The sequence below is a fragment of the Mangifera indica genome, chromosome 8 (assembly GCF_011075055.1).
Source record: "Mangifera indica cultivar Alphonso chromosome 8, CATAS_Mindica_2.1, whole genome shotgun sequence".
Taxonomy (NCBI): domain Eukaryota; kingdom Viridiplantae; phylum Streptophyta; class Magnoliopsida; order Sapindales; family Anacardiaceae; genus Mangifera; species Mangifera indica.
In genome coordinates this window covers 3,444,435-3,512,733 of record NC_058144.1, presented here as the reverse complement: position 1 = coordinate 3,512,733, position 68,299 = coordinate 3,444,435, and the positions used below count along the sequence as shown (strand labels likewise).

Here is a 68,299-nt window from a genome sequence, read left to right as displayed (position 1 = left end):
CTGGCATGGATGCGGGAGCTGTTATATTTCTTACCCACAATGTCAAATCTTGAATATAAAGAATGTGGGGAAAGCAGTCGGCTCTCATTTTAAAGGAATTTCTCATATTTTTATGTTGTGTTGAAATGCAAATGCGTGACTAAGCCCCCTGGAAAAGGACTTGCCTTGAATATGTAATCTGGACAAGAATATTCCAGAATCCATTTGGATGTCTTCCGAGAAAATTAAGCACTGGTATCATGAACCTTGTGTTCTTCAAAATCTTTTTCACAACTATCCATTTTTCCCCTTACGATCTCAAAAACATAAATATGTTCAAGACATTCTTCAACGACACTGCACTCCATGTTCCTTGCCATCTGACCACAACTACGTGCTTCATGTTCCTTGCCATCCGACCACAACTCCGTGATTGTTCCATCTTTTCGCAAGCTCCCTAAGCAAGCACTCACCATGCTTCTCATTCAAAGACGGTGATACTTTGACCGAATTGAAGTCAGTGTGAGTCGTTTGAGCCTACTCAAATTATTAAGCAATTTGCAATAAATTTTTAATCTAACTCTATACGAATCCATAAATTTCTAAATCAGCAAATCGAATTATCAGAATTTATCATTAAAAACCAGATAAGAAGAGTGTAATTTTACTGAGTTTGAATCGGAATGCGTCATTCGATATTAGCGGTGACCGGCGTCCATTGAAGCAAAGCATCAATTCAAAGGAGCCAAATGGCATTGATTGTTTGGTTACTGAGCCTTAGTAGTAGGCGCGAATTGTTATTTTCCCATCAATTATACCATATTGATGATCATGTTTTCTGGTTAGAAGATGAACACATTTCAAGTATTATTTAAAAGAAAAGGTATTTGACCAGCTTTAATTATTCACTTGAACAAAAGGTACCATGAGATGATCGCAAGAAAAATAGAAATTAAAAGAGAGTTAAGAAAAGCGAAATATGAAGCAAGGCCATGACGATTACTCTGTTAGAAAAAAAAAAAAAAACACAAAAGTGGACAAAAAATCTCCAGTCCAGTCCTGGTATCAACTTCCTAGTCGGTAAATACTGAAACCACAACTACACAGCATTTACAGCACACTATCAAATTTACTTTCCTAGCTCTACATATATTGCAGCGCATCAGGCCAAATACCTATATATGTTTGGGTTTTCCTTGTCCCTCTCCAGATAATCTCTTGTAATCAAATCTTCCATCCGCTTCTTGATTGCTTTAATATCAGGCTGCACGTTCCAAGTCAATCATATCAAATTAATAATCACAATCCAACATCAATCCTATATCAAATATTAATTTACATATATTATTCAACAGAAACAGTATCCTCATGGCTTCCAAATCAAAAGTATAAATTCGAGATGTAAATACTTTGAACATGCGGCTCAACTGCTCTACACACTCTGAAACTAATTGCTGATGTCCCAAAACTTTCCGACTCTTCATTATGCGCACAATTGCAGCATCAATAGCATATCGCCTATCTTTGTCAACATCTTCAACAATTTTCCTCCTTTCATCAACTGGTGGAAGAGGAATCTACATACAGTTTGGACAATTTGCATGTTCATGAGATATTAATTCAAGCTCATATTTCCATATACCAGAAATTAATTAAATCCGATGCAAAATACAAGTGAAAATCCACCAAGGGAAAAGACAAATGACAAAACATTCTCATACCTTAATCCTTCTCATTCTGTCTGTAAACTTGGAGTTGAACTCAAAGTAGTCATTTTGAGAGACGGTTTTTGTGTTTGGCTCCTTGATAAGGATCTTATACTTGGCACATGACAAGGAATGGAGCAATCTAACCAAGTCTTCATGAGTCAAGTTCAGCTGAGTCATGATTTCTAAGTAGCTCAATCTGTCAGAAGCATTAAACAGCAGCAGAGTGGCAGCCTGTAGAATCCAGACAACAAGAAATTTAGGAATCTCAAAATTCAACCAAAGCCCTCAGAAAGTATGATTCTGTAAGAAAGCATTACCTGATATGTTGACACAATCAGTTCAATGGTTTTTTGATCGAACTTGCCGCTGATGTTGCACTGGCCCAATGAGTATATCCATGTAAGTTTTCGGTGTTTTGTTTTTGTCTCATAAAATCCCTTAAAAACTTCAACACATTTGACCTGGAACCGTAATATTGCAAAATAAGTAATTATATACATTTATGTATCGTTCATGACTGCAACTTCACTGCAAATTTTAAATCGACAGAGACTATCTTATATTCCCACAATTTAAAGAAAGCAATTACCATTTCTGAAAGTAGGCTAAGATCAGAGGACTTGTAACTTGGCCAAAATCCAGTGGTAAGAACAGTAACTGATAAATCAATACCAGGGTGTGCAATTGGGTTATTGCCAAGATATTCCTCAAAGTTGCCTTGATTTTCCCTAGCCAAAGTCAAATCTGTAACCTGAAAGAAAGATGCTAAGTGAAATCAAATTATAATCATATGAAAAGATTCAAGAACTTAGCCCAAGAATGCAGGCCAACTTACCATTCCCTCCATCTTTGATGTAAACTGCCCACCACACTGTTGCTTTAGCTTTGTGAGAATACTCCTTTCATGATCATCATTAGCACTTCGATCAAAGAGTAGCCGCCGAGCAAGCTTTTTCCTGCCTCAAGCAGCAGAAAGCAAAATGAAAAGAAAAAGCACCAAATTGTTATTAAATAAATGAATTAAATAGACACATTATAGAAGTTTTAACTTTTTCATACAATAAATAAATCATGATACCAAATAAACACCAATATAACAAAAGATCTTACCGGTAGAATTCACCAAAAAGATCTTTATCACTTATATATGCAAGCAACTTAACCACCTGCAGAAATGAAGCACATGCTTTAAAATCAATCTATGTGGCACTGAAATAAAAATTAATAGAGAGTTCCAACATATCGATACTAGTCATTTGTGAACCATTTAATAAGGATTGCTCTTTATCCCAAAAATCTTCAACCCATTCTTAAGGTCCTTAATCATCCAATATTAATGCACTCTAGCATGGTAAGAAGATTTCCTTTAATGGTATTCACAATTAGACCTACCTTCTCAAGTGTTTCTTCAATAGCTTCATCACTCAATTTCTCACTTCCACCCTTCTTGAGGATATTGTCACAGAATGTAGCCAGTAATTCTGAACTTGAACAGCCACCAACAGTTTTATTGCAGAATATCTCAAAAGCTTCTTTTAGTGCCTATTGAACAACCAAAAGTAGGACAATTCTTAAACAAGGAGAAACATTCAAGATCTAAATAACCACAGTGCCATACAACACAAACCTTGTGAAACAATGTGTGGTTTTGGAAATAATTATTTACATATTCCATATACTTGTCATGCAGCTCAATTATTTTTCTGACAAGGACCTGAAAACCATACAATTAAGTCAATTTTTGATATTCCAAGAGGATATATAATTTTGTAGTTGAGATTTTTACCTGTTCCTGTACACCGCCTGAACTTGCAACCTGTTTAAGCATTCAAATGTCAACACTTAACACAATGATTAAAAATTGAAAAGACATGAATATGTGACATACAACTAAACTGTAAATAAAATTACATAAAATGATGCATGAAAAAATGCAAATCTATGATCAATTGAGTCTCTTCCTTTCCCATAAAACATTTGTTTCTTCTAATTTGTTTCAACTTTCATGGTAGAGGCAAATAGCGAAGATGTTAAGGTGATGAGAGAATTTATTCCCTTGATTGGATAATACATGTTTAGAAACAATGAGTAGTTGTATTAACTAGGAAATTTCCTTAGCATCAATCATTACCAACAATAAATGCAATATAGAACTCTCTAATACAAATAGAACCATGAGAATAGCAAACAAGCACTATACCTATCAATCATGATTCTATATTACAATGAGCCATTATCAGAACAACCCTATACCTGGTTCATTGCAGCATCTTCAGCCTGTTGGACCAAAGCAGTACCTTCGGCAGTAATATGCTGCAGCATCAAAATTCCAGAAGGTACCAGCAATGTGAAATAAACTAAAAGGTAAAAGAGGCTTTGGTAGTAGAATGAAATGTAAGCTTAAAACCAACCAACCTGTTTGAATACATTAGCCACAGGTTCCAAGCCTTTAGGTATTTTATGGTAAAGCCTGTACATCCTAGAAAGGTCATCCACCTAGCACAACATAAACAAAAAATATATATATATTTACAGTGGTAGATGTTTATTTACAAATGGCCAGAGCAGTCATATTATTAGCATCATAAAAACAATAAAACACCAGAAACCACCTTATCTTCTTTAAGCAATGCATGACATCCAGATTGCTCCTTTTCAAGTAACTGCGTTGCAAAAACCACCAACAACTCATTTTGTACTTTCTACAAACAGGACAAAACAGACAAGGTTAGAACAAAATATCGTTAACAAAACCATCTTTTTCAAAAGCTCAATAAAATAGTAATATTTTCATAAGAATCCATGAAAGTATAATAATAAACATATGAAGATACACGTGGATAAAGTGTCCACTCAAGCAGTACCAAGAAAACAATAATACTAATTAAATCCAAAGGATTCCTTCAAAAAAATTTGATACTAATAAAATCAACAAGCATTATAGGAGCGAATGCTAGTGAAATATGGAGCAAGCACAACTGTGGAAGCCAAACTTCAATTAGTACATCAAGCATTTCTCCACAAATTTCATAAAGTTTATCTAAAACCAGAACCTTGTCCCAGAAGACAATAAAATTAAAACATTTATAATATATTCAAATGACCTCCACTAATTTTGGTTCACTGCTGATGTGAAGGTATTGAGACACTCTTTCCCTTTCTTTCTTCAAGCATTCCTCAGCCTGCAATTTTATAGAAGTGTTAATATCAAGCAGTTTAACCAGACTTATGTTTCAATCTAGCAAAAAATTTTATACAAAAAGACTTGCTTTTAACATGTAATCTGGACATGAATCTTCCAGAATCCACTTTGCTGCCTTACGAGAATAGTAAGAACCAGAATCCTCAAGCATGTCTGCTTCAAAATCTTTTTCATACCTCTCCATTTGTCCCATTCCAATCTCAACAAATATGTCCAAAACATTTTTCAAGAGTGCTCTGTCAATCTGATCTCCTTCGCGTTCTTTATCAATCTGGTTCAAAGCGAGGAAGAAGCTAAAATAACAAATTGGGTCTACAGGCAAGGAATTTTTATTCAAAAAAACATGCCATAATGATATCAGAAACAAGGTTCTCATCAATTTGGTAGATCAGTAGTAGTTATACAACTTTTCATCAGGTTTAAAAAAAAAGAAAAGAAATAATAATCACATTAGATATGAAGTGGCGATCTTACAAGAGCAATAACAGCATCTTTGGCTTTAACTTTTAATTCTCCATAAACCTGAAATGAGAGAATATATAGATGTTGGAATAATTCATAAGAAAGTAGAAAGAGCAAGGAGGAAAACAATTCATAGAAGTACTAATATAATATAAGTGATATTATCAAAAGACTTGTAACAAACCAGATCTCGAAAGCAAGTCAGTCCAACTTCGTTTAGTGCAGGAAGTGACCGACGAGCAATAAAATAACGATCAAGATAATGGAAGAAACGAGACAACCACCTAACCATAACTTTATGATTGGTCCATCTTCTCACAAGCTCCCTCAGCAAAAACTCATCATGCTTCTCTCTCAATGATGGTAATACCTAAAAAAGGAAAGAGATGTTTTACAACATGTTGAGAAACTAATATCAGGTTTTCAATAGGCACATTTCATAATAGAATTAAGTGCACAATACAGAGGGAATCTTCCTTACCGTTGAAGTAATATATTCATCAAATGCGTCTTTGTACATATCATATAGCTGTTGAGAATAGTCATGAGGAGGCTTTTGGGTGCACATATTGTAGATGGTCCTGTCATGGAAAGGAAAACAAAAAATCACTCCAGCGAAACATTGGCATCTCCCAACCAGGTTTTAAATGTCATATAAATAAACAATAGGAAGGAATAACAATGAATACGTGTAAAGCATCATATATTCCTCAGAGCTAAAAGGTGACTCGGGTTCTCCTTCAAAAATTTTCTTTAATTTTGTGATCCCCCCTTTCATATAGTCCCATCCTTGATCCAAGTCAATAATCTTGCGCTCCATTGTCGCGTTATGCCTACAGAGAAAAGTATACAATTCGTAAATATACTGATCTAAAAACAAACACAATATATATTTTTTTTAATCAAGTCAGAAGAATCTACAAACACGCAACACAATATATTCAACTTCAGCGAGCGAAAAAAATAATAAGAACCTCGCAAAATTAAATTTAAATTGAGCCATATATTTGAAACGGTAACAAGCAAGAATCGAAACAATCCATTGGGCATAAAATAGAAAATAAACAAACACAAACACCAAGAAAACGATAATTAGTATCAACAAATTAAGCGATCACTAAACAAATCATACGATATTAAATAAGATAACATGAAAAAAAACCCTATACGTCAATTACAAGAATTAATTGAAGTAATGAATGATAAAACACCATATAAAGCAAAATAGCGTAATGCAAAGCCCTAAAGAAGAATCGCTAAACAAACAAACCTTGGAGGAGAGCGCTTTCGACGTGAATCCGGGAGGAACCCTAACGCAGATCGATAAGTTATTTCAGAAAATTAAGAATCTAAGATGAGAGGGAGTTGGTAAGGGTGCGTTTTAAACGATGAAAAATTACTATAAAGGGTGGTTTTGTTGGACAAAATCATGCTGCTAGGAGGTTTATAGCCATAGCTGTTTCAGCCCCTCTAGTTTATATGGTTAATTAGGGCTGGATTCGAGTGAGCTCGAGCTTGGCTCGGTTCACATTTTCTTGGCTCGAGTTCTAACTCGAGCTCATTAAGCTCATGAAAGTCAAGCTCGAATTTGATTCAGCTCATTTTTCGTTATTAAAATAACGTTATTTTAATATATATTGATCAAAACGACGTCATTTTGTATCAAAAATTTTAATTAGAAAATCTAACGAACAGCTCGAGTTAGAGCTCAAACTCGATCGAGCTCGGCTAAGACCAACTCATTTTGGACTTGATCGAGCTGATTCGATTCGAATCCAACCTTATGGTTAATCTTATCCATTTTGCTATTTTATTTTATATTTTACAAAATCAAAATTTGTTTATAATTAATTCTTAATCTTTATTTTTCTCACTTATTAGCCTACTTATTTTCTTCTTAATAATAAATCATATTGAGTTTTTATCTATCAAACTGAATTGAGCCTAAGTTTGATCTAATTCAAACTTAACTCTACATAAGAGGAGATGTGCTTGATGAGTTATAAGGACATGAGTTCAAGTTTGATATGATGGGTGATGCTTAGATTTAATTTACAGAGATTTGATAAACAAAATTGTGTATACAAAAAAAATTTACTAATTTATCTATACAAATTGATACGATCGTATACAACAAAGTGATACAATTATTTATTTTTTTTCACTTTAATATTACTTAATCACACATTAAATTAATAAAAATTATTTATATATATAAAATTAATCTAAAGTCAATATTATAGATACAAGTTTGAATTAATGCTCATCGAGCTCTTGCGTGATAAATTAAAAAAAAAACAATATCGTTTTAACTCTAAATTATATAACAAAATTTACATTATTTAATGTAACACTATTACAAATAACGTGATTTAATACTCAACCTATGATTACTTGTTTTGAATTTAAACAAGTCAAAACTGGTAAGCCAACTCACTCAAATCTACCCTTGGGTATACTTTGTCCATATTACTCACTCAAACTGTAATCTGTTTGCTCCGGCCGCTTAGTGTCTTACTCCTTTTAAGTCAGAAAATTGGATTTTTTTCAAGATTACAAGCGTTCTAAATTTCTTATTCCGTTGTCCGTATTTCAGCGCATAGTTGGATGACACATGATGAGAGAATTTTGTACGTACTATTTTAGATGCTTGACATTTGTTGCATTCCTTTGTGCATACTTCTGAACCATTTCCCTGTCTAACAGTTTGGGTTTGGGCCCAATCCAAAACTCTAAAGCCAACAAAACACACAAAGGCCCAACAGGAATATATGATATCTTTCCTGATTATTTCCCTATCACATGAATGATTTGTGTGAACAAGCAACACTGAAACTGGTTAGTAGGCACGTTAATGCTTATATAAAGTAAACACGAATGTTTTTGCCAGAATCAAACATTTTACTAAGGTTTTGGCAACAAATTTTAATTGTTTTTACCTGAAATGAGAATTTGCAAACAAAGTCTTCCTTAATATCACAGGAAAGAGGCAACATTTTCAAGTAGGTTTTCAGCTAAACTTGGGGCGTCCGATCCCAATGATTCATTGTGAACAAAAGAAATGCAACAAACTCAGAGGGGAATACTGTTAATCTGGCATTATTTTGTAACGTTTGTAATATGCCATTGAAAGAGAAAGAAAGCTTTAAGGAATAACATTGATTTCTGGTAGTTTTGACAATAATCTTAGGTCCGTAGCACAAACAGATGAGTATGGCAGATGGGCACTGATATCTATTGAGAGTTTAGAGTTTTGAAAACAGGTTGGTTGTTAAAATAAGCTAAGATTCGTTCCCAGGAAAGTGAAAATCCAGACTTCAATCGATCAAATTGACACAAATGTTTAATAAATTATAATACAAAACGAAATCAGAGGGGAATTGGAAGGATGATTCGAGAGAGCCAGAGATCAGATAATTGTAGTCTGATTTATTAAGTCGACATCATAATTTCCGGAAAAAAAAAATCATCACATCAGTGGCTCTGATACCTCGACTCAACTCAGAAACACAGTAAATAAGAACAAGTGAAACCGAAAAAGAGTTTAGGCTCAGAAGGATCCATTGGTGTTTATAATCACAAAAGATAATTGATCCCTCATAAAATAGTTATTTCTCAAAATCACAGCCTCGTACTCTTTTATCTCATAACCACCCAATTAATACCTTCGCCGTTTTGCGAAAAAGAAAACTTGAAACATAAGAACATAAAACCATAAAACACAAACCCTAAAAGCCAGAAGACAATTTGGTGTGCACGTGAGAGAGATCATTCCGCAATGCTTGGCTTAAGCGGTGCGCGCACACACAAATATATATAGAACAACTCTGCAGTAGGATTAGGGTTTCTTGACGAGATTTCTTTTGTGCGAAGAGTCAACTCTCTGTCTCGAATTACGACACTGCCACTTTCATCATGGGCCTGGTCCATCTAACATTTTAGCCCATTAATCTTCCTTTGTTTGCTTACTCTGCAGCGACAATCAATAAGAACAGAGTAAAGGATATTTTTTTAAAATTAACCAAATAAATAAAAGAGAGAGTGTTCTCACTTTCCAAACTGTAAATATATTTGCAAACATGTCAAGACTAAATCATGGAAAAATTGAGGATAAATTTGTTGAAATTATGAGAAAAATGATATTTACTAGCCAAATAATTTTATTAATAAAATTATGCATATATATTTCTTATACATAATTTAAGTATACAAATGATACGTCACCAAGTGATTAAATAATTTTAAATTAAAAATAAAATAACACTCAATTGTATGATGACATATTATTTATGTACCTAAATTGTATACAAAAAATGTATATATATAACATTATTCTAATTTTATTCAAATTTTATTTTAGCTTACTTTAAATTCTTAAAACAAAAAGGAGACAATATAAATCATTCAAAATTGACTAATAATAAAGTATAATTGACGTCCACTTATGATCTAAAAGTAATTGTCCCAAAAATGATTCAAATGTGACTGATAAATTAACTTTTTGCAAACTGGATTGTATATTTTATGAAAGACACCATTTTTATTTCTATTGGAATAATAATATTCCCTGCCTCAATCTCATTTCAAGTCTGAAAATAAGGCTAGTAAAATATCACAAAGGGGCAAGAGCTTATCTCTTTAGATTATGCATGAGATCAGTAATTCAAGTGCAGGCTCATTTTTACATTGACAAGACTGCTGACGTATTATTGGTTATTAACTGGAAGTTTGCTTGTCTCGGAACGTGGTCTAAAGACTATTCTTCCATGGATGTAGCACTAAAACTAAATCACAAAACAAAAGTTTGTAATTTGTCAAACATCCCATATGTGCTTTTCAATTGCTGAATCACCAAGAGAAAGCTGCTGGTGAAAGGGATTCATTATTGGCATTATTTGCTGGCTCATTGCTTCAAGGTCCGTTCGTTGATGATGCAACTGATTATGCTGCTGTTCATGTAAATGGGCAAGCCTTGGTCCTCCAATCCCCAGAAGATCAAGTGTCATCATACCACCACCCCCACTACTTCCTCCAAACCTTGATGGTCCTGTTGATGAGCTACGTTCTATCCCAGGTCTTCCCTGTATCGAGCTTGAACTTACACTACTATCTTCATGTTCCATGTTTTTCAAGAATTGGTTTTGTTCACCACTCATGTACATGCTAGTAAACATTCCCATATCATTCATTGCTTGACTTCCTGTACCAGTATCAAAAAATTGTGATATTTCTTGTGGGGTCTTTGGCGTGATATGGCTAGTGAATGCACCACCATTGATTCCGACCATGTTTGATTGATCGGGCTGAGATGGGAAATGTTCATATGAAGTGTTGTGTTGCTGAATGGCTCCATAAGATGGTGGTTTAATTGAAGACAGCAGGTCAGGACTTGTCACGCTACTAGAAAAGCTCTTTTGCATCATGGGAGAGTTTATACTATTGCTTGCGGTTGCACCCATTTGGGCTGCTTTCTGCAACAAGGCTGTGGCTGACATGTGAGCCGTTCCCCAAATTTGACTTCCATTTTTACTATCCTGGAGATAGTTGAATCCAGATGCGGCATTGGAGCTAAGCTGGAGGGTTGAAGAAGATGAGGAAATGTTTCTCGGTGCACCAAAGAGAGGCCCGGAGCTGCTGGAAAACATACCTGCTCCCATGTTCATGGGCTTAAAAGGTATTGGGACTAGATCTTGAGGAAGGGATTTGAGAGGGTTCTTGGGGTCAAAATTGTTGAAATCAGATATTCCAATGGATTTAATGGCAGCGCTGTTTAAGGGCATTGATGACATAAGCTCTGGCATCTGGCTTCGCATGTTTGATCTAATGTTGTTCATTAGTCCTTGGGTTACTTTGTTGTTTTCTTCAGCCAATGCATCACAGAAAGCTCTGTGGGTGATGAAGCTATCTCGTCTGCGCCAAAAGAATAAGCAGTGGGGTCATTTTAGGTTGTTTTGTGATAATAATAAAAATCAATGACAAGACTTTGTAATCTAGGTGAGATAGAGAAGATGGCGATTTCAAAATTGATTGTAAAAAAGGAGTCAAAAAGAAAGTGTAAAAGTTTCTATCTTATGTCGGCCATTTTCTAATATTTAATTTTATCCCAGAGCAAGCGATAATCATGCAAAATCTTAAGCGAAGGTTAAAAAAAAAAAAAAGCCTAATTACATTATAGTTGCAACTTCTGTCCAGGGCTCAACTGAAAGCCTTCGAAGTCGAGAAATTAACATGCAAAATCAATTCTTTATATATAAAAATTACCAAAAACAGGCAACTTTACATTATGCATGGTAGTTTCACCTGGAAAAGATGGTTCCACAGTCGCATTTGTATTCCCTAGTACCGCATGTCTTTTGATGGGCTTTCCAATCGGTTTGCACTGCATATTTCTTGGAACATTTGTCACATTTCCATTTCTTCTCCCCATGTTTACGGCTGAAGTGCTTTTTGACGCCCGTAAGGTCTCCTAGTGCACGAGCAGGGTTGTGGTGGACACATGATGGCTCGGGGCATATATACACCCGTTTTCTGACCTCCGTTGTGGTCCTTTGCCTGAGCTTCCATGGAAGATTATGGCCTCTCCTGTGCAGCTGTAGGTTTTGGTCCCTTTGAAACCCCTTGTTGCAAATCTCACACACGAAGCGGTTTGTAGCCATTAGAGTTGTTGGAGATAGGGCAACAACTTCAGCATTAGGATCTGAGCATACAAATTAATTAGCATAATCTTGTTGATCAAAATGTACAATTGAGATATTAAAAAAGAGCAATACTATCCATATTTACCTTTGAATGCAGAAATGAGTGTATAGATAGGTTTTTTTGAATATTTTTTTATGTACTCAAAATTGGTGGTGTCATTCCAGGAGATGAGATAGACTCATGGCCCATAATTTAGAAAAGGTAAAACAAAAAGAGATACCAAAAGTACAATCAAGCAAATAGTACTAAGGCAATAATTGTAATCTATAAGCAATAATTGGACTTCTCATATAACCATCATTTTTTTTTTTATCTTGCCGAAAATCAGTCGGCGCCTTTAGTTTCTTTGAACTATGATCGGAATTAATTCAAGGAACCATAGTTTAATTCTTTTGAATTGGATCAAATCCAACTTCAGACGGGAACTTGTAAAATCTGAGAAAACAGTTGGTTGATCCTTGAAAAGCATGTTTCAGCATTCAAAACAGGCCATGACAAATTTAGGAATCACGTTGGTTGATCAAAGGTATGCCATGTGCTGGATGTCATAAAAATATTAAATGTTATGTTCTTATTACTAAGAACACTACTATGGACATAATTAGTATAAAAAATATAATTGAGATTGATGGGGGTGGTTGAATTTGCCTGGAGTTCCGGGAAGATTCCTTTTCTTCTTCTGTGCTGGTTGTTGTTGAGAGTTAGAGCCATTGCTGTTAGTTGTAGCTGAAGGTCCTGAAGTTGAACCCTGCAAGTGATTTTGTAGGTTTTGATGGTGCTGCGTTTCTTGAAGCTGGTGGACTTCTTCCCCAGTATTTCCTGAAGAGAAACTCCCTTCGTTACCTGTGATATTTGACATTAATACAAAAGATATTGAGATAATTATAAAAATTTGTCTGTCTTTTTTCCCTTTTCCAAAACTCTATCTTTTCTTTCTTTCTTTCTTCTTGTTGGTAATCTCACTAAAGATGGGGGCTTGTTTTTTGGTGAACACAAAATCAGGAATCTGCTCTCACTAGAGGAAGACAAAAACCAGGGAACTCTCCTTCATTTCCGGTGAAGAAGATAACTATATATCTGCTACATAAGACTAGAATTGACATTTGGTCTTTCTTTGGCATTATATAAATATATATAATATAGTGTTCACCAGAGACTGCTGCCTATCAATTGCCCCTATTTTGTCATTGGTATTATAATAATTGCCATCCCATACTCCTTTCTTTATTTATTTTCACTCTTTCGTGACCACTGACCTAAGCTCAAGCATATTCTTCATATATCATATAATTTTACATGCTTTGCATGAACCCTCTACTCACTAGATACTCTTCTAAACCATGAACCCAATTCATCCATTTTTATAGAATTTTTTGAAGGTGAAGCTTCTTTATAATTACATATAATTTCTGTTTTAAGCTTACCGGTGCTGAACCTATTTTTGTCTCATCTGAACCAAACGATGGAAGGGAGCAAAGCAGTCTATGTCGACTGTTTTAAAAATTGACTCAATTAATTATTTGCCTGCTTGTTTTCTAGTTGAGTTTATTTCTTTGAATCGACGAAAGCCAAGTTTTCATATACAAGGAAAATAACTGCCTAAAATAATCTTCACTGTGTATTCCAATGGAATACAACAAATTAACGCGTTTACCACTTTGATGTGATTCAGTTGCTGGGTAATTTTCATATCATTCCTCTCTGTAGATCAGACGAGGAACATAATATAAGAAAAACTTCTTTGTATCTTCAACCTTCTTCATCAGTCTCTAAGCTAATAATTCCACTATAAACTCTTTCTTGTAATAGTCTAGGAATCAGTTATTTAAAACACAAAACTAGGAACCCACAAACATTATAGCATAGATGAAGGTGAAGAGATGCTTATAATTTCCATCACAAAGGAATTCAAGATAATGACAAAAAGATGACATAGTTATTATCGTTGAAGATCGATGTAATTTATGAAGCAAACATCAACACAACAATGTAAAGACAAAAGTTTTCCAACTTTAGAACTGTTGTTTCATAAACTAAGTATAAAGACCACCTAAGCTGCTGCTTGTTTTTGAAATCAATCAATTGACCTGGCTGGCTGCTAATTGACATTAGCAAAGGAGCTGCATGGATAAAACCAACACAAAAGGACGGCCAAAAGAATACTCCATTGTCGTTTATGAAATTCTGACAGAAGAAGATTTATATTTAGCATTTGAGCCAACATCAAGCATGAAGCTTTGTCTATCAGATCCTCTACAAAGAATAAAATTTCCTTTTAAAATTTCATTAGTTAAAGGGCAAGTCCATTTCATAGTTGCTTTAATAGGTAGATTACGTGTAGTCAATTAAGTAAGTCGCTAATTTGATAATGATGAGAAAGACTACACCATAACAATAATATTAAAAATTGTTAAGATTTAATTTATATGTTAATGTGTAGCTTTTAAGTCTCTTTTTCTTTCATCTAATTTTGAAAATATTACACCTTCCACTAATTTTTAAAGATTAAGTGGAAAGAGACAGGATGAAAATCCTTCCGTGTTCATACATAGTAGCAACAATTATTAGCTTAATTAATGATTTAAATCCTGATCTTTAAACTTGTAAACAAGTATAATGCAATAAATAATCTTCTGAGTTGTTATGTCCTCATCAAAATAAGGAGTTTGAAAATTCACCTTTTTACTGATGTGATTGCAAAATTTTAGAAACTTTTCGGCGTAAGTCATCTGAATTCTGTATTACAAACCTATCGGTGTAATATTTGCTATACTCCTGTACTTGGGCAAACAGAAGATTCTTATGATTGTCTTTCAGTGTTATGTAACTATTTACTCCCAACAACAACCCTCCAAAACGTAATGCAAAAGCCCCATTTAGCAACTGGCTTGTACATTTTATACAATCATTAATACTTGAGCGTGAGACTCACCAACTCTGCTGTTCTATTCTGGAGTCAGCAATATTGGCTCCAGCGCCATTGCTAGGAGTCCAACTAACTTCAGTCTTCCCACGGACTTGTCTTGAAGTTTTCAAGATTAACTTATTCTGAGGCGCCGCAGCGTCCTTTCTCTTTCTTTTCGGGCTTAAGTACCCACTGGACCTGTGCAGTGAATTTCCACCGCTAAATTTGTGGTACTTGGGGGTTTAGGCATAGTATTTCAGAATGCTATTTGCACAATCTGATGAGTCTACACACACTCCCATATCAGTCATGTTAACTGCAGTGCTGGCAGTATTGTTTTCTTCATCTTCATCTCCTTCATCATCAGATGTATCTTCCTCAGATTCACAAGAAAGATTAGAAGGGGCAGAAAGAGCGGTAGTTTCAGCAGGTAAACTTCTAAGCTCTCCCACTTTAAGTTGTCCAGCTCCTTGAAACAAACTTGTATCTACAAGTGTGAACTGTATTGATGTTGAAGGTAATTTGACTTCCTTGGCTGTAGGTAAGAATGATGTGCTAATTTGACAAATCATCTGAGTCTTGTTTCATTGGTTGGTCCAACTTATCTTCTTCCATGTGTCAACACCTTTATTCAACAATCACTAATGGAACCACAACAGTGGTCACCTTTCACTAGTTTCCTTTTTTAGAATTTCTTAAACACCAGGTATAAGAAAAACCAACAGAGTCCTTTGAACCACAAAAGCCATGATCCTTAAGCTGCTTAGAGTGCCATCTTTCTACTAAAGCTTCCCAGAATAATTCATTTGATCGGGCTTTACTTAACCTGAAATCTCCTGTTAGAAATCTTATAATGTCTGCAAATTGATGAGATGAACAGGCTTCGCCAACTGGTGTTCAGAATGTAGAGAAAGCATATGATTGGTCTTTATTGGCTTCATGGCAATGCCTGGGAGATCTTGCTTCCCTTTAACAGCACTTACTACTTCAATAATTATCTTGATGCCAGCTGCACTCTTTAAAATGAAAACAAATTCTTCAAATAATTATCTTTTCCCCTCCAAATTTCCTAGAAGCGTTCAATGATCAATTTATAATTTATGAATACACAGGACCCATATAGACTTAGTGACACAATTATAAACTAGCTTGCATAGAAAATCGATAAACTTCTGCAAATACACAAAGACAACATCAGCACAAGTAACTTGTTTACAGAGAGATCAATGGATCCTTCTTAAAGTAAACTTTAAAACGATGAACATATTGACAGCAAAGAAATTCTCTTCTAACGTGTATCCTCTTCTTCTTGCTTTTAGTACTACAAGATTATTTGCCATCCAACAAAAATGAATTCATAACCTTGGAAAGTCAATTTTTAACTTCATAGTCTCTTCAAGAGGAACAAATTCGGTGATAAATAGAATCTTCTAATCTGATCTTCAACAAAGCTGAACCACATATTTGACAGTGAAAAAATTAAGTTGAGATTTGCTAGCTTGGGAATTAATGACTGTTGGATAAACTCCTAAGAATTTTCAGGACATGATTCAGATATATTTCAAACTTATGAAGTAGGTTGGCTGTTAAGAAAATACTGAGAAAAGAATATCACTTAAAATTAATTATGAATCTGGACAAAGAAAGCTGTTGCCAAGTTTTCTCCTTTACCTTGTACTTTCCAAGAACTAAAGAGGCCTCAGGCACGAATAGAACGAAATCTCTGGAATTTCATCCATAGCTATTGATTAGTGCACTTACTATATTCCCTTTGGTAATGAATATAGAAATGTAGACCTAGAAGCCTTCCTTTTTGCGCTTCTGTAAATGTGTCCTCCATGAACCATGATGTTTCTTGAGAAGAGCTCAATAATTCATTTCTAATGAAATTTTCACATTGCATAGAAAAAACCTGCAAATAATATCACTGGATTTATTATCATATAATCAAATAATAGCTATCAGGTAGTGGGTTTTGTGTGTTTACCTAACACAAAAGGTTAAAAAAAAAAAAAAAAAAGAAGATACCTCAAGCTACATATTTTTGCATTCCTCTTGAGACATGAAAACTAGTCTTGACAACAATTCCTGTAGCCTCCATCCAGTGAATATTTTTTGTCCATGCAAAAACCACTTGCTCCTGAATTTCCAGCATTCTGACAATTGGCGATATCCATCAGATCTGTAAAATTACCCATAATAGAAAGACAATACATCGCCAATCCCTTTCCTCCCAATAAATCTCTTCACAAGGTTAAGATTTTTTCCAAATGTACTAGGAGAAAACTCTCAAATTCAACTTGCCCCCAAGATTCGCGCAAAGAGCCAGGAAGATAGACAGAGACCTCTGTCTATCTGATCCAACCTACTTTTTTATTCCTGAGGTACAGCTAGACCGCCATCCATCTAATGACTTCCAGTTGTGCATTGAAGGTCTGAATATCCTGCCGCTTCACTCCCATCACACGCAACACACTCCCAGAGATGCATCTTTAGGTTCGGAATATTCATCATTTGAAGTCATCTGGCTCTCTTTACTATTATTGAACGGTACAGTCCCATTAATATTTTCAATTACAGTATTTGTCCACATTAGTGGAATGGCAATCCCAGTGAAAACTGACAGATTAATCATGGTCTTTTTTGAATCATTTGGCTCATCTATTTGTTGAAAATAGTCATCTCTCATAAAAACAGGTGGAATTTCTGCCTAGTACTAAAGTCCAACACGGGGGACGACCTCTGGGTTGTCAAAAATATCAGTCATATCAGTTGAAGAAGGAGAAAGTAGCCGCTAATTAGACATGTCATCAATGCTTTCCACAATTCTATCCAAATGGATAGAGTTTATCTGCAAAATTGCAGCAGTTATTGAAGTCTTGAAAGTGTGAAGATTGCAAATGACTGGCCTCAGAGGCCAAATGCTTTGGGTGGGAAGGATGCTTTGCTTGGACTGTATAAAGGTCATGATAGCAGAAAAAGAAAATTGAAATGCAATTCCATTATTCTGTGATAGAAGAATCTGCTGAACCTAATTCCTGGAGTGCAACGATCCAGATTACTAGACTTACCAAAAAAGAAAGAAATAAAGATCCACATTACTAGGGCTTGAAGCCAAGAAACAATTGCATATCGACGAGGTAAAAAGTTGACTTTCTGTAAGTACATTACAACCATCTGTTAAGAAAGAGTGCATATAATGACTCTCTATTCTCATCTCAATTCTGGCATTTACTGAGTGCTTTTTGTATACCCTAAAGAAAAGATGGTTAATCTACTACTTCTCTGGTTGACTTCATTTCAGAACTATAAAGACAGAATTGCTGCTCTGTATGCATCAGAGGCAGAGCAACACTGTTATTCCTCGATATGCTAGTGCCAGCAATGGGTACAGCCATAGTCCAAAAATAAAGGAGCTTCGGTGAAAAAAAAAGGAAGAAAAAGAAAATCTGCAATGATCCTGATCAGCTAATCTCTAAATGCAATAAGTTATCCAATCACATTATTATGGGATAAAACTTCGATGAAAAATGAAAAGCAGAATATTTCTCATAATTGAATAAACGAAAGCACTTGAACTAAAAAACAACCACAATTTTTCAGTCTAATCATGAACAACAATACCATAACCATAACTCAACGTTAAGAAACCTGTTAACGTGATAATTGAACAGAGAAGAAATCTGTAAAATGCAAAATTAGAGAAACCCAATTAAGATATGACTCTTAATAATGAATACAACATAATCTCATCACAACCAATAGCATTAAAGTAAAACGTATCAAGCAAAGGTATATCACCAATGTTTAGTGAAAATTCTATAATATCTGAATTTGATTTTACCACTTAGCAGCATTTAAAAAAAAATAAGATGACTCAAGTAAATCACATACGGATAACAAAACAGATAAAAACATGCAAAGAACGGTTCAGAGGAGCAATCGTTGAACTCTACAAAAGAACTTGAACGTTGAATCCCACTTCAAAAACCAAACCTGGGAAATGGGATAAGAGAGTTAAAGTACCATGGACGTAAGAATTGAATTCTTGAGGACTTTGCAAAGAAATAGAAAGGGATTGCTCATTCTTGGAGGAAAAACAGCTTGCAAAATCTGATGTGCAAGATGAGTCTTGCGGCCATGGTGTATGCAATTTGGATGGAAAGGAATAGAAGGTGTTTCTCAAATACAGTTTCTTGCAAAGCGCAGATTATAAGCAACATCAAGAGAGTTTGTAGCCATAAAGGAGCGGAGTTTGAGAATATCAAAAGATCAAGAAGGAATGAAGAAGTTGCTAAGAGATGAGGTTTGTCGAGCTGTATTTTCAAAGAAGCCTTATAAAGTTAATGCTTTGGATGACTTCTTTGTGATTAGTTTATCTAACTTGTGGGTTATTTTGCAGGTTTACCTTAAAAATATTGAGGTGGTCAAGGTTGTTTAAGAAGGCTAAGCCCTTGGGTTTCAGCTTGTTTGATGACAGCATGTTTCCCGTGGGTCTAGCAAAAAGATGGACCTATTCGCTGTTGCTTCTTGTGGCTGGTTTTCTCTTTGCTATTGTTTTCATCCTGTTGGCCCATCTCTTGATTATTTAACCAGGTTGCTTGAAGTCTTGTTTATGATAAAAGCTATGATAAAGGTCTTTCCTGCGAGTTCCTTGTTCTCCTAGTCATTAAAAATTATAAAGGCAGAAGCTGTGTTGCCCTCTTATTGCTGGCTAGGTAGCTACATTGATGTTTGCTGGATATTGTCCTTTAAGGAAGCTGCTACTATGGTTTCGGTTTGTAGGAATCTTATTGCTGGTTGGACAACTGCGTTGACGCTTGCTGGTTTTTGAAGGATGGCTCACTTGTGTTTTGGTGTGTTGCTCCTTCCTTTTCTTTCTCATCTAAGAAGGCTTAAAGAATGTGGTTGTTGTTTTTATCTTGTTTTGTTGTACATGTGTAAATGGATGTATATGGTTGCTTTTGTATCGTTGTAGATGTGTTTGGGTTTGGTTTGTTGATTGGTCTTTGTGTGTAATATGCTTTGTTATTTTCAATTTTGTCCTTGTTGTTGAAACAAAGAAAGAAAGAGAAAGAATGTTCACGAGTTAGTGATTCTTGTAATTTGAAGACACATTGACTCTACTTTAGGACATGTTTGATTATAAATATTTAAAACATAAGTATTTTAGTTTTGTCTTTAAGATAAACAAAATTAGAAAACGACTTTAAAACTAATTAAAAAAATATATTAATATAAATTGTATTTTGTCACCATAGCTTTTCTAAAACATAGGTGGGAGCCTTAACAAAACTTACAATTTATTTATATTTATATTTCCAAAAAAAAAGATAAATATCTATTATTTTACCACTAAATGTATAGTGGCATTGACAGAAAATCTCAACATTTTTAACCATAAAAAAATTTTAGATTGAGACCTTTTATATTTCTATTTAACTTCCAAAATGGCAAAGTCCAAATGGATCCATTGGGCTTCAATACCTTTCAAGTCCAGTTTTTGCTAAGCACGAGCGGCCTATGATCCGTTCTATTGGTATTTCTCGACAAACTAATTGTTCACTAGTAATGTGTTTATTTATTTTGTCTTATAATATTATCATATTTATTTTCGTTTATATTAACGTAAACAAAAAATACATCATTTGGGGTAAATATTACTCTAGTAGTTTATACCTGGATATACTTACCGGCCAAAAGACTTGATCCCACCCAAGGTTTACGTTATTCTCATACTTTCATTAATAAAGTTTTAAAAATTCAAATATCCATTATTAGACTGTTAAAGTTAACAAAATTTAATAATTATAAGAGTAAAATTGTCATTTAACTAGTAATATTAAAAAATATAAAAATTTATATCATTTTTTCCCTTATTTGGTAGAACTAATAATTTTTTCAAAATTAAGTTTTAAACAGTTGCATTTCCCCTTAGCATTTCAAAATTTTGACAAAAACTCTCTCTTCACAACAACTGGCATCCTCTAACCCTTTTTTTCCCTTCTTTCTTACTTGTATTTGTCAATTAAGACAAATATTTGTCTAGATGAAGATAAATTATCTTCATCAGATGAATCAACAAAGATGAGAAAATAGTTATCATCGATTTCAGACAAATCATGTCGGGATTAAGTGACTTTTAAGTTGCTGAAGAAGGAGAAACATTGTCGGGAGAGATAGAGAGCGACGAAGAAGCCGGTTGTTTGTTGGAACATTGTCCCTAAAAAATTGAAACTTAAAAGGGGAAATGCAACTTTTCAAAGTTTAATCCTAAAGAAAATTTGTTAGTTTTTATGTTTTAAGAAAGAAATGAAATAAAGTTTTATTTTTTTAGTATCACAAGTTAAATGACAATTTTACCCCTATAATTAATGAATTTTGTTAATTTTAACAACTCATAAGTGGGTATTTAGAATTTTAAAACTTTGTAAGTAAGAGTTTGAAAATAGACTAAACCATGGGTGAGAACAAGTCTTTTAGCCTATAATTACCGGGATTGGAGAGGGAAGATGAATTTTACAAGTGTTAATTTCATGGAAATACAATTAAGTTTCAGGCATGAAATCTTTGGGAGTGTTTTAGCACTGTAAATGCCAACAAAGCTTCTAATAATAGAAAATGAATTTATCTTCGTTGGATTTTTCCTTTTTGGATGAAAAAAAAGCCCTAAAACTGTTTGAAATGGATTGAGTTGAAAGTGAATAAACAAATTTGTTTATTTTTAGCACTACTCTTAAACAGATACAATTATTCCTAGACAAAGTTTGAGGTCCGCACAGAACCAATATTGAAGGCAATAATGAAATAAAAAGTTGATAAAATAGAGAAGAGAATTTTAGCTTTCACATTCAATATGCTGCAGCTGTGCTTCAATGTTAAGGGTGTCATAATTTTCAGGTACGAATTAACAGCCAATATTTATTAGTGGTTTTGTCCATTAATAACATCGTATTTGTCCAAAACCTGTTGTACAAAGTTAAGATTCAAAATGTAGGTAAGATGCCCACTAGAGGTGATGGAGATAAGAATCTTAACAAAGTAAGAAGGTGGACTCTAAAAGGAAGAGAACAGAATGTAACTTTCTTTTAAGGGCCTCCAACATCTGAATAATTTAACTTAATAACAATTTATTCAGCTCCCCTTTCTGTGATTGAGTATCAGCACAGTCTCCGCACAGACTTTTCTTTCACTAGTCGTCATCCTAGCTAAACAGCTAAGATGGTGATTGTGAAACAGTCGATTATAGGACTCTTTACAAAGTTATATCACAGCGAATGCAGAAAATAACTTTGAATGGGAAATAAAAGCATATAATTATTAAGCTAAGATAAAGTTTTAAAAGTAAGATTATGAGAAGCATAAATATGTGTTTTCTATCGTTTCCTCCTCAACTTTTCTCCATAGCAAAGTATGCCTTTCTGCACTGACATGGACCACAAGTCCTCTTTCTTAACGCTGATTTCAGCATGGAATTAAGTACAGTTAGATGCAGGAGATAGAGATTGGTTGGTTAAGTATTTACCTTTAACAAGTAGCGACAAATTTGGAACATATATCAACATACTCTGATCGATATTAAATTTGGGGATGGTATATATTCCATCAAGATGTAAATTTAGTTTAATCTGTTGGACTTTGAGATTATGCACAAAGCAATATATGTACACACCAGGCCAAGTTTCTCTTACGGGTTAATTAATTTACCATTAGTATTATTTTTTAAATACATAACATATGTTTTAGAGTTGAAAAGATTAATCCAACAAAAAACAAATTAAATGAAGAAGAGAAGAAGGGATAAAAGGCTACAACAAAATTCTGTTTGAGTTTATTTTTTTTTATGTAGGTGCGTTGGATTTTACATTAGATAAACGGAACTTGTAGTTTTAATATATTCTAAAATACTTTGGAATATGCAAATACGCTCAGCCAAAGAAGTTTTCTGAAGTATATAGATTAGTTTTACACCAAATTGGCAGTTTTATGATCATCTATTTGTCTTCAAAATAGATCCGAATTCCAAGCCTGAATGCTAGTTTGAGCAAGTAGCTAGTCTTTCAATGCTTTAAATTGTCCCTTATATAAACCAAACAACAGAAATAAAAGAATCCAATGCAGTACAAGCCAAAATGTTGGTGCTGTTCACCTGGGATTCAACCATCAAAATTTCAATGGATTGAAGAGTCTCCCACTGCACTTATCTTGCCATTCATTGGCCATTGCTAATCAAATCTTAAGAGATCATGCTAAACACACCAGCACTTAGTGCTTAATATATACATTACTATTTCTTGCTTAGAAATTATTCAAAGTATTTAATGTCTAACCAACTAAAAGAATCCTAAACTGTATATTGATTATTGTTCTTCTCGAATCTTCAACTTGTGAGATCATGATGTTTAATTTGAATCGTTTAAGCATCTAACCATAATTAGTTTACATCACTAAAACATATTTTATTCAATAGATCACAAAACTTAGAGGGGAAGCTTTAGTACCGGACCGTCTAATTTAACCATATTTAATAATATAAATATTTGCATTATGGATGTGAAGATAGTTTGACAATCATAATGATCAAAAAATAATATCTTTGTATATAAAATATTGAAAGCTTTCCTGATTGACGCCACATGTCGACCTTATTTAAGCTATAAATAGCAAAAATCCAAGAATACTAGATCGCTGTGACACATATATTATAAAACAGACCAGAGTTCCAGGGCCCGACAGTGACCTTAGAAATTTAGATTACTGTAAAGTAAAAAAAAAAAAAAAAAAAGATTAAATTAATATGACTATGTAGTGGGTAATCCAACCCTAGGGTTTCTAATTTATAAGTAAGATGGGTGCTTTTTTAGGCTTGTAGTTTAGTTGTATCTTTCGACAAAGCACACGTGCATTAATCTAGTCCACAAATGCAGCAATATTCTAAGCTAAACAGATTTCAAAGTTCATTGAGAGCATTAACTTTAAGTACCAACTGGGGGGGGAGCCTTTTTGCCTACAATTTTGATAAGTTTGAGACTTTTTTAAAAAAAGCTTTGTAGGGTTTATCGCTTGCCTACCACATAAACAGTTAGTTCAAGGATTTAAAAATGAACCTAACTCATACTAACAACGGAAATTGCCTGCCTCCGTGTCCCCCAGTGACCAGGTCTTCATTGTCGTGACTTGCCACATCACTCTTCCAATCTTTACCATACCCTTATAAAATAATATTATGTATACTTATTTTAAATATACATATGAATACATATTTATATGTATTATTATATAATTGAGTGTTATTTTATCTTAATTCAAAATCACTCACTTACATGATAACACAAATAGGTATATATAATTTTATTGCTCTCTATATAGTATTTCACGTAGATATATACTTACATTAACATTTAATCACATAATAATGCACATCAAATTTAAATACCTAAAATAAATATACATAATTTTATTACTTTTTGTATAGTACTTCACTCACACACACACATACACATGCGTTTATATCCATACATGTACATAATTATACACCAATATATATGTGAGCAACTTAGAAGCTGACGAAGCGACGTGTCTGTGTTTGACAGGATATCAGTTTTCTCTTTATAGAGATGGTTGATAATACAGGCAATTATTTAGATAGAAAAAGCCATAAGTATAATTTTTCTGTTGCAGGTGCGAGAGCTAGTTGTAGTTCAGGTGAGGATGGTGCCAGTTCCATTAAGGAGCAAGATCGATTGCTTCCCATAGCTAATGTTGGGCGAATCATGAAACAGATTTTGCCTCACAATGCAAAAATCTCGAAAGAAGCAAAAGAAACCATGCAAGAATGTGTATCGGAGTTCATTAGCTTTGTTACTGGAGAAGCATCAGACAAGTGTCACAAGGAGAAGCGAAAGACAGTTAACGGAGATGATATTTGTTGGGCTCTTGCCACTCTAGGGTTTGATAACTATGCGGATCAATTGAAAAGGTACTTGCATAAGTATAGGGAATTTGAAGGACAAAGAGCTAATCAAAACAAGGCTGGTGGCAGCGAAGAAAAGGATGAACCATCCAACGTTTATAGGGCTGAACCAACAAGGAAACCTGCCGTTTCTTTTTCAAATCAATTGAACTTCAATGTGACGGACAGGAGTAATAATAGCTCCGGCCGTTTTTGAAACATATGTGTTTGAAGCGTGGTAATTTTTCTATTTTTATATTATGATGTGCCTATAATTTTATGATGCTCTATATTACATGGGGGAGGCCTGGATGCTGTGGGGACGTTTCAGATGTTTCGGCCATTGAGGCCAAAGGACCCTTCCCCTGTTATCAGCTTGAGAGTTACGGGGAATCGAAGCTAATCCTTGTATTTAATTTCTGCTGAAATTATGCTTTCGTATTAGATAGTATTATAACTAAGTTGCACCGACAGCTCTATCTTGGTTTGTAATTTGGAATTTTATCTGAATATCTAGGGTCTGGGTTTGGTTTGAGATTACTATATAAGCTGATTTTCCAGATTAATATCTCTTAATCTTGTTCTTAACATTCACAGAAATGGGAAATTTCAAGTGATGGCCTAGTTTCCTTGAAGTATTGTCCAAAGAAGAAAAGAGTCTTTGGGCACCCCAATTTGTAATAACAGTTGGAATTAATTGAGAATCTATAAATTAAATTCATAGTTAGGATGCGAAGAAAATAAAGAAGGTTAGGTATTTTTAAGGCTTTAATTTTTGTTGCCAATATCCTATATACAGCCTGCTCTTTCCTATTGTGACTGAATACACCTAATTTTGAGTATTCATGACAATACATCATTTGAGCACTTGATTAATCATAGATACAATGTATCTGATTAGATGCTTAGGTGTAGGAACAACTGCAGAGTGACTCTTTTAGTTGTTGTTCTCATTGTCTTAAGATGACTAATTGATGATAGTTCACATGCATGAATCATTTAAAAGTCTGCTTTTCTGATCATAAATTGTACCTTGCAATTAAAAATCGCTCTTGCTCTCCTTCTGCTGATATCTGTCTCGTTAGTCACTCTCTTATTATAGTAGTTTGTATCTAGCTAATAAAGAAACATCTTGATGACGAATTTGTCATTTATACGAGTATGCTGATGTATGCTTATAGAAATCACCCCGATTGCTATAAACTCAACCATCATTAATTCAAATGGTCATGGTTAATTAATTTAACTATGGGTTATAGATTTATTATATTATTGTTCAGCTGGGGCTAAGTAGTTAACTAGAGATTGACTAGGGGACCACAGTTTAGTGATTCTAAAATTTAAGATTTGTCCTGAAAAGACCCATCAGGTCTCGATGATGCTGCAATTTAAACTTTCAGTATTTATGCTTGAATGGATTTGGATCATCTCTCCCCATCAGTGAGGATCACTAAAATGTCAAGTTCTTATTTGGAAGTTTTGTGTGGATTCTTAGCAGATGAGACAAAGAAGAGAAAAAAATTGGGTAAAATCAAAGACCTATATGTATTATATAAAGTTCTTGTTTAGGCATATATAATACAAACTATCACAAAGGGAGAGTGGACAATACAAGATTTGAGACTGGCGACAGAGAGTGGAAACCTAGAAATCATCTGCTGAACTATATCCAATTATATTATTGAGAAATTTGTTGATTGAAATTTAAAAAAAAAAAAAATCTGATTAATTGATGACATCCAAACGAAAGCCTTACAAATGCGACAGCGAGCATGTGAATTATAAGTTCTCCATGTGACATGTAGAAGATATATATCCCCGTGATGCAACGTGTACGAATGCACTAGGGACACAATTTCGGGTTTGTTGAGATGCACAGTTTCTTGCTAAGCAAAGCAAGGCACTTTAGCCGGCCACCTTGGTATATATGTCATTATGCAAATTATGCTCCCATGGATTCTTCACCAATCCATATTCATGACGCTTCCTTCGGTGTAAAATATCTCAATACTACTGTCTCCATGACGGACTTCCTGGGGTTGTCTTGCTGCACAACACTTAATTAATTGCCCGATCCAATTGTTTGGATGATCAATTGGGCGGCAGTGGATACTGTCTCATATAAATGGTGCATTTTGCTCATTAGCTACACATCTTTCCACCTTCGTCTTGCTTGAATATTATAAATCCTAATGAATACACATGGCATATCATACTCATAGACATACATATATAATTCATGAACATATATGATAAGAGCATCGGGAATTAAGTATTAACTATTAATTATGAACTGGGATGCATGTAGAACTGTGATTTCCTATTTCTGTCATTTGCTGATTACATAAAGCTTTCTAGTGATGTGCGTTTGTGGGGGAAGACATCAGACAAAGAGGTAAAGAGTAAAGAAACTATGCTTTTTTTTTTCATCTTTACTAAATATGTATTCCTAGAGGACATATTAGACCTTAATACTCTGCTTCGGGGATCGATAGAGCTGATCATGCCAGCACGGAGCATCCAAGTTTCTTTTCTTTTCTTCTGTTAAAGGTATTATCGTTAAATCAAACAAATTGACGGGCATGCATCATGGAAATTGTCATATGGTCAACTCTAACATGTAGAGTAACTCTCAAAGAAGCAAATAGCTACGAAATAGTAGCGCCTTTCTCGACCCATGAACAGATTTTTTTCGTCCAATTATCTTAACTCTTAAAATGTAGTGGATTAGGAAATTATTGTTCGAATTTAAATTTATAATGTAATTGATAAAATCATAACATATTCCTTTTATTTTATACATATAAAGAATGAGAGACATACAAGAAAGATAAACTAACCAAATAGTAAGTTGGATGTATAATTTTGTGTAGCAAATATTTAATACTTAAGGTTAAATAATCATTATCCTAAAATCGACGAAAAGACTCACCTAAAAATCCAATAACCTTAGTTAGAAATCTTTTCAAAATATAAGTATAGATTAGAGAGAAGGAAAAATACTACTGATTTCATTCGTGAGTATCTTTAAATGGTTTGTGCAACTGACAATTAGAATCAGTAGAAAAAAGCAACTAAGTTAAATATGCAGAACTAGTTCTCGAACTTATGCACTGCTTTTGACTAGGACAAACTAAGCATACATTATTATGAACAAAATAAACAGTACTTCATTTTATTTAATTATGAGCACATATTTCTCGGTTGTTGAATATCTACTTTACAATTATAGCAAGATCTCTTTGATGATGTATGAATTATCAACTTCTTCACATAATAAACATCTTGGCTACCAATTTTTTCAAGTTTGTTGACCAATCTCTTCCCTTGGTATTCTAAAGCTCGTAAGTCATTCCCACTTTGAGCATTCGCTTGTGAGGAATACCATATACTTTCTCACTTTGTCTCAAGTTCTTCTTTAAGAAATTGTAAGCATAATCTATCATAATCCTCTTACCAATACCAGCTCCTTTTCCTGCAACCACCTCACTCTCACCAATCAAGTGAACAGAACCAGCACGCAAGGCTTTATCCACTATTTCAATCTCTCTCTCCAGTGCTGACTCTTTTTGTTGTTTTTGAACCAATCTAACTTCCTCATTGCCTTCGTTCTCTTCTTTAGTAGGAACAACAATAGATTCTCCATTCCCCTCACCATTCTCCACATGATTAGCGTCTGTTTGAGGTAGCCAATAATCATCTCTTATGAACTCTTTTAGTTTTTCAACTAATATTCTCTCGAACGTCTCTTCCTCATTGTGCACATCAGTGTACCCATATCTTGCAATACAACGAAATACATTAAGCTCCTTCGGTTCAACCCTACGGAAAAGGAACCGTTCTTCTAGCGGAACCTTGCTTATTGGTAATGATTTGATAGAGACGAAAACAAGGACTGAGTGTAATGCAGGAACATTTGCCACATAATGCTTGAAAATTGGTGGGATTCCTTGAACAAGCTCCGAGTAAAACATAGCAAATCCGGGAATTCGACACAAATTTGTATCAGCAGCTATTTCCTTCACCCTTTCAGGAGAAATCTTGTGGTCAAGCTCATAATAGTACTTCCTTCTATACACATTGTTCCAAATATACATTATTGTCATAAGAAGAGCTGCAAAGGCTAGCGGTAAGTACCCTCCTTGGTCAAATTTGTAAAGGACCGAACTTAGATACACAAACTCCACAGAGCAGATGATAAGGACAAAGCATATAACAAATATTATGTTAGATTTCCATATCATTATCATGATGAGAACCAGCAAACTTGATGTGAGTGTCATTACAAACACCACCGCAATCCCTGTATAAAGTAAATTAACAAACTCATTATCTGTTAATTACTGTAATTAACTTATTTTTCACATGTAATAATAGAGGTGTTGGATTACCGTAGGCATTGCCAATTTTCTCAGTTGTCCTGAAACCAAGAGTAACACAAACACAAGCCAACATAAGTAGATAATTTACTTCTGGGATGTAAACTTGTCCCTCATATTTGGTTGATGTATGCACGATTTTCACACGAGGGAAACATCCCAAGGCAAGGGATTGTTGTATTATAGAGAAGGTCCCAGAAATCATAGCTTGACTTGCTATTATTGAAGCCAATACAGCTACCACAAACATTGGCCAATACAAAGGACCTGCGTATATTGTTTTACCATTCGGATAAATTAATCAAATGATATTTAAAGACAAAAAATTAAATAAAATTCAATGCATATGTATTATTTAAGCACCTGGTGTGGACTTGAAGAAGGTATTGCCTACAAGATCAGTGTGCTTGCGAAGCCAAGAGGCTTGGCCAGTATATGCACAAACGAGTGCTGGATAAGTCACACAACACATACTCAGTTGTATAGACCGAACTGTGAAATGACCCAAATCGGCAAACATAGCTTCGGTTCCTTTTTTAAAACAAAAGAAAAATTGATCAGGAAACTGCAAAATTAATTAAAGAAATTGATTAAAATATATGTAAAAGAAATGAATACCTGTTATGGCAAGGACAGTGCCACCAAGGGATATCCAAGCATTTTTCTTGTTTCTTCCAAAATAACCGACAATGTATGCTGGATTAAGAGCTTTAATGACCGATGGATCATATTTGATGAAGTTATAGACCCCAATGCCACCAATGAGTGCGAACCAAATACTGATAATTGGAGCAAAGCTGTAGCCAACTTTGTCAGTTCCAAATCTTTGAACAGCGAATAGGCAGACCAAGATGGCCACTGAAATCCAAACTATCCGATCTAAACACAAAAAATAGTACAAATAGCGTTACTTTATTTGTTATTCACTAACACAAAAAAATTTCTGAATTAAAATTTGAAATTTAGCATCATGTGGCCAAACTGATATGTTCAGCATGATAAATTCTATAAATATAAATGTTCATTAATATCCAATCTTGATGATATGGGTTTGCTACCAAAATTTAATAATCTATTTGGAGTAAGCATGATCTTGCACTTTCCTGTAATATTTATAGGCCAAAGGACTATTTCCCCCAAGTTTAGTTGCGATCTTAAAGTCACACCCACAGGGGTTAAAAAATCCAACTGAAATTAAAATTTTTTTTTAAGAAATAAAGGTAAAATCATTATTTTATTAATATTAAAAAATATAAAGTTTATTACATTTTTTTTCTCCCATTTTAAAAATTTAATATTTCACCCCTCCTAAAGTTTTTTAATTTTGAAAAATCACATTTCCTCCCTCCAAAACCTTAGAATTTTCTTCTTCCCCTTCGGCCACTTTCTCCAACGATCTGGAAGACAACGACGAGCCTCTTCTTTGGCGAAGAGATTCCAGATCTCTTCGTTCTCTTCGTCGACGAAGAGATCTAAAATCTCTCCCAGATCTTGTTGGATCTCTTCGTCTCTAACGAAGAGATCCATTCCAGATTTATTTATGTGCACTAACCAACCATTTAGGGTGAAGAGAGGAGGTCGTTGGTGCCAGAGATAGTGGTTGGAGAGGTGAAGAAAAATTTGGGGGGAAAATGTGACTTTCCAAAATTAAAAAACTTTAAGTAGAGGTGAAATTGTTAGTTTTTTTAAGTTAGAAAAAAAAATATAATACATTTTATAATTTTATAATATTATTAATAAAATAACGATTTTACCTCTATCTCTAATAGAAAATTTTAACGAAAATTATATCATGAGTGAAACTTCAAATTTTTCAAACTCTATGGATGTGACTTTGAGATGACACCTAAACTTGGGTGGAAAATAGTCCTTTGGCAAATATTTATAATAGTATTGTATGAGTTGTGACTTTTAATTAAAAAGGGCAATTTATTCATTTCTATATTCTTACCGAAACGTCGGCTTATCATTGTCCTTAAATAATCAAAAAAATATATTTTAAGGGTTCCTAGAAGGTGGGTAATATTCCAAATTAGCGTGCGTGAGTTGGGACGTCAAAGCCAAGAGATTCAATAATTTTGTCTACAGTTTTTATATAGTCAAATTAAACTATTAAAGTAAGAAAAATTATGAATATAATTAACGAAAGCAAGAGGTACCTTGTGTCATGCTAGATGTAGCTTCCTTGATGCCTCCCACTGCTGATAAAACTGCCGTTCAACCCAGATCACCCAAAAGTCAGGCATGTGATGAGAGAACAAGACAAAAAATCTCATCTTGTCGTTTATAGTAGCAACACTTTTACTAGTGTGAAGATTTTATCAGTTAATTCTAAAATTAAGTGTGGGAGATTTAATAAACCTGAGATACAAGGAGTAAGGACGCCATCCCCAATGACCATGGAAGTACCAAGCATGGTGGCGAACAATAGAAAGAACTTGGCAAACTGACTGTTTTCAAGCTTATTTTTAAGTATTGAAGCCCTCATTAAACGTTTGCTTGGCAACTGAAGCTTAAAGTTTGACACATCACAATCCTCAGCTTGTTGACTGGGTAGTAACCCCACCCTCGCATATCGACATATGAGTGAGTAAAGAGCAAACGTCCCTCCTGAAAAAACATTTTTTCTGGTTTATTAAATCTATCTCCAAAATTCTCATCCTTCATCACAAGCCATGCTCTACATGTTTTTATCGAATGGATTTATGTACAATTTTGTCAAAGCTAATAAGTTATAAAAATAGTACACTTAGATATTAATTCAGTTGACTTCTTGAGAAGAAAACTAAGAAAAAAGCACGGAGAAGTTAGATAAGATCCATGGCAAAGTTAAATATAGGATACAGGTTATGATTACATTCACCTTTTTCATTTTCGTTTTAATCTGTAGGTCCTTTGGCTTTAGAATATTAAATAAATCTATCTATATCATTTTCTCCCCCTTAATTGACTGCAGAGCGGTAGACAAGTCTCCAGCATAACGTTTCTGTCTTTTTTCAGACTTCACTAGTTAAGTTTCTCCCCAGTTAGTTTAGGTTTCCGTATGCAGTATTCTATAATATACCCTAAAATTCAACGCTACACATCACAGCATGCATGGACACTGCAAGCCAGTCGAAAAATACAATTTTGTGATTCTTCTTTTAATAAAAATATATATTAACTTTTTCTTTAATAGAAAACGCAGAAGGATCTGTAACTTCGGTAAATAATGTATTTGACTGACTTACCCAAAAAAAAATGTATTTGACTGGTTATCAAATGAAACTTGTGATAAGCATAAAAGTAGTGGGTAATTGTTTTCTTTTTAAAAAGATGAAGAACATAGCATACCGTCACCGTTATCGTTGGCCTTTAAGACGATGAAGACATACTTGATCAGAGGAATCAAGGTGAGAGTGTATAAAATCAAAGAAAGGACCCCTAGTATATCATCTTCGTGATGTATACCATCTGAGAAAGTGCTTGAATACACATAGAGAGGCGATGTGCCGATATCTCCGTATACTATTCCAATGCTTTGGAATGCTAGTTGCAATATTACTCCCCACTCCACACTTTCCTATATTACCCGATATTCAAACCATTAAAACGATATAATTATAAATATTTTTTCTAAATAGAATAGAGTTTAATTTCTTCGAATAATTAAAAAAAAAAAGAATCTTGACAGAAATATTTATAGAATTGATGAAATGATTATGAATATGGAAATATGTGTAGTATATCAGAAGCAGACCTTGGTGCCATGGCCATGATGACCAGAAATTGTGCGGGATTCAATGTCAAAGGAATCAAATCTTCTCAACTTTTGCCGTGAAAATTTCCTTGTGGAGAGTTCTCGAGGAACTTCCTCTTGGATCTCCTCTTTGGTGTCGTTTACTTCATCAACCGACATTTCTCAGACTGTTTTTGAACTATAAATGAAAACCACTTTTAAGATCTCACCCAGTCTCTTCTCTTTGACACTCGAAGCACGAAACGAGAGAAAGAGAGAAAAGCGGGGGCTTGAAACGTGGAGTGATGAGGTTTTGTTTTTTCTAAGTTGCAAGATGCGAGGTGGAAGGCTGGAACTGGATGCTGGTACTTAAATGCAAACTCACGTGTCACATGTGTGAAATTAATATTAAGCGTGTATACGAAAAGTCATCGTTTTCTACGTTCCAATGTGCATGAATGCTCAACGAAAGGTTCAGGCCTCAGATGATGATGGCAGCACCCCACGGGATTTTAATGATGCAATTTCCTCGCTTAACCCGTTTGCCTTTCTGGTTAAATTTTCCCGTGTGTTCTACGTAGGAAGAGTTTTAAAGCTTAATTATGAATTTGTCATTCAAACTTTACTAAACATTTTTATTCATCAAATAAAGTTTGAGCTAATAATCTCTTAATTTGTCATTCAAACATTTTTAATTTCTTTTAACACATACTACATATCTCACGAATCTGCTAATTTTAAAAAGATTAAATATTCATTTATAAATTATTAAAATTAATAATTTTTATTCTTTTAAAAGTAAACTACTGATTTTACCATTTGTTAGCCTAATAAAAAATGCTGTTTAGTTGGAAAAATAAAATTACACTTTATATAAAAATTTAAATTAAATCAGCATAATTAATTATAATTTACCTAATTTAAAAACCCAATATTTAACTAATGATAATAAAAAATTGAAGAGGAATCTAGAAAGGAGAAAAATTTGTCATCTAATACTTGAGTTAATGCTTGAGTCAGAGAATGGATGGTGCGTTTAATAAAAGGAAAAGGAAGAAGTTTCATATATATTAAAACTTTTTTTGGCAATTTTTTATATATATAAAATTAATTTTTATTATCATATAAATTGTCTATTTTATCTTTTTCTTTAACAAAAATTATTATTTTTATTCATTTATAAATAAATATTTAATTTTTTAAAATTAATAACTGAGTGTTTATCATTTTACTAAATTTCTGGATGGAAATAAGTCTTTTAGCCATTTATTTATTTATCCTGTGAAATTAATATTAATTTGTTGTAAGTAGAAATATCAACAACCGCAAATTTAAATCAACAACGAGAAATTTGGAAAAGTGCACAAGTGCAATGCATTATACTTTTTCTTTTTTCCCTTGATAGTGACGTCAAATTGGAATAGGAGGAAGCCACAATTGAAGGTTCAAGGTCAAACGTCATCTCCATTTTAGTCTTCTGATCCTGCATAAGAGAAGTTAATTTCAACAAGGAAATAGAAAAAAATAAAGCATCACGTGCGAGTTCAGTCTTCATCACGGGAAGGCTTTAACTTCGACTGAACGTAGATTCATAAGAAGTTAAAGCCCTCTAAATCAACCCAGTAGGACCACCCATGTCTCTAAATTTTAAGCCAGCCATATTATAAATGTGAAAAGATATAAACATACATATACAATGAAATAAAATAATTCTATGTTAACTTATTTATATTTATTAATATTAATTAATAAAATGGTATCTAATTATGGAGATGGATCAATCATAAAACGCATCTACACACGGAATAGTTTAAAAGAAATTATATACAGAACGTTAGATTTGTTTAATAATTAAAAATAATCTTAAAGGAAATTAAGTTAAATTATAAATTCAAAAATAATTTTAAAAGAAAGAACAAACGAAGTTGCCATGAAATTACTTGGTCGGCCGTCAGAGATATGAATTGAAACACTGTAAATTGCTCATTTTATGCCAATTCATTAATCATTATGCTTTTGGAGAAATGAAGTTGTACATTGATGCTCCTTAAACCTTGGGGTCAAAGAGTCAAATATAGACTACTAACCTTTTTTTCTTTTCCTTTTGGCAACGGGATGGGATTAGTTGAATGGCAAGCTCGGAGTATAATAATTCGATTTATAATTATTATATTAAATAAATTAAAATTTTATAAATATAATAAATATTTAAATTTTTTAAAAATATTATTAATTTTAAAATTATATATTACTAATTTGATCAAATTTATCTTATAATTTTTTTTGTCCAATTTGACTTTGAGTCAAAAATTTAATTATGATTAGAATTTATTTGAATTGTTTAATATCAAATTAAATGAATTAAATTCAAATTATGAATTCTCTTATTATTATAAAATAAGTCGCGTTAAACGTTTAAAATTAATTAAATTTATATTAAAAACAAGATTAAATTATTTTAAGTCAATTTTAAAACACTAACTTTTCAAGTTCCTTTATATTTAAATAATCTTAAATTAAGTTTATTCAAACGTACCAAAATCAAATCCGGCATTAGTTTCAACATTGGCGTAACCTACACCAATACAAATAATTGCGTCCAACACGTCTCCTTTCGCTATTGGCTGCAAGTCTCAAAAGGAAAATCAGTAATGCCAATAGTCAGCCTACTCCAAAACAAGTGGAAAAATGGTTAACTCCAATTGCCTCATTTCATTATAAACAGTATGTAATGGGGTCTCGAACATGGGATATTAATTAAAATAGGTAAATTTTTTTTTGTTTATATCTTTTTAGGTAAATATATAGTAATTTTATTTTTATAAGTAAATTTTTTTATAACTTCAAAAATATCCTCCTAATCCTGTATATGTAGGCGCTGGAAGAAAAACTTGAGTGCGTGAGTGCGTGCAGTGTATGCGGTGTGTGAGCAGTGCACACACCCTAATTAATATATATAAACAAAGTGTGAGGGTACGCACACAGTGCGTGCAGTGTGCGTGCAGTGCGCGCGCCCTTTCTTTTAAATATATATATATATATATTAAATAATATAAAAAAATATAATAAAAAAATATATTAAATATTATAATATAATAAATATATATATATATACACACACAATGCACTGTACACTGTGTGCACACTGCACACACACTGCACACGTACTGTGCACACCCACGCACTCCGCACGCACCTACGCATTCAAACCTTCCTTCCAGTGCTTACGTATACAGGGTTGGAAGGGTATTTTTGGAATTAAAAAAAAATTTGCTTATAAAAATAAAACTACTGTGCATTTATCTAGAAAGGCATAAACGAAAAAATTTTTACCTATTTTAATTAATATCCCCTCAAATATTCCTAATTTTCCAATGTGAAAATTTTGGTTGGTGAGTTTGAAAGAAGAATAGTGCTTTACAATAATGTCTCAAATAATTAATTGAATGTTTGTATCATGACATGATCTACCATTATTTTCTTTGCCTCGAAATATCCTAATTAAGAATGAAGATTCAAGTCAGCTAATGAGCTCAATTATTTGATTGTTAATTATGGTCAGCTAATTTCTACGTCTTGGTTAATTATGGTCAGTGTATGAAAGAAAAGCCATTACTAATGTTTATTTTACGCCGCTGATTCTCTGGAAGATTCAGGCCATTATACTGTAACAGGTTACAATTTTATCTCATGTATTTCTACTTTAAACTGACAGCTCTCATGTACATGTATAGAAGTCAAAGCTAATATCAGTACAATTCAATACCCTGATATATTCAATGTTAATCATGTTACTGTCAAGCTCTTTGAATTATCCCAATAATTCACGTTAAAGTCTTTTATACATGTGAACGCTGAATATTCTAAGTTAAACGGCAATTACAAGGAGAAAAATGGCCGATGATGAATAGATGACGAAACTGTATGCCTTGTAAGTCAGGTGGACATTGCAGAAAGGTAAGTTTGATTTCAGAGTGGCATGGCAAATTCAATCTGCAGCCTGTTGGATTCAACATTTTTGCCTTCAACATTTCTCTTTCTTGCTATTGGCCGTACAAGTTTCAGAAAGAAAAAGGCCAAAAGACAAAAAAGACGTATACCCACCCAAGGTGTTGTGTCAAAAACGCAAATACTGACTTTTTGTTATAATTTTCCAAAAGAATTTAGAATAAAAAAGTCATTTAGTAAAAAATATTTTTTAAAAAATTAAAATTTTATTATATTTTTTAATTAAAAATATATATAATAACACTACCAAGGCCCAGGGAAGCCCAACCCTGTTTCTTGTTTCTTAAAAACATAATATAGATTAATAGCTTGATGAAGTTATAGACACAAATGCTACCTACCGATAGGAGCGAACCAAACAAGTAGTATTGGACAAAAGATTTGTTATTCAATAAAAAAAAAAAATTTCCTGCAGCATCGTATGGTTTTCTTTTGTCGTTTCTGATTTCTGAGAGGGAAAGATTCCAAATCAACGCGCGTGATTGGGATGTCACAATATGTGCCGGTTTAAGCCACAACATTCAACAAGCAGTTTTATATAATAAAGTCAAATTAGGAAAGAAAAAATGGGCCAAAGGGTTTATTCTCACTGTATTTTTAAGTTCTTATTTTTTATTTTAAAAATTTTATTTACTTATTTATAAATAATTATTTTTTTTAATTTTAAAAATAAAATCATTATTTTATATATAATATTAAAAATAAATTAAAATTTTATCTTATTTTTTTCTATATTTTAAAAATTAATATTTTCTTTTTTAAGTTTAGTTTTAAAAAATCACTTTTTTCTCTTAAGGTTTAATTTTAATATACGATTACTTTCTCTGACACTATTGTCAATCATCTCTTTTTTTTATGGTTTTCATTTGTTCGATGATTTACTTTGACAAGACGTCAACACCGTGCGATGTTGTTTGAGAAGACGAGTCATTTTGTTTTTGTCTTTGATGGTGGAAAAGTTGGCCAGGTGGTTGGTCTTGTGGCTGGCCAACCGATCAAATACCTAACTAATTAATTTATTTTTAAAAAATTAATTATTCAATCAATTTATTTTTAAAAATTAGTTGATCAGATGCTTGATCAATTGACCAACCTATCTAGTCAATCTCAAATTTCATAATTTTTTTCTTTTAAAAATAAAATCAACTTAAAAAGTGATTAAATTCTTATAATAAAAAAAGTGATTATATATATAAAAAAGGTTTAAAAAAAAGAAATTATTTTAATCCATATCCCGCTGAAATGGACTCTTTTTTTAGTGTTCTAAGTTTTTGGTTAAAACTATAATTTAGACAATTGGGTCTCAGTCTTATAAACAATTTACTTACATTTATTTACAATTTTCGATTCTGCAAAAGTTTTTGGCCTCACACATTGTGCAATTTTCCACTTAGAAGAGTTATGATTGATGGTCTTTTATTTGCTATAGATGATTAGGCTTGTGACTTTTCTGTGGGATTGTCCTGATTGGGCTCGGTAATTGACTTGTTTGCTCTATTTTTTGTTTTCAGGTGCCAAATTTTCTTCAGCAGATGCAATCCCGGCGTCAGGCAATGTCTGATTCCATTGTTACAAAGAATATCCTTTTCTCTTATATTGAATTTCGATGGCAATAAGTTCAAATAAGATTGCCGAGTGTTGTAATTTATTTGTTGCCACAAAATTGTGGAGTAGTTCTGAAAATATGCAATGGGCTGTCAATCACTTTTGGCAGTTTGAAAATACGCAAACGGATAGAGACAGTTGTTGCATGTTATGGTCTAGACTATGATAGGGATGAGGTTGAAAACCTCTCTTTGTTGTTGATTTTATCGTACTCAATTCGGAATTTCATTTTATATATTGTTCTACAATCCTATTAAATTTTGTGTGTGTTCTTCTTTAGTATGATTTTAAAATTTGGGAGATAACTTGCTTCCTTGACTCAGATGCACTCGATGAGATGGGATGCTCCATAAATGAGTTGGAACAGAGTATCAACGATAGGAGAGCTGAGATGGGAGCAGAGGGTTCTCCATGACCGGTGGCCCCATCACTCAGTTTAGCCATACATACAATCTTTTGAACTGCCTCTATGTTTTTATATATCTAGTCCGGTAGTCAATTTGATCATAACCCATAAGAAGCAGAAACTTGGTTGCCTGCTGATCATCGTGATAAATTATGATTTCGTCGACTCGGCGCACATAGATGGATTGTCTATATTATCTTAATTTGTAAGTTAACGGGATGGTAAAGACTTTTTGCCCCAAAAAAAAGGAACTATTGGATCATTTGAATCAATCGAAATGAAAAGTCAATATAAAAAGAATAAGTAAAATTAATAAAATCAAATTGAACTATTGGATGGAGTTTATAGTCTTCCACCCAGTAGTTTCTAAATTATCTTATTTATTCTATTTTTCAAATGAAAAGCAGGTATGAGACTGACAATTTAATTACGGCAACGCATTTCCTTGGTGCAGCCACGGTTGTAGGGGTTAATCTCCACACCAGATTGACAATTATTGTAGGAAGCACCCCTCCTAGAACACGGCACGGTATTTCGTTCCAGCGCTCCATAACTTATGCTATTTGCTGTTGTAGTCAACAGACGATGGTTGATCTCATTATCCAATACAAATTCATCTTTAGTCATACACTTTGCTATGGATCCTTGGCAACGTCCTTCTCTTCCCACCCAACTGGAGTCCTGCTTATCGCTTGCATTAACACTTATCTGTGACACTGTAAGACCTGTAATGACTAGACAAACTGTCAAAACTAAGTTAGATATTGTAGCCATTGTTGTTTTTTTAAATTTTGCCACAAGAAAACAATGTTTAGAGTGCACAAATTTCTCAAGAAAATTCAAATCTCAAATTTGGTTGAAGATTTGACTGATTAATGAATGAATGAAGACAAATAACAAAGACCAGAGCCCTTTAAATAGGCTTAGTTTACCTAACCCCAAGAGGATAACTACATCAGGACAGGAGGAAAAAAAACTTGATTAAAAATAGCAATTGCTTATTTTACTTAACTACCCAATAGGCTAACTGTAGCACATAAAGGAAACAAATTTAATTAGAAATACCAATTTTAATTAATTTCAAATTAGGAAACTGGGACTATAAGGAAAAAAACTTTCACAGATTTAACTAAAATTTAAATCCTAAAAACTATTTATTACATTAATTCAACACTCAAAATAAGACTTTTTACCACTTCAATTAACATTAAAGATTTAACACATTAGGAAAATAACTTTAAATACTTTATAAATTCAATGACATTAGAAAATATAAATTAAACTATTCATGACTAAGAAATTTTACTTCATATTACTTTATTTAATGCCCCCTTGACAACATAACAAGCCATGTCACAGAGGCTGGGCACCTTGCCATGTCACTATGCATACTCTCAGATCACTTGCCACAGCCGCCACGGTTACCACATCCTATGTCTTCATATTGGAATCTGTTGTATAATTAAATTGATAAGGAGGCATATATTTTAAGAAGATACAAGAGGCATTGAGTTGACTCATTCTAATAAAGGAGGAATAGGGATGGGTATTTATTTGTTCTTAGTCTTGCTCAACAACCTTCAACAGTATTGCTTTCCTAATCGACAAGATCTCCTTCAGACTTTTACTGATCTCTGGTCGACCTAAATCAGTACAGGAGATCTTTATTCAAGGGATATCAAAATTCTAACAAGGAAGAAGTTGCAAAGTCTATTGTTCTAATGTTGATAACGCCTTACATTGATTACGTTTGCTGCGTTTATTAACGTCAGAAAATGTAAAACTTTTATTAGCCATAATTGCTGGTGGGTTGACTTTAATATTCATGTCTTTGTTTGGTTGATATTAACATCCTTCTTTAATTTAGCTGTAAAATAAAAAGCGCCCACTCTCCCACTCTCTAGAAGTCTCCCTCTCAAGCATCCAGAATTTTCTCCAAGATGGAATAGCCTCCCAAGGATCAAGAAGCAAGCAGGCCGCCATTCAAGATGCTTCCACACCAGCCAATGCAGCCAACATTCCAGAGAATTAAAGAAAGGTTAAAGTCGGCTACACAACCGACATAAACTAGTACAAATATAAGTGCGCGCTTGCAATTGAGTGTGTGGAGAAAAAAGTGAGTAATAATTTTTTTTAAACCCAGATGAAGAAGGATCGAAGTAAGCATAATGAGAGTTGGAAAAATACTTTCAACTTGTCACTCCATGGATAAAAATTATTTTTTAGTTAAAATGTATATTATATTTATAGATGGTATAAATTATATATATACATATGAAGAAAAATAAAGATATGATGCAACTCAAAAGAAGAAAAATGAAAATCTCATATTATTATAATATAACGTTGTAAAAGAAATAAAATTAATATGCACAAAATCAAACCCAAAGAATTTTCATGTGCTTCTCACTTCGATTATGGGGTAATCCCCAATTATCCATTACTAGAGGAGACAAATGCAAAAACAACAAGATTAATGAGAGGGAAGAATACTACTGATTTTATTCTAACATGGTGCACAAGTTATGAACTTGTATTAACAAACCCCTCGTGACTAGGACAAACTAAGCCGTAAGCACACATTAATATGAACAAAATAAACGACACTTCAACTTTTATTTAATTATGATTGCATACATCTTGATTCTTCACTTGGTATACTAAAGCTCATAAGTCATTCCCACTTTGAGCATTCTCTTATAAGGAATGCCATATACTTTCTCACTTTGTCTCACGTTTTTTTTCAAGAAATTGTAAGCATAATCTATCAAAATCCTCTTCCCAATACCAGCTCCTTCTCCCGGAATCACCTCACTCTCACCAATCAAGTGAACAGAACCAGCACGCGAAGCTTTATCCACCATTTCAATCTCTCTCTCCACTGCTTGTTCTTGAACCAATCTGACATCCTCGATGCCTTCATTCTCTCCTTCAATAGAAACATCAGTAGATCCTTCACTCCCTTCCACATGGTTAGTGACTGTTTGAGATAGCCAATAATATTTTCTTATGAACTCTTTTAGTTTTTCAACTAATATTTTCTCAAACGGTTCTTCTTCATTGTGCACATCCGTGTACCCATATCTTGCAACACAACGAAACACATTAAGCTCCTTCGGTTCAACTCTACAGAAAAGGAACCGTTCTTCCAACGGAACCTTGCTAATTGGTAATGACTTGATAGAGACGAAAACAAGAATTGAGTGTAATGCAGGAACATTTGCCACATAATGCTTGAAAATTGGTGGGATTCCTTGAACAAGCTCTGAGTAAAATATGGCAAATCCAGGAATTCGACTTAAATTTGTATCAGCAACTATTTCCTTCACCTGTTCGTTAGAAATCTTGTGGTCAAGCTCATAATAGTACTTCCTTCTATACACATCATTCCAAACATACATTATTGTCATTAGAAGAGCTGCAAAGGCTAGCGGTAAGTATCCTCCTTGATCAAATTTGTAAAGGACCGAACTTAGATACACAAACTCCACCGAGCAGATTACAAGGACATAACATATAACTAAAATTATGTTAGATTTCCATATCATTATCATGATGAGAACCAGCAAACCTGATGTGAGTGTCATTACAGACACCACCGCAGTCCCTGTATAAAGTAAATTGACAAACTCATTATCTGTTAATTAGTGTAATTAAGTCGAGGGATAAAGGTGTGGATTACCGTAGGCATTGCCAATTTTCTCAGTTGTCCTGAAACCAAGAGTAACACATACACAAGCCAACATAAGTAGATAATTAACTTCTGGAATGTAAACTTGTCCTTCATATTTGGTGGATGTATGCACGATTTTCACACGAGGGAAACATCCCAAGGCAAGGGATTGTTGTATTATAGAGAAAGTCCCTGAAATCATAGCTTGACTTGCTATTATAGAAGCCAATACAGCCACTACAAACATTGGCCAATAAAAAGGACCTGCATATATTAATTTGCCATTTGGATAAATTAATCAACTGATATTTAAATATAAAAATGGAATAAAATTCAATGGATATATATTATTTAATGGGTAAGGCTATATGTCACATTTTTGGTACATTAATATGTATACATATAAAAATAATATTATGTGATTGAATATTATTTTATTATTAATTTAAAATTACCTAATTATTTGTATATACATAGTTTTAATAGTTTTAATGTTATTTAATAACCTGGTGTGGACTTGAAGAAGGTATCGCCAACAAGATCAGTGTGCTTGCGAAGCCAAGAGGCTTGCCCGGTATATGCACAAACAAGTGCTGGATAAGTCACGCAGCACATACTAAGTTGTATAGACGGAACTGTGAAATGACCCAAATCGGCAAACATCGCTTCGGTTCCTTTTTTATTTAAAACAAAAAGAAAAATTGATTGGTAAACTTCGAAAATAACAAAAGAAATTGATTAAAATATATTTAAAAGAAATGAATACCTGTTGTGGCAAGGACAACGCCACCGAGGGATATCCAAGCATTTTTCTTGTTTCTTCCAAAATAACCCACAATGTATGCTGGATTAATTGCTTTAATGACCGATGGATCAAATTTGATGAAGTTATAGACCCCAATGCCACCAATGAGTGCGAACCAAATACTGATAATTGGGGCAAAGCTGTAGCCTACTTTGTCAGTGCCAAATCTTTGAACAGCGAATAGGCAGACCAAGATGGCCACTGATATCCAAACAATTCGATCTAAACACAAACAATAACATAAAAAAACATTAATTTATTTTTTATTCACTAACCCAAAAAAATTCTGAATTAAAATTTGAAATTTAGCATCATATGGCCGAACTGATATGTACAGAATGACAAATTTTATACATACAAATATTCATTAATATCCAACTTGATGATATGGGTTTATTACCAATTTAAAAATAATAAAATTATGTGTATATATTTTTTATACATAATTTGTATACATAGATAAGATATTATCATGTGATTAGATATTTCTTTATCATATGATGACACATGTTTTAAAATCACTTAATTATAAGATGATACATTATCGTGTATATGAATTATGTATCAAAAATAGGTACACATAATATTACTCATTTAAAAATCTATCGGGAGTAAGCGTGATCTTGCCCTTTCTTTGAACATTTATAATAATATTATATGAGTTGTGACTTTATAATTCAAAAAGGCAATTCGTTCATTTCTGCATTCTTACCCAACCGTTGGCTCATCATTGGGTTTAAATAATCAAAATATATATTTTAAGGGTTCCTGGAAGATGGGGAAGATTGCAAAACCTTGTGTCATATTAGATGTAGCTTCCTTGATGCCTCCCACTGCCGATAAAACTGCCGTTCAACGTACCAAGATCAATTTCATCATGCCAAAAATCAGACATTTGATGAGAGAGCAAGACAACAAATTCTAATTTTGTCGTTAAAAAGAGGCAAAACTTTTACTAATTTCAGAATTTTATCAGTTGAATATAAAACTAAGTGTGAGAAAATTAATTAACCTGAGATACAAGGAGTAAGGACGCCATCCCCAATGACCATGGAAGTACCAAGCATGGTGGCGAACAATAGAAAGAACTTGGCAGACTGACTTTTCTCGAGCTTATTTCTAAGTATTGAAGCCATCGTTAGACATTTGCTTGGCAACTGAAGCTGAAAGTTTGACACATCACAATCCTCAGCCTGTTGACTGGGTATTAACCCCACCTTCGCATGTCGACATATGAGAGAGTAAAGAGCAAACGTCCCTCCTGAAATAACATTTTTTTTCTTGGTTAATAAATTTATTTCTAAAACTCTCATCCTTCATCACAAGCCATGTAAGAACATAACAGTAGTAGGTAATTGTTTTCTCTTTGAAAAAGATGAAGATATAACATACCTTCACCGTTATCGTTGGCCTTTAAGACAATGAAGACATACTTGATGAGAGGAATCAAGGTGAGAGTGTAAAAAATCAAAGAAAGAACCCCCAGTATATCATCTTCATGATGTATACCATTTGAGAAAGTACTTGCATACACATAGAGTGGCGATGTACCGATATCTCCATATACTATTCCAATACTTTGGAATGCTAGTTGCAGTATCACACCCCACGCCACACCTTCCTATATTACCCAATTTTCAAACCATTCAAACGATATTTTTTTCTAAATAAAATAGAGTTTATTTTCTTAGATTAATAAAGTATAAAATGATTTTCTATAAAAAAACAAAGGAATTTTGATAAAGTGTATATATATTAATAGAATTTATGAAATGATTTTGAATATTGAAATATGTGTAGTGTATCAGAAGCAGACCTTGGTGGCATCGCCATGGTGACCAGAAGCTCTGCGGGATTCAATGTCAAAGGAATCAAATCTTTTCAACTTTTGCCATGAAAGTTTCCTTGTGGAGAGTTCCTGAGAAACTTCCTCTTGAATCTCATCTTTGGTGTTGTTTACTTTGTCAACCGGCATTTCTTTGACGATATTAGAACAATAAATCAAAGTAAGTTATAAGATCTCAACTAGACTCTTCTCATCGAAGCTCCAAGCATGACACGAGAGAAAGATAAATGCAAGCTTGCATCTCTTGATGTGATAGTCTAGCTTAACCCCTTCACCTTTTTTTTTTTTTTATGTCTTTTTCACTATGTTTTAGGTCTCAATGAGGATGGAATTCTGATACAATTAAGGAGATTTCCAAACATAAAATATTATTATGAAGATATATTTCTCAAAAAATTATTAATTAAATCTTTTCTTACTAAATATGTGATAGATGAAAGAGGTAAAAAGAGATATAATTAAATAAATTCAAATTATTTGAATTTCAAACATAATAATATTACAAGTTTTTGTATATATGTATTTATAGGAAGATAAGGCAACATGTTTGGTGTGATATGCCGTGCTTATGTGGCAAATCATATAGAATCAAGTTTCTTAATAATGGAGAGTTTATTTTAATTTAACTTTTTTAATGTTATTAAATCTTTAATTTGATTTTTAATTTAATTAATCTTGATTAATTAAAATTATCAAAAGTCCTACTTTGAGCTTAAGAATATTTTGTATTTAAGAAATATTAAATATAATAAAAAGTTTTTAGGAATTTATGTTTTAGAAAAACTCAATTTTAATTAGAAATCTATTTAATATTATTTTCTAAAATTATAGTTCTCTATATTTTAGAATTAATTAATACTATTAAACTAATATCATAATTTAATAAGTTTTTTATTCTAATAAAGTTAAAATTTCTATTTTAATTAGAAGAGTCATTAATTTATGTAAAAGGCTTAAGGCATTGTAATTTAATAGTCAATTAATTATCAGGTTATTAATAAAATTCATATTTAAGTTTTTTTCTTAAAAATTATTTGCTAATTGTATTAAATTCTTGTTTATCTTTTTACATCTATTAAACAGTATCAACTTTAAATGTCCTTGTGAATAATATCATAGCCGCATCAAGACTTGTCTTGCATCAACATCAAATTGAAACCATAGCAAATCCGAAAGGGTTATGTGCGGTGTTACAGGTAGTGGGCTGTTGGTCTTGGTTTGTCCTGGGTTGCTGAAAGGACAGGTTTTAGGGTGGAACATTCTGCCTCTAAAAGGATAAAGTTTATTATGGCTCACGATGGACGGTTGCTTGCAACGGCCAGTACCAAAGGAACCCTTGTTCGCATCTTCAATACTCTCAACAGTACCTTGCTGCGAGAGGTATGCTTAATTCCTTTTAATTAAAATTTGACATGTTTTTAGCTTGTGAATGTGAATGAGTAAATGTAAATTCAAGAATTATTGGAGACAGTACTCTTGATGGTACATTGCTGCGAGAGGTATGCTTAATCCAACAAGTCTATTGCGAAATACATCATTGTTTGTAAATAAATTTGTGTGAATTTTCCCTCTCTAGCTATCACGGACACACAAATACATAATGGCGCTCAAACTGTATGGAGCCCCCATGTCTTCCTGTACCGCTCGTGTGATGACTTGCCTACATGAGAAATCAGTGGATATTGAGTTTGTCCCTGTTAATCTTATGACAGCTGAACGCAAGCAATCTTCTTTTCTTGGCTAGAATGTATTTAACTTCTCCCATATAATCAATCATGGTTTCCGTCCAGTATTAAATTCTATTTTCTAATTAGAATTTTTTTCTTGTAAGGGCAGCCCTTTGGTCAGATTCCAGCTCCAGAAGACAATGATCTTAATTTATTTGGTGAGCTTTAATTTCTTCCTACTCTCATGTAACTCATTCACGTCTAACCTTATAAACTTAACTCTTATGTCAGAGTCAAGAGCAATCACATCATACGTTGCTGAAAAATTCATAGAAACGGGCACTGATCTTTTGAGGCACAAAGACCTGAAAGAAGCTGCATTGGTAAAAGTATGGCTGGAAGTTGAATCTCAGTAATACCACCCACCAATCTCTGCAATTGTGTATCAGTTCTTTGTGGCGCCGATGCAAGGCAATTCACCTGATCAAGCCATCATTGATGCAAATTTAGCGAAGCTAGGGCAAGTGCTTGACGTGTATGAGAGTAAGCTCAGTTGCAGCAAGTATCTTGGGGGAGATTTCTATAGCTTGGCTGATTTGCACCATCTTACTTACACGTATTATTTCATGAAGACTCCTCATGCTTCACTCATAAATGATCGTCCCCATGTGAAGGCCTGGTGGGAGGATATTTCTTCCAGACCTGCTTTCAAGAAAGTGGCTGAGGGTATGAAGCTTGGTGAAAATTGAAAATTTGTAGGGCCGTTCGCCTTCAATTCTATTCTGTTTCAACAATTTTTAACAATCTGTGGTGGTTTATTTGTTGTTATTTACATTAATGTAATGGGATAAACAAGAAATTTTGTATTGCTTTGTTCTTGACTTTTTGTCTATCTCTTCACCCATTTTAGGACTACTTAGAAGTCCTTATTGATCCACCTACCACAATCAAATCAATGTATTAGGGGATGATAAATAGGCGAATGAACTTCTAACATTAATCAAATCAAATTTGAATTACATTTTCAATTATCTGATTTAGATCGAATTACAACATCTTAGATACTATTTTCGTTTAATCATTATGAATTGAGTGGAATCATACCAACATAAGGGTCATTCAAGGCCAAATAGCACTCTCCAACTTTGATTCCTACCGAATTGCATCGACCAAATATCATTTAGTCTGACTTCATTATCATAGATATGATTCTGATCAAATTGCACCAAGGATGATTTGCATCTAGTTAGTATGGCTAATTGTAAATATTATCATTTTTTATTTTATTTTAAACTTTAGTTTATAATTATTAACATCAAAATTAGTATAATACTAAACGTGATTGTTAAAGTAGTAGAGCTAATCAATTTGTACATTTATAACTTTATAATTTATTTGTTTATTAATAAAGGGAATTATTATTAATTCATATTAATGTTTCACATAATGTGATCAATTGTGAAGAAAAAAATCAAACAATTGATTGCGAAAATCTTATACACATATTAAATGACTATTTTAAAAAAGTTTGTAATCTCAATATTACTTTGATTGAGAGCATAAATAACAATGATAAGATTATTATAATATTGAGTCATCTCACTAAGAGGTAATGATAGTTTTTATGTATCAAAATTATTAGTTAATAGTTTGATATAACACATAAATACACATTATAAACGTATTCATCAAACTAACTAGACAAGAGAATTTCTATATAAATAATTACCTCAATATCCATAGAATAAATCCTCTTATTACTCTTTTTATTTACAATTTTTTTTCTTTTAAGGAAAAATTACATTTGAAACTTCCTAATTTAACTTTAAATGGGAGTGACTTATGTCTACATTATTATACCATAAATTGTGATGTCTAAGCGTCAATCCACAAACTTCATGCTAGGGAATCACTTAATTGATGCCCGCATTGTTGCCTCTTACTAGAATTCCAAAATTGACTCCGGAGTAACCAATTTGACAGCACAACAAACATTTAGTCAAATTATTTCTATTTCTTCGTTCAGTCATTTGCAAGAACTAGAAAGAGGGCGCAATTTTATCTGAGATACATGACAGTGTAGTGCAAAGTTCAAAGGAACTCTTAGTATTGCATATTCACTCCAAACTGTACAAAACTTGCACCATCCTGGAGAAAACTTGGTGCATAATTTAGAGAATGAATATCATCAAAAATCAGACCAACCGTAATCTTTTCCATGGCCTGCAGGCTGAGCCAACTGATCACAATCAGAACCAAGTCCATATACAACAACACAACATTTCAATCCTTGTCATAGCCACCCAAGGGCTTAAGTTTTTCAACTTTTTCGAATTCTATCAAAAATTGGATTTTCCACCAATTCTTTAGCAGAAGGGCGTCGAACAGGATTTGATTCCATCATAACCTGAAAAGAATTAAATCATCAGAATGAGTCAGTCTTATTATTGTCAGTTCTTGAATAATTTTTTTATGTTTTAATCATTACAAGAAGTTGAAACCTAAGTTACTTTAACAACAAAAATATCTTATGTTGTCTGAAAGTGGAACCACAACCTAACAAAGTAAAGAGTCCACTACTCTCCACCTTGAAAGCTGAAAATATACTAGTGTATTTCCTACTTTTTGATGAAACAAATCTCAGGTAAATATTACTGCTACATGGCACATATGTATAGCCAATGCATACAAGGTATTTCTCATTTCAAACCACCAAACACAAAAATGAGAAAAAAAAGAGAGAACATAAAAAGAACAATGATTATAACCAAAGCACTTCGAAATAATTTTATCTTTAGAAAGATATAATGGGTAATTCTTACTAATATACAACATTTTAGTTTATTTTTCATGATATTTACTTTCATCAAAATATAGGTCTTTGAGTCAACACATTGCAACTTGCAAGATTCAAAACAATAGAGCAAGAGAATGCACATTCAATGACTGAAAGAGAGAGAGAAGAGAAAGAGGAGGGAGGGAGAGAAAAACAACATTTGCCCATGAAAAGCCACTTCCAAATATAGTCAAAACACAACATAAGAGTTTGACAAGCAAAAGAACAGGTAATAATAAAAACCTTGAGTAAATTCTGAAATTGCAAGGTATGGCCTGGAAGGAGAGGCAGCTTTCCATCCCTAAGATTAGAAAACTGTGGTCCAGCTTCTTGCAAAGGTGACCCTCGGATTAGTTCATAAACAGTAGCCCCCAAAGAGAAAATATCAACCTTGTCAAGATGATCATAATTATCATTCAGGATCTCCTGTGGCATATAGCGTGCATCACCTTCTTCAATTGGCAGGCTTTTGTCAAGAAGAGTTGCACATCCAAAATCACCTAGCTTATAAACACCATTCTTAACATAAATATTATCTGGTTTTACATCTAGGTGAGCTATTCCTCTCTCATGTATAAATTGCAATGCCTTGGCAATCTGTATAAATTTGCCATTAGTAACATTAAATTAGTGAAAACAAAATTTTGTCTAGTCAAGAAATCCCTAAACATGAAGTCCTAAATTTTATTTTGACTAATTTTGAACACTAATTTCACTTAGTCAAGACATCAGTAAATTGATGATTATATCAAATTTAAAATAATATACTGTTTACCTTAATCCATTAAATTGGATCCTTCAAAATCTCAATTTTATACTACAATTTTTCACAAACATTCTTTTGCACTGTTAATAAAGTAATAAATTTGTGCTACTGATTATGTTACACAAAACAATCTTTAGCTAAGGTAAAATGAAGACTCAAATGTTAAGTTTGCAAAAATAATGATACAAAGATGGTTAACCTGATGCAAGGCTTTCAATACTTCTCCCTCTGTAAATAACTGTGAAGCTCTATCAGTGGACAAGCTGTGATCACATAGCTCCATCTGAATGTACAATTGCTCATTCTCAAACCAAGCTGAATAGTACCCAACAATGTTTTCATGAGACCCTGCAAAGGCAATATGTAAAATCATTCGAGAAAATGGGCTCTATTTTCAAATGCAAGCACAAGGCCAAAGACAAAACTCACAAACCTAAAGCAGCCAGAGCTTGAACTTCCATCAAAGCTTTACTCCTAAATTGCAAACATTGTTGCATAAGTAGGGTTCCCAAAGAATAATAGAAATAGCAAAAAGCATGAGTTTACCTCTCTCTGTCTTGTTGCAGCTTTCTCGTGCTAAGTTTTACAGCATAGAAACATCCATCAATTCTCTTCAACACTTTAAATACACGACTAAAGTGTCCTGCACCAATTTGCTGAACAGGGAAGGTAAATTACTGAACCAAATACAAGAAGCACCAAAAGCTCAAATATTTGGGACTTCCGATTGATACCTCAATCTCATGAAAATCTGTGTAATAACGTGAAAGGCCATCGCCTCCCATAATTGTGGGGAAGAAACCTAAAATTGAAGAATTATGTAATTACAACTGTAAAATGAGAAATCTGGGAATTTTTCGGTAGCACCATCCACCCCCAGAGGGATAAGCAAAAAATATGAAACAGAACTATCCAGAAACATTTAGCAGTAGAAAAATTAATCTGAAAACTAACTAGAGTTGTACCTGCACATTTCGCTCTTTGGTTTCCAAAAGGATCGATGTCCATTTCCAAAGCATCCTTTTGGTATGGGTTCTTAATGCAAGGAGGGGGCATGACCCGACAGCGTAAAGCAACAGCTGATCGTGAAACATAATTCTGAGTCTTCTGTGTTCCTATTACTGTTGTTTTATCAAACTTTATTTCATCTATTCCAAAAGCATTTTTTGTGAGTTCAGCTATATCTTGGTAGCCGGATGAAGGACTGAGGGTGTTAACTAATAAGCCATCTGAAATGAATAGAATAGTTGAAAACAGGGGTTCAAACAAAAGGAAACATTGAAAATTTTTTAAACTTGAGAAATGGTCATTAGGTTCTAAATTTGGATAAGCATTTTTATGTGATAGAAGAAATAGAAATATGGAATGGCCAGAATTTATTTAAATTATGAAGGCAACAAATATCTTAAGGTAAGGGAACACACAACAAAGACATATAAAAATAACCATAAATAGAAACAATTTTGTTTATTCCCCATCCTCACATACAAGATATTGGTTCTGTAACCAATTTCCAAAAAAATTATGCATTCAGATCAACCGTTAGTTTCCATAATTCATTTTATTCAATAAAGTGCAACCATTTGGCGTCAAGCACATATAGTGTGAATCAGCAGTCCTTTATCCAGTAAGAGGACAGATATGATGATTTGTTAAGGCTAGGTCAATTCTATTTATTGCCGGTAAGAATTTGGCTGAATCTGTTCAAAAGTCGACTGCTATTATAAGTGCTTCAAACCTAATATATAGAAAGTCCCCATCACATTATGCAAATCAATTGTCTGACTTCCTATTCTTTTCTTAGCTGTTTTATTTATATTTAATTGTCGTAACACTTCAAAGTCCAAAATTATAATTTAACTAAACTCAAAACCTAGTAGAAGCAAACGTTAAAAACCCAAGAATCTAGTCAAATATTCAATCTTACCCTGTTGATACCTCTTGCTTTTGGTAGTATTTAGCTTCTCAGGTGATTTAGGGCAAGGAATATTTTCCTGCAAAAATATGAGACAAAATTTAAAATATTTTTAACCTCAATAAATCAACTTGTGCATGCCAGCTAAGAATTTCCACTTACCTTGTTGCAATCGAAACTGTTCAACATATTTTGATTGTCAGGAGTGATATAATCAGGTGTACTGAAAAACCATAAAATACAAAGAATAACTTCAGATGCTGCAAATTGCATCTAATTCAATCACAACCAACAAAAAGTTTGGATTATATTGAATTAATCATCTCTTTTTAGTAAATTATTGAATTTTTCTTTTCTTAACTTGAAGGAAAAAAGAAAAACTGATTTACCAGAAGAAATCTTGAGTAAGAATGGTTTCTTTATCATCGAAATCGACGCTGATAGCGTCGCTCTCGTCCACAGATTCTAGAAAGTTTTGGAATCGATTGGAGGGATTGGACGATGAGATAGAGGAGGAAGATTGGTACTGGAGAGAAGAAATCCCTAGCTGATCTTGCAAGTGCCTCACTAGTGTTCCTTTCATTTTGTTCGTCTCTCTCTTCTCATTGCTACTCCTAGTTTTTAGGGTTTTGGTTTTCCTCTTCATCACTGCAGCAACCCCCCCACAGAGTCTCACCCTCTCCCTCTCTCTCCCTCTGTTTCTTGTGTGCTGCTATATATACATAATAAAGAATTTAATACCATTTTGATAAAAAAATATGTTTCAATTTGCGCGGGCGAGCAATCTTGCCAAACAAGAATCGCAGAGAGCAGGGACTACAGTGTAATCTCTAAATATTTGATCCTCACCGTAGAAGATTTGTCAAATTTTGATCTGACGTACTAAAGCCATTGTGACATGGCGTACTACAGTATAATGCAACGTTGCGTAGTATGTAAGCTGTTCCACCCACTTTTTAGTGGGAAATAAAATATTGATTTTAAGCACGTGAACGTGTGAGGGTAAAATAGGAATTTAGACGGAAATAACGGGCAAATTTGTCAAACGATACCATTTTAACATATAAAGAAATTGATCATTTACAGAGTATTGCTCTCTCAAGTTCAGGTATCAGAAAATGTGGCGGCAAAACACTTTCGCAGTAAAGACAAAGAGGTCGATTCCTTTAATTATCAATTCTGAGGAAGATTAAAATGTTGATTTGCGAGATAATTGCGTTTCAACGTGTGGGCGTGAGGACAAAGAGGTAGGTGATCACTTTGCTAATATAATTTAAATCACGAATTTATTTCATCAAGTTAATGTTGATTTAATTGAGTCGTCCTGTTGAAAGATGTAGAAGTTAATTATTACTTGTCTAACCTGATGATAAAATATGCCAAGTCCGGATTGATCTTTTTATATTCAAAATTTTGACTTGATGAACTAATTAGTCTTTCATTTCATTCAGCATTTTATTTTGAGCAATCCAGCATATCTCATGTTAGTAAAAATGATTTGTCTTATGTGGTTTGTCTTAATCTTAACAAGTCACTTGTATGACACACTAAAGTAACCAGTGGGGAAGTAAAGGCCTGTTAAGAGGTGTACACTGCATTTCGTTTAAATTTTCTCCTAGCAGCAGAATCTGTGAAGATCCTTCTTAGGTTCTTTGCCTTTTACTATTTTTTTCCTGGCATGGTTCTGACACCCTGTATCATCTCCTCTTGACACATTTCTATGCTTTTTTTTTTTTCTCAATTAGAGAGTGAGTTTATGGAATTAAATTGTTCATATTCGAGTGATTATGAATCCGGTTAATGGTGGAGAAATGGCGCAAATTGAGTATCACAACTTTCTAAAGCCAGAAGCAGTGTTCTGAAAGGCTATTTGAAATCTGGATATCTTGACAATATAAAGTATATATATTTTTCACCTTAAGTTCTCTTTTTTCTCCTATTCATGTAATCTAGAGCTGTCTCTTCAATGGGAAATTTTACAATACCTTCATGTATAGATATTGGAACCTTACGGATCACTGGATGAAGGAGGATAAGACTGAGTTAACCATCATCACCGGTGTCAATTCTGTATGGTATTGTAGAATTACCTCTTATTATGTTTGACGGTGTAAATATGAGTATATGTGTGTGTGTGTATGTGTAAAATCCACATCTCACTTAACTTTTTTTAATTGAAAAAAAAAATTGTAATCAAGGCATTTCATTGTAAATAAGTGTAATTCCTAGGACAAGAATGTGGTAAAAATTATTGTAAAAGGGTTTTGAACCTATGTTGTTTCTGACTTCTGAGTTGTAAATATTGTTTCAGAATTCCTCTGAACAAACCTTAAGCATGTCACAAACACACTGTTCATGAAATTTTCGGTGAAAATTCACTGTGCTTGTATCTGTCCCCGAGATGGGCGTCAGGTAAATCTTTGATCATGACTTCCATAGCACTCTGTTTCCAAAGTTCACTAGTTTATCTGAATTGGGCCTGCTGACATTGTGGAACTCGGAAACAGTCTCAAGTTCTGGATATTCTAAACAACTTGAGAAACTTCTTATCCAGGCTGCCATTTACAGCGAAGTAGAAAACTAAATATATTTTGGTATTATATGATAATGTGTCATTTGGCTTTAGAAGTCCAGAAAGTTGGACGGAAGAAGATTGACCTCAACTTATGGGAGGTTCTGATCCTAATAACATCGCGATCCAAATTGCTTGCAGCTGCGGAAAAAGTCCTAGGATACCCTGATGTATTGTCAGAATGCTTTGTCGTTGTAGTTTTTAAACATTTTGACACTGGTTGAAATTCATCAACTCTTTGGCTTGGCTCACCAATTTTAAACTGTGACTCTGGGATTAATGAACAAAAGATTGAATTTCAGGAATGAGAAGCTCCTCTCTCAGACTCCCTCAATACAACACAAGGCACAAAAGCATCTATTAATCTTTTCAATTAACTCATTCAATGCAGCATATGGGAGAGTAAGATCTTAAAACTCATATAATATATTAGTTTTACAACCTCGTACGGTTGGGACTTGAGAGCATCAAACAATCAATTCACTGCGGTAAAAGGGTTTACCATTTCAAACTTTCATAATATTTTGGAGTAGAAAACTAGCCATCTGCTACTTCATTTTATAACTGTTTACAGTTATGTATCAAGTAAAACTTGTATTAGCTACTACTCCTGTAGAATTTCCTCTCTATTTTATAGGAAGATCTATGATTTCCCGAGATTAATTAAGATCAAATCTCCAGATGAAGCCCAGCGATTTTATGTTGTTGCACCGGAAATTGTGCTTTGACTGATCATATCTGAATTCTAGTTACTGCCCAATGAATCTCTAATCTGTCACTATGTTTTCACAGTTAGTAAGATTATAAAATTTCTTTTTTTTCAGAAGATTATTCTCTCATAATTCATATGCCTCCTAGCCTGTAAGATTTACTGTCATTAATTAACTAAATATAGAAATATAAACATTACAGATATTGAAATATTAAGCACACCCATTTCAGAATGTGAAAACTATATATAACGATGTAGAGATTTTCCTCTCTTCTGTAAATTGTCCCTCTCTAGCTATAGCGGACATACAAATACATAATGGAGCTCAAACTATATGGAGCCCCCATGTCTTCCTGTACCGCTCGTGTGATGACTTGTCTACATGAAAAATCAGTGGATTTCGAGCTTGTCCCTGTTAATCTTATGACAGCTGAACACAAGCAACCTTCTTTTCTTGCCAAGAATGTATTTAACTTCTCCCATATAATCAATCATGGTTTCCTTCCGGTGTTAAACTCTATTTCTAATTAGAATTCTTTTCTTGTAACGGCAGCCCTTTGGTCAGATTCCAGCTCTAGAAGACAATGATCTTACTTTATTTGGTAAGCTTTAATTTCTTCCTTCTCTAATGTAACTCATTCATGTGTACCCTTATAAACTTAATTGTTATGCTAGAGTCAAGAGCAATCACATCATACGTTGCTGAAAAATTCAAAGAAACGGGCACTGATCTTTTGAGGCACAAAGACCTGAAAGAAGCTGCATTGGCAAAAGTATGGCTGGAAGTTGAATCTCAGCAATACCACCCACCAATCTCTGCAATTGTGTATCAGTTCTTTGTGGCACCGATGCAAGGCAATTCACCTGATCAAGCCATCATTGATGCAAATTTAGCGAAGCTAGGGCAAGTGCTTGACGTGTATGAGAGTAAGCTCAGTAGCAGCAAGTATCTTGCGGGAGATTTCTATAGCTTGGCTGATTTGCACCATCTTACTTACACGTATTATTTCATGAAGACTCCTCATGCTTCACTCATAAATGATCGTCCCCATGTGAAGGCCTGGTGGGAGGATATTTCTTCCAGACCTGCTTTCAAGAAAGTCGCTGAGGGTATGAAGCTTGGTGAAAATTGAAATTTGTAGGCCGTTCGCCTTCAGTTCTAATCTGTTTCAACAATTTTTAACAATCTGTGGTGGTTTATTTGTTGTTATTTACATTAATGTAATGGAATAAACAAGAAATTTTGCATTGCTTTGTTCTTGACTACTTGTTTATCTCTTCACCCATTTCATGACTACTTAGAAGTTCTTATCGGTCCACTTGCGGCAATCAAATCAACGTATTAGGGGATGATAAATAGGGGAAGAACTTCTAACATGAATCAAATCAAACTTGAATATAATTTTAAATTATGTGATTCAAATGGAATTATAGATTATCCTAGATGGGGTTCCGATCAAACCGCACCCAAGATTGGATTGTATCTAGTTAGTTTGGCTAATTGTAAATATTATCATTTTTTTTGTTTTGCTTTAGTTTTATAATTATTAACACAAAAAAGTAATATAATACAAAGGAAGTAAATATATTTAATAAAACTTTGAGAAAAATTATTATTTAGTTTCAGTTTCACACCGTGAAATTCAGATTATCTAACAATTAAATATTGTGCACTTGTTTACAGGAGAGAATGTGAATAGTTTCCAGTCAAAATGCATAATAAGTTACCCGTATAGGAAGATTTAAATCATTATCTATAAATGAGGAGTACCTTTGCCCAGTGATAGATCAGAATGCCGATAATCTATCAAAGGTTGAAATAGGCTTCTTCAGCTTCAAAAGACAAATGGGCATGTTCCAATGCTTCCTATAGGCAGTATCAAAGAGCAAGATTGATCAGCTGGATGCTGAGAAAGCAGAAACAGGATATAACTGCTTCTGTAGTAACTGTAGGTTTCCTGATTACCCTTAATTAGCCAGTTACATCAACACAAACTCCTCCATTGAAAGAAAACTTACTACTTTCTCTCTGAATGGAACTGAAATGAGACTTTTTGTCCTGAAAGTTCATTAACAAGTTCAAGGGTCCAGTCTCTAGAGAACTAAAGCCTAGCTCCTTCTTCAGTCCCATGTCTTTCATCAACTCCCAGACCTTTTCAGCATCACTCCATCTTCCCATCTGGGCATACGAATTAGATAACACAACATAATAAGCACTATTATCCGGCTCCAATTCCAAAAGCTTCTTAGTGACAAACTCACTCAATTCCAAACTTCCCTGATCTCTGCATCCAGCAAGCAATGATCCCCACATAGACTTAGTAGGCTCAAAAGGCATTTCTGCTATCAACTTGAAAGCATCTTGAAGAAAACCGGCTCGTGCAAATAGGTCAATCATGCTCGCATAATGTTTTACACCTGGTGGAAATCCGTACTTCCCAACAATCAAAGAACTAAAAATCTCTCGGCCAATAACAACCAAGCCTGAGTGGCTACAAGCACAAAGTACGCTAACCAAGGTCACTTCATCAGCCTTATACCCTTCTTGCTGCATTCGATTAAACCACCAAACTGCCTCCTCTCCGCTCTTAACAAGAGCTAGCCCCTTAATAACTGCATTCCACGTAAATTCATTCTTCTCTTTCATGCTTTTGAAAACTTTTAATCCTTCCTCAATCCTCCCACATCTTCCATACATATCAACCAGCGCAGTCCCCAAAATTACATCCAATTCCCACTGTTTCCTCTTTATAAAATCATGTATCCAAATACCCATTTCAAAGGCACTGAAACTCGCACACGCAGCCAAGGCATTCACCATCGTAACATGATTTGGCTCCACACCTGCGTATTGCATTTGCTCAAAAGCACTCAATGCATCATCATACTTTTTAATACTTCTATAACCCATAATCAACAATGTCCACGACACAACATCTCTTTGAGTCATTTCTTCAAACAATTTCCGGCACAGTTCCATATCATCACACGAAGCGTAGACATTCAATAACGAATTTTGGACATAAATATCATTAACATGACCCAATTCTACAACGTGCGCATGCATGATCTTCCCTTTTTTTAACTCTTTAAAGTCAGACAAGGACTTGAGCACAAAAGGAAAGGTGTAGTTATTAGGCAAAATAGAGTTTTTGAACATGTGGGCGTATATAGAATAAGGCATGCAGGGGATTTGGGAATGAGAAAAGGCCCTAATGAGGGAGTTGCAAATGAAAACATGGGGTTTATGCAGTTGCAGGAAGAGGTGGTGGGCTGTGTTTAAGAGGTTCAGAGATTGGCAAGCAGTTATAAAGTAGGAGGCAATTGTTGTGTTACAGTGAAAGTTTTGGAGGATTAGTTGAGCTTGAATTTGTTTAATATGATTAGAGGAAGTGCAATTGGTTAAGAAATAGATAAGCCTGTTGGTTATGCTGTTAACCTGTGGTATCACCACCATGGGTAGATTACAGATCCTCAAAATTTCAGTATTTTAATCTGTCCAGATATCTGCTCAAAGTGTGAAGAAGTTGTTTGAATCACAACCGCAGAAAAAATAATAAAAATTAAAAAGGTGAAAACGAAAATTCGCCAAAAAAATTGCGCATCCGGGGAATCGAACCCGGGTCAGTACCGTGGGAGGGTACTATGATACCACTACACCAGCTGCGCTAATTTGGGACCAGACTTGATTCAGAAATGTACACGTCAAAAGGGGCTGAACTGTAGACCATAAAAGGCTTGAAGGTTACTATGAAGGGCAGAAGCGACTGGAGGAGGGGAAAATGAGAATAGTGGGGCTGACAGGAGGAATTGCATCAGGGAAGAGTACGGTCTCCAACCTCTTCAAGGCTAATGATATACCCATTGTTGACACCGACCTCGTTGCTCGTGTAATTTCTCTTCCTTTTCATCAACTCTTAGTCTCCATACTCAGATCACAGCCTATGCCCTAATTTGGTATGTTTAATTATTTTGCTCAGGATTCTAAGAATTTACATTGCAGATTTAGATTCTCGATTTTTACATTGTGGAAATACTGTAATTTCAATTACAAAAAGCTAATACAAAATTTACAAAGAAAAATTGGGAAATTTGTTTAAGATTGAATGAACTTGATTTACTTGCAGGATGTATTAAAGAAAGGCACCGGCGATTGGAGAAAGGTCGTTGCAAGTTTTGGAGAGGAGATTTAATTAGCCAATGGAAAGTGGATAGGCCAAAACTCGGCCAAATTGTATTCTCTGATCCTGACAAACGCCAACTTCTTAACCGGTACAGATAGCTACTACTCTTTTATTTGGATTTTATGGGCAAAACAAATTTTTTAGTGGCTGCTCATTGTTTTTGAATTGATGTCATCTGCAGACATGGTAACATGACAATGATCTTAGCTTTTTGTATTATAACTATTTTTTTTTCTAAAGGATTAATTTTTTTTGTTGTAATTATATGCGGATTTCATTGCTGTCAAGTTTGTTCTACTCTTATAACTCTGGCTTCGCAGCAACACTTGTATTTTCAAATCATTCAAAATCAGAAAATCAAGGCAATTCAAACCCAGTATGAACACTGAATCTCTCAGACGTTTATCAAATTTTTCACTGATTTTGTTTGATCTAACTTGATCATCTTTGCATATATGTTGCCATAAAATTGTGCATCCTTCTTGTTGCACTCTCTCACTTTCTCCTTCAATAACTTGTACTCAAGTTTGACATCCCTGATACAAAGACCAATATATAATAATGTCAGTTAATGGCAGCATGTGTTATGCGACCATACCTATTGTCAGGGTCAATCTGAAGAGCCTTTAATATCCATTTGAGCCAAGTCCAAATCAACAAGTTGAATATATGCTTTGGCCCGTCTATAAAGAGCTTCAACATTCTTTCCGTCAAGTTCTAACACCTTGGCACACAACTTTCTGCGTGCTTGTACTCTTTAAGTTTGAGCTTGCAAGCAGCATCGTTTAGGTTGCAGGTAATTTTCAGCACCTTGGACTTCTGTTTTTCCTCATCATGAAAGAAGAGTCATACTCTATGAATTTGACAGCCTGCCAAGAGATCATGTCTCTCCCAATGATCAAACAAAAGCTACACAATACTTTATGAAGTGTGAAACCGAAAAAATGTTTAAAATAACAAACCTTCATATCTCTTGGAAGCTCTTTCATATTTTCCAGCCTTGAACAATGCATTTCCTTCTTCCTTTTTCTTCCCAGTGGTTTCAATTTTCTCCTGAGTGTTTATGTCCCGAGATCCTTTCTCCTGCAATGAATTTTCAAGTTCATGATATTAAGATAGTCAAATTTCTATTAGGAATTTAGGATCAGTTTCATAACGATTGCTTCAGTTAATTAAATTCATAAACATGTGAGGAATTACGGAGAACTTAATGGCGATATTAAGCAAAAATTGATGTTTCCTACTGATCATGTAATCAGACAGTTGATTTTCTGGTCTTTTAATTTTGACTTGTCTTGGTGAGAAAAAGGAATTATAGTTTATCATTGGAAGATGTTTGAATGATATAATTATCTGTTGTTGTTACTTTCAGGGAGTTCCATCGATTATTTGTTACAAAATTCCAAAATTACATCAGCTTTAAAATACAATTTTCATCTTTTTTGTAGGATATTGGCTCCTTATATCTCCTCTGGTATCTTTTTTGAGATTCTGAAGCTCTGGATAAAGGGATTTGAGGTTATCGATCTTGATGTACTTTTGTTATTTGAAACCAAAGTACATAAGCCGACAAAGCCGATTATTGTTGTATGGGTTGATCCTGAAATACAACTTCAAAGGCTTATGGGAAGAGGCAGAACAAGTGAGGAGGATGCCAGAAATAGGATAAAATGCCCAGATGCCATTGGAGATAAAAAAGGGAAGGCAGATATTTTGATTGATAATACTGGATCACTAGATGATTTGAATGAACAGTTTTGGAATGTTTTATTTCAGGTCACAAGACCCTTGACTTGGACTGAATTTTGGCTTTTGAGGCAGGGAACTTTCTCAGCTCTTGCTTCTGTTATTGTAGGTGTTCTTATATGCAGAAAGACTTTTAGCTCCACATGATGATCTTAAGCTAAGAAGACTCAAGACACTGTCATTAATATAAAACAATTTGTGCTTGAAAAAGTAGCTTCCATGAGGCCGAAAAAATAGCTCTTGATTAGGTGTGAAAGGGACGCACAAATAAGAATCGCTCTGGTATAAAAAACATAAAATTTGCGGTCCATTCCAGTAGGTTTATCAATCAGTAACTCTGGGAATTGAATCTTAAGTTCTTCAATCCATTGATTTATCAATCCTTGGGTGAGCAATCGTCATTTGGCCTTTACATTCCATTGGGTATTTAGATTGAGTAATATTTTATTATTAAAATTGAAAATTTTGTTATTTGGCTTTTTATATCCTATTATGGTATTTGGTTTGAATAAGGTTTTATTACCAAATTAAAAGATTATTTAAAAAATTATTAAGTATAAATGGATATTATGTTTAATAAAAATATAATTTTATTTAAATGTCTTTTATATAATTATTTTAAAATATATTTTATATTATTTATTATATTTATTAAAAGTAATAGTATTTTACTCTTAAAAAATAAATAAGGATCAAATTATAATAAAATTAAAATTATTTTGATAATATTTTAAAATCTAAAATAAAATTTATTTTTTATATTATTTATTCGTATTATTATTTAAAATAAATTTTTATAACAAATAAATTAATATAAATAATAAAAAATAAATTATTAAAATATTATTATAAACCAAACAGCCCAAAAGCTAGTCATTTGGCCTTTTATATTCCATTAATTAATGGGAAATGTTGGTACATTTAACAGTGTACCAACAACTAGCCTTTTTCATATTTCTGGAAATTTACAGCTGGACTAAGCAGCAGCTGCTTCGATTGGTCGAATCCCAGTTAGATTTTTTCTTAATGTCAAAAGAAAAAAAAATCCCACTGTATTAATTTCCAGATTATTGTTCCAGTTGAAAGTGACCCAAGCAATTTCAAAGTCATCACATATTGTGGGATGAGAATGGGACTCCATTAATTTCCTTTTACCATTTGGTTGACAGTTTGATATATTTTTAATAATATACAAATAAAATAAAGGTAGTGGCAAGTGTTGTCACTTCTCAATTTACTTGCAAAAGCCATTAATTTATACAAAGTTACAGATAAATTAGAATGGTTTGGTTAGTGATAAGGCTTGATAATAATGTTGATCGTCATTCTGCTTTGCCTTATGGAGGTTGTTTTAACACTGGAAACCATTACCAGATGACTACTATTTACCAGTTCCTTCATTGAAATAACTGTTTGTCCTGCATCAGCCCGGAGTTGGCCAGCATTTGGTGCCTACAATATTTTATTGAACGAACGGGCGTGCTTATTATTACTAGAGCCATTTGATTATGTGTTTCTGCTGAAAGAAAATTTATTTTGGGTAGATGTAGAGAGTCATTAGCCATTAACTCAGAAGGCCAAATGCTATCCTGAAAACTGAAACAGGTAAGTGGTAGACATAAATCAAGCCTCGACACAAAAGTAACAGCATAAATTCCTGTCTCTGGAGAGTCCGGGATATAGATAAGAGAGCCAACATTGAAAATGTCTGGTGAAGCCAGAGAGCCAATATTCATTATTCAGGCAGCCAGAAGCAGTCAAATACTACTCAAGTTCCCTCCAGAATAATTGAAATACCAGTACCATACATAACTATGCAGCAATAAATAAATAATATTCAGTTCAGATAATGCTGGGTTAAGTTTCCATGCAACAATAATTGCACAAATGAATTGGAATGTTAGAAGATTTATTAAAATGACCACAAAGACGATTAATAACAGGGGATGAGATCGTGTGAGAAAGCCTTTGCCTTGGTTATTAAATTCAGATTATGGTACAATTTTTTGTTATATATAATCATTATCTGCTAAGTTAAGAGTTCGGATTCCCTTTAGAAGACTAACGAGATTGGCTTGGCCCTTTAGACTGATTGAATTTTGACAAACACTTGGATTCCCTGCCCAGTTGTCTGTAATTGTTGACAATAGGAGAAGGCCATCAATGCGAAGGTTTACTCTTTTAGGGCACCTGAAACAATAACGTTGGCGGAGGCTGGCAACATTTATGTTAAAAATGTTATGTAATTTCTTAGTTTTTTCACCTAAGTGGATCGTTATTCACCTTAGATAAGTCTAAATAATAGTTTAAATGATAAAAAAGATAAATTTTAAACATACAAGAAAGGATTCAAAATTTCTCATACAAAAATTCAACTATTAGAATCTGGGTTTCACTAATGTAAATACCATTTGGGAATGTAAACAAAATTACTATAAAATGCTCCAATGTATGGCTTCCAGCAGGAAAATAGTCTGAAGCCCTACCTAAAAGACATGTATGGAAATGATTTGTACATTTTAATTTATCCTGGAACAGACTTTAAATTCAATTGCACTCAATAATATTTCATGCTTTAATTTTAACTTGGGTACAATCTGTAAGTATCAAGATGACGTGGCATACGCACCAAACTTATGCTCAGTTTTTTTTAAGACTTAAACTTAATGCTCACAAACTCACAGTTTCCATTCCCTTCCTCCTGTTTCAAGCCATTAAGCTCTCTTTCCGACATGGCTACAAAACCAGCTGAAGATACTCCACAGCCCCTGAAATACCAGGTGGGTTGATTCTTCTTGATAATATTCACTTCTATAAAACACTTTTTAACTCAAATTTCTGCTGTGTTTTACAGACATGGGTCTTGAAAGTTTCAATCCACTGCGAGGGCTGCAAGAAGAAAGTCAAGAAAGTTCTTAAAGGCATTGATGGTACTATATATTTCTTCTTCTCTGTTTTTTATTCATGCATGAGTTCACTGTATAAATTAATTTCTCATCTTTCAGGTGTCTACACCGCCGTTGTAGATTCACAGCAGCATAAGGTTATAGTGACTGGCAACGTTGAAGCAGAGACTCTTATTAAGAAGCTGTATAAATCAGGAAAGCACGCCGAGCTCTGGCCACAAATGCCTGAAACGAAGGAGAAAAAAAAGGAGAAACCCAAGAAAAATGACAAAACAAAGGACGCCAAAGAGGGTCAGGAAGTTGGAGGGGATGATAAACAGGATGTATCTGAAAAGGCCCAAAACGCCATTTCCAGTAACAAGCCACAGGAAAGTGTTGACATAAAAGGTGGTGAAAGCGAGGAGGAAACTGGTGGCGGCGGCGGTGATAGTGCTGGTGGCAAGAAGAAGAAGAAGAAAAAGAAGAAAGGACAAACGGGTAATGGCGGGGGTGAAAATGTTAGCGAAGGAACTGCAGCTGCTGGCCCAGAGTCAACCGGTTCTCCAATGGCTACTCCCGAGCCGATTCCATCTATGTCCAAGATGAATCTGGGATCCCCGCAAGTGCGTCCTCCAAATCACCAAGAATATCCCTATCCACCGCCTATGTATTATCCTCTTCCAACTCCAATGTATGGAGTAGTAAGTTACAATACAGCATATCCTACTGCTAATACATCATATTATGCCCCTGCTTTGCATGCTTATTCATACTCTCAACCACCAAGATACATGCCATTTCCACCTTCCGATCCAATCCATAACGACAACGACGACGACGATTATGCTGTTGGATGCTCTATTATGTGACTAAATGTTGAGCGGTATACATATATATTACTCAGTAAGTAGCATAAATGTATTGAGATGGAGAGGGAAAAAGGGTTGTTGTGGGATTTGGAGGATTTTGTTTTTAATTTGGTTTGTTTTTATTTAGCTTTGTTAATTAATCAAAGCGGTGAAGGATATCCTTGTATTGAATGTTAGTATGCTTTAAGGTTTTGGTTGTTTGTTGCAGTTGTAGGTCTGAAAAAATCTCACTTTTCATCACTCTTATGTGTAAAGCAATGCTATATTTGTTAATTGATCAACTTTCTCTCTTACCAAGTGTGCAAGAATATTCATAAAAGACATGTCTGAGGGAAGAAGTATGGGGGCTATATAATTAGGTAGACCAAAATATAATTGTTTACAGACTCAGATGCATAAATGATCAGTCTGGGCAATTGTTGTCAATTATTATGTTGCCATCTTCCTTGGGGAATGCTTAAAGCCATCTTTTTGCAAAAGCAATATATCTCTTTCTTTGGTTAAAACATCATCGATCTTTGCACGTAGATGTCTTTTTCCCTTCAATTCGAGGATATTACTCGGGCTCCCACTTTCAACAGAAAGCCAGTTTGGTGCGCTTGATTTCTCCTTTTCCCCTTTCTCTTTTTTTAAGTTCCCATAATGGGACCAGTAAGTAGGAATTTCTATTCATCTCCAGTTGTTTCCTGTTTTAAAGTTCAAAGATTTCGTGAGCAGCAGCAGCAGTGATTCTTTTTTGTAATTAAAGTGATTTAATTCTTTTTTGAGTCAAATCCAATCCAAGAAGACTCACAGGATCTGTATATAACCAGCTTAAATGCCCTGAAAATATATAATTTTCATCCCATCCTCAAGCTTTCTTAAACTTTATACAGAGAGTAGAATATTCGTGGTGGATCATAAACGCATATACTTATCTTCTTTCATATGTTCATCATCACCTACCAGACCAGAGAATCCATAAGATCCACAACTTAATACCAACTTGTTTTTTAATCAAAAAAGACATGCGCCTGCATGCACACATTCACGATTTATCTTTTTTTTCTCATATTCCAGAAAACTCTATAGTTTTCATCCTGGGACCGGTCAAAGAGAATTTATATTAATTCAACAGGCCAAATATATATATATATATATATATATATATATATATATATATATATATATATATATATATATATATATATGTATGTATGTATGTATGTATATGGGTTCAAAAGACTTATTTCCATATCAGGATTGCAAAAGTGACCAAGTTTTACCCATCAAATATAAAAAAATCTAAATATATACCCTTTTATTAAAATTTATTTTTAAGAGTAAAAATGTTATTTGATTAAAAATATTTAAAAAATAAAAATTTATCTTATTTCTTTTTTTTTAAATTTAAAAATCTAATAATTTTTTTCTATTTAAGATTTAAAAAGTAATTATTTTTTTCTCTCTAACAACAGTCTCTTTTTGGATTGTCAGCATTCTCTTCCCCTCTTAGTGTCTCTTGTTACCCTCTTCTACAATTTTTGTCTTCAATGATGGCCAAGAAAGAGATTGAGAAGAAGAAAAATTATAATCAAAGACAATAAATTTTATCATCTCCGGTGATAGAAAAAAATAAAAAAAATTATTTTTTAAATTTTGAATAAATTTTTTTAATTAAAAATATAATATTTTTTTAATATTTTTATATTTAACCTAAATAATAAATTTGAATAGAAGAATAAAACTTTAAATTTTTTAAACTTTATAATTGAAACTTTAGGGAATAAGCCTTTTGGCCTATATGTTGCCTTACTTTATTCCAGTTAATTATTAAAATGAAACTTTGTAAAGTAAAGCTTTCATCCTAGATGCAAAGAGGGATTGATACGAAGGTTCGGGGCCCTCTTGCAATCTAGAAAACATAAATATTTTGTCTTTATGTATCCGGTATCATTCGCAATGACCCCCATGTAAGCAGAAGTACAATTACTGATTTCATATGCTAGAAATGAGTTCATCTGCTTATAATTTACCTATTTTTATGGAGTTTGGAACTCTGAATTCAAATATTTTTTTTTTTTGTAAAAAATTTTTTACTGGGTTTGATGCAGTCACGAAGAGCAAAAATTTTTAAAAGAAAACCAAAAGAAATTAGAACGGGGTTACGTTGAAATTATAATATGAGGTGACAGAAAAGAGAGAGGACAAAAAATGGGTCCGAAAGGAGGAACAAGATGTACAGATGAAGATATTGGGAGATTTTTGATGTGAGAGTAAGATGTACCAAGACAGCAAATGTTGAAGTATTCACGATGAAGAAAACAGTTGATAGAGAGAATCTTAGTTTAAAAGGGTATATGCATTTCATATGTTCTGCTTGTGACCGACCAAGCCACTGCTTTATTCTCCCTTTCTTTCATATATATCTCACTCTCTCACTCTCTCTCTCTCTCTCTCCTTCTAATTGAACAATGTATAATGTCTCTATTTTCATTGATTTAGAAGGATAAACACTAAAAACTAGGCATGACTGTGTCAAGTGTACATATCAGAGGGGTCACAATTCAAACGAAATTGCATTTACAGAAAAGAATCAGTGCGTTTTCTTTTCTAAAGTGGCTTAACTGTAACAATTTAAAAAGTTGGTGGAAATCTGTCAAGCTGATTGTGCAAGTGCAACCACATAATTCTTCTGACAACGATTGCACAACAGTATGTTTTTATAATGCCACTGCCACCAAAAAATTGAAGTGTGGTTGTTAGTGCATGGTGGGTAAGGTTGGGGAACTGTTGGATTAAACTCCCTTATCGCTGTTA

The 68,299-nt window shown here is 33.7% G+C and overlaps 10 protein-coding genes, 2 long non-coding RNA genes, 2 other non-coding genes and 2 pseudogenes across 17 annotated transcripts; 5 read left to right on the top strand and 11 right to left on the bottom strand.

The window, feature by feature from the left end:
* Window positions 1-910: 910 nt before the first annotated feature.
* LOC123224125 (cullin-1-like) lies at window positions 911-6,792 on the bottom strand. The gene is made up of 20 exons (XM_044647664.1): window positions 6,623-6,792; window positions 6,042-6,185; window positions 5,834-5,933; window positions 5,537-5,722; window positions 5,365-5,412; window positions 4,958-5,161; window positions 4,793-4,870; window positions 4,301-4,390; window positions 4,104-4,184; window positions 3,942-4,001; window positions 3,475-3,504; window positions 3,316-3,402; window positions 3,081-3,230; window positions 2,799-2,854; window positions 2,524-2,644; window positions 2,278-2,439; window positions 2,006-2,149; window positions 1,701-1,919; window positions 1,389-1,556; window positions 911-1,243 (listed from the first exon to the last, which is right to left on the bottom strand). Exons 2-20 carry the CDS (start codon window positions 6,170-6,172, stop codon window positions 1,142-1,144), a joined length of 2,217 nt encoding a protein of 738 aa, XP_044503599.1. The 5' UTR covers window positions 6,173-6,185; window positions 6,623-6,792; the 3' UTR covers window positions 911-1,141.
* An 863-nt stretch (window positions 6,793-7,655) lies between these two features.
* LOC123222791 lies at window positions 7,656-9,330 on the bottom strand. The gene is made up of 2 exons (XR_006503714.1): window positions 8,292-9,330; window positions 7,656-8,147 (listed from the first exon to the last, which is right to left on the bottom strand). It is a non-coding gene; the product is annotated as an uncharacterized LOC123222791 (long non-coding RNA).
* LOC123224605 lies at window positions 8,756-8,832 on the bottom strand. The gene has a single exon (XR_006504013.1). It is a non-coding gene; the product is annotated as a small nucleolar RNA Z155 (small nucleolar RNA).
* On the bottom strand, window positions 8,897-8,986 carry LOC123224600. The gene has a single exon (XR_006504009.1). It is a non-coding gene; the product is annotated as a small nucleolar RNA R41 (small nucleolar RNA).
* Window positions 9,331-9,962: 632 nt separating the features above from the next.
* LOC123222977 (zinc finger protein GAI-ASSOCIATED FACTOR 1-like) lies at window positions 9,963-13,151 on the bottom strand. The gene is made up of 3 exons (XM_044646012.1): window positions 12,700-13,151; window positions 11,653-12,049; window positions 9,963-11,262 (listed from the first exon to the last, which is right to left on the bottom strand). The coding sequence occupies exons 1-3, from the start codon at window positions 12,908-12,910 to the stop codon at window positions 10,167-10,169; spliced, it is 1,704 nt and encodes a 567-aa protein (XP_044501947.1). The 5' UTR covers window positions 12,911-13,151; the 3' UTR covers window positions 9,963-10,166.
* A 1,565-nt stretch (window positions 13,152-14,716) lies between these two features.
* Window positions 14,717-19,587, bottom strand: LOC123223182. Its single transcript, XR_006503761.1, has 2 exons — window positions 16,985-19,587; window positions 14,717-16,868 (listed from the first exon to the last, which is right to left on the bottom strand). It is a non-coding gene; the product is annotated as an uncharacterized LOC123223182 (long non-coding RNA).
* Window positions 19,588-24,507: 4,920 nt separating this feature from the next.
* Window positions 24,508-25,456, top strand: LOC123224270 (nuclear transcription factor Y subunit B-4-like). Its single transcript, XM_044647885.1, has one exon. It carries the CDS (start codon window positions 24,574-24,576, stop codon window positions 25,123-25,125), a length of 552 nt encoding a protein of 183 aa, XP_044503820.1. The 5' UTR covers window positions 24,508-24,573; the 3' UTR covers window positions 25,126-25,456.
* Window positions 25,457-28,058: 2,602 nt separating this feature from the next.
* LOC123222612 (potassium transporter 5-like) lies at window positions 28,059-33,343 on the bottom strand. The gene is made up of 8 exons (XM_044645469.1): window positions 33,027-33,343; window positions 32,621-32,849; window positions 31,649-31,897; window positions 31,447-31,497; window positions 29,906-30,166; window positions 29,651-29,818; window positions 29,300-29,554; window positions 28,059-29,211 (listed from the first exon to the last, which is right to left on the bottom strand). Exons 1-8 carry the CDS (start codon window positions 33,183-33,185, stop codon window positions 28,244-28,246), a joined length of 2,340 nt encoding a protein of 779 aa, XP_044501404.1. The 5' UTR covers window positions 33,186-33,343; the 3' UTR covers window positions 28,059-28,243.
* Window positions 33,344-39,447: 6,104 nt separating this feature from the next.
* On the bottom strand, window positions 39,448-39,798 carry LOC123223392 (protein RALF-like 33). The gene has a single exon (XM_044646556.1). The coding sequence runs from the start codon at window positions 39,796-39,798 to the stop codon at window positions 39,448-39,450; it is 351 nt and encodes a 116-aa protein (XP_044502491.1).
* A 1,886-nt stretch (window positions 39,799-41,684) lies between these two features.
* On the bottom strand, window positions 41,685-45,477 carry LOC123223391 (potassium transporter 5-like). The gene is made up of 8 exons (XM_044646555.1): window positions 45,319-45,477; window positions 44,895-45,123; window positions 44,515-44,763; window positions 44,297-44,347; window positions 43,464-43,724; window positions 43,204-43,371; window positions 42,707-42,961; window positions 41,685-42,631 (listed from the first exon to the last, which is right to left on the bottom strand). The coding sequence occupies exons 1-8, from the start codon at window positions 45,475-45,477 to the stop codon at window positions 41,685-41,687; spliced, it is 2,319 nt and encodes a 772-aa protein (XP_044502490.1).
* Window positions 45,478-46,948: 1,471 nt separating this feature from the next.
* Window positions 46,949-47,773, top strand: LOC123222329 (annotated as a pseudogene).
* A 1,325-nt stretch (window positions 47,774-49,098) lies between these two features.
* Window positions 49,099-53,231, bottom strand: LOC123224369 (wee1-like protein kinase). Of its 2 annotated transcripts, none has more exons than XM_044648007.1 (10): window positions 52,922-53,231; window positions 52,695-52,755; window positions 52,545-52,611; window positions 51,583-51,846; window positions 51,352-51,419; window positions 51,164-51,273; window positions 51,051-51,091; window positions 50,817-50,965; window positions 50,095-50,448; window positions 49,099-49,422 (listed from the first exon to the last, which is right to left on the bottom strand). In XM_044648007.1, exons 1-10 carry the CDS (start codon window positions 53,176-53,178, stop codon window positions 49,336-49,338), a joined length of 1,458 nt encoding a protein of 485 aa, XP_044503942.1. In that variant the 5' UTR covers window positions 53,179-53,231; the 3' UTR covers window positions 49,099-49,335. The 2 variants fall into 2 exon arrangements, with proteins under 2 accessions (XP_044503942.1, XP_044503943.1); XM_044648008.1 differs by having other exon boundaries at window positions 51,583-51,765.
* Window positions 53,232-53,624: 393 nt separating this feature from the next.
* On the top strand, window positions 53,625-57,070 carry LOC123224370 (glutathione S-transferase F13-like). Of its 2 annotated transcripts, XM_044648010.1 has the most exons (4): window positions 53,625-53,779; window positions 54,844-56,281; window positions 56,370-56,418; window positions 56,492-57,070. In XM_044648010.1, exons 2-4 carry the CDS (start codon window positions 56,135-56,137, stop codon window positions 56,947-56,949), a joined length of 654 nt encoding a protein of 217 aa, XP_044503945.1. In that variant the 5' UTR covers window positions 53,625-53,779; window positions 54,844-56,134; the 3' UTR covers window positions 56,950-57,070. The 2 variants fall into 2 exon arrangements, 1 of the variants encoding a protein (XP_044503945.1); XR_006503952.1 differs by lacking the exon at window positions 54,844-56,281 and having other exon boundaries at window positions 56,492-56,579.
* LOC123224368 (pentatricopeptide repeat-containing protein At2g02980, chloroplastic-like) lies at window positions 56,774-59,364 on the bottom strand. Of its 2 annotated transcripts, XR_006503951.1 has the most exons (2): window positions 57,588-59,364; window positions 56,774-56,902 (listed from the first exon to the last, which is right to left on the bottom strand). XR_006503951.1 is itself a non-coding variant. In XM_044648006.1 (1 exon), exon 1 carries the CDS (start codon window positions 59,271-59,273, stop codon window positions 57,789-57,791), a length of 1,485 nt encoding a protein of 494 aa, XP_044503941.1. In that variant the 5' UTR covers window positions 59,274-59,364; the 3' UTR covers window positions 57,405-57,788. The 2 variants fall into 2 exon arrangements, 1 of the variants encoding a protein (XP_044503941.1); XM_044648006.1 differs by lacking the exon at window positions 56,774-56,902 and having other exon boundaries at window positions 57,405-59,364.
* A 183-nt stretch (window positions 59,365-59,547) lies between these two features.
* On the top strand, window positions 59,548-62,126 carry LOC123222766 (annotated as a pseudogene).
* A 2,249-nt stretch (window positions 62,127-64,375) lies between these two features.
* Window positions 64,376-65,793, top strand: LOC123222821 (heavy metal-associated isoprenylated plant protein 36-like). The gene is made up of 3 exons (XM_044645794.1): window positions 64,376-64,526; window positions 64,601-64,676; window positions 64,752-65,793. Exons 1-3 carry the CDS (start codon window positions 64,413-64,415, stop codon window positions 65,498-65,500), a joined length of 939 nt encoding a protein of 312 aa, XP_044501729.1. The 5' UTR covers window positions 64,376-64,412; the 3' UTR covers window positions 65,501-65,793.
* Window positions 65,794-68,299: the final 2,506 nt, after the last annotated feature.

What these genes read in the sequence shown, in the direction of transcription:
- LOC123224125 (XM_044647664.1), bottom strand. Translation starts at nt 6,172, where the DNA reads ATGGAGCGCAAGATTATTGACTTGGATCAAGGATGGGACTATATGAAA. An exon ending in GAATATATGATGCTTTACAC is followed by an intron (nt 5,934 to 6,041) that starts GTATTCATTGTT and finishes TTTCCATGACAG; the next exon opens with GACCATCTACAATATGTGCA. An exon ending in AAGATGCTGCAATGAACCAG is followed by an intron (nt 3,505 to 3,941) that starts GTATAGGGTTGT and finishes ATGCTTAAACAG; the next exon opens with GTTGCAAGTTCAGGCGGTGT.
- LOC123222977 (XM_044646012.1), bottom strand. Translation starts at nt 12,910, where the DNA reads ATGTCAAATATCACAGGTAACGAAGGGAGTTTCTCTTCAGGAAATACT. An exon ending in GAATCTTCCCGGAACTCCAG is followed by an intron (nt 12,050 to 12,699) that starts GCAAATTCAACC and finishes TTGTATGCTCAG; the next exon opens with ATCCTAATGCTGAAGTTGTT. An exon ending in TGTGGAACCATCTTTTCCAG is followed by an intron (nt 11,263 to 11,652) that starts GTGAAACTACCA and finishes CTTTTGGCGCAG; the next exon opens with ACGAGATAGCTTCATCACCC.
- LOC123224270 (XM_044647885.1), top strand. Translation starts at nt 24,574, where the DNA reads ATGGTTGATAATACAGGCAATTATTTAGATAGAAAAAGCCATAAGTAT.
- LOC123222612 (XM_044645469.1), bottom strand. Translation starts at nt 33,185, where the DNA reads ATGTCGGTTGATGAAGTAAACGACACCAAAGAGGAGATCCAAGAGGAA. An exon ending in GGCCAACGATAACGGTGACG is followed by an intron (nt 31,898 to 32,620) that starts GTATGCTATGTT and finishes ATGTTTTTTCAG; the next exon opens with GAGGGACGTTTGCTCTTTAC. An exon ending in CTTCTTCAAGTCCACACCAG is followed by an intron (nt 29,555 to 29,650) that starts GTGCTTAAATAA and finishes CAATATACGCAG; the next exon opens with GTCCTTTGTATTGGCCAATG.
- LOC123223392 (XM_044646556.1), bottom strand. Translation starts at nt 39,798, where the DNA reads ATGGCTACAATATCTAACTTAGTTTTGACAGTTTGTCTAGTCATTACA.
- LOC123223391 (XM_044646555.1), bottom strand. Translation starts at nt 45,477, where the DNA reads ATGCCGGTTGACAAAGTAAACAACACCAAAGATGAGATTCAAGAGGAA. An exon ending in TACATCTAATATGACACAAG is followed by an intron (nt 43,725 to 44,296) that starts GTTTTGCAATCT and finishes GTTTGTGTTTAG; the next exon opens with ATCGAATTGTTTGGATATCA. An exon ending in CGTTGTCCTTGCCACAACAG is followed by an intron (nt 43,372 to 43,463) that starts GTATTCATTTCT and finishes TAAATAAAAAAG; the next exon opens with GAACCGAAGCGATGTTTGCC.
- LOC123224369 (XM_044648007.1), bottom strand. Translation starts at nt 53,178, where the DNA reads ATGAAGAGGAAAACCAAAACCCTAAAAACTAGGAGTAGCAATGAGAAG. An exon ending in CTGCAACAAGACAGAGAGAG is followed by an intron (nt 51,092 to 51,163) that starts GTAAACTCATGC and finishes TTTGCAATTTAG; the next exon opens with GAGTAAAGCTTTGATGGAAG. An exon ending in AATTTCAGAATTTACTCAAG is followed by an intron (nt 49,423 to 50,094) that starts GTTTTTATTATT and finishes AATTCTTTTCAG; the next exon opens with GTTATGATGGAATCAAATCC.
- LOC123224370 (XM_044648010.1), top strand. Translation starts at nt 56,135, where the DNA reads ATGGAGCTCAAACTATATGGAGCCCCCATGTCTTCCTGTACCGCTCGT. An exon ending in CTTCTTTTCTTGCCAAGAAT is followed by an intron (nt 56,282 to 56,369) that starts GTATTTAACTTC and finishes TTGTAACGGCAG; the next exon opens with CCCTTTGGTCAGATTCCAGC. An exon ending in CAATGATCTTACTTTATTTG is followed by an intron (nt 56,419 to 56,491) that starts GTAAGCTTTAAT and finishes TTGTTATGCTAG; the next exon opens with AGTCAAGAGCAATCACATCA.
- LOC123224368 (XM_044648006.1), bottom strand. Translation starts at nt 59,273, where the DNA reads ATGGTGGTGATACCACAGGTTAACAGCATAACCAACAGGCTTATCTAT.
- LOC123222821 (XM_044645794.1), top strand. Translation starts at nt 64,413, where the DNA reads ATGCTCACAAACTCACAGTTTCCATTCCCTTCCTCCTGTTTCAAGCCA. An exon ending in CACAGCCCCTGAAATACCAG is followed by an intron (nt 64,527 to 64,600) that starts GTGGGTTGATTC and finishes TGTGTTTTACAG; the next exon opens with ACATGGGTCTTGAAAGTTTC. An exon ending in AGTTCTTAAAGGCATTGATG is followed by an intron (nt 64,677 to 64,751) that starts GTACTATATATT and finishes CTCATCTTTCAG; the next exon opens with GTGTCTACACCGCCGTTGTA.